Raw genomic sequence first — 56,408 nt, forward strand, 5'->3', positions numbered from 1 at the left:
GCCACCAAATATTTGGGTAAAAGAGAAGAAACCAATGATATGAAACAAGGTTTCTCCACCTTGACAATACTGACATTGTGAGCCACATAATTCTTTGTGGTAGGAGGCTGCCCTGTGCACCGCAGGATGCTACAACAGCCCTGAACCACCATCCCACCACCTTGGCTGTGACGCTGCCAAATGCCCTCTGTAGGGGGCCTAACAACTCCGGTTCTGAGCCTTTGTGATAAAGTGACAGATGATAACATCCAAAGATAAGGATTTGTTCAAAACCTGTGGTGTGGCCATCTCCCCGAAGTGCAATTCTCCTTTCTTACATCTTCTCAAAGTTTCTCCCAAGTTTCGTATTTCCTAGTGAAATAATTTCCTCAAGGTACAAATGACACTTCAGAGACAAGAAGAAAAGTTTATTTTACTGTCCAATTATTTTCTTAAAAAAATTTAATTTCTGATAAAATAAAACAAACTTTTAGTACCATAGAAACCTTTTGACACATACAAGAACATATTATTACTATGTACAACTTTGAAAACAAACATTTCCAGCTCCAAGTACAGTGATGTTAAACACCCTGACTATACCCAAGCTGTGGGAAATTTCCTGGATGGCCAATGTTTTCCTTGGCTTGGGAAAAAAAAACAAACATACAATTAAAAAATATAAATAAGAACTTCAATGAGTTTGAGAATCATAAAAATGCTTTCTGAAGCTCAGTCATCTGGATCTTGGGGAATAGGGAGTAGTTGTAAGAGTTCAACAAGCAAGGTGAAACCCTGTGCATATTCAAATGTGAGTATTCCAGGAGAGGTCCTGAGGTTCACAGTTGGTCTATCAAAAATAAAAGCCATTCTTACTGTGGTGAACTTGATTTCTGGTTCATATACCATTCTTCACCAGCTCATGGACTCCATTCTCATCAATGATTAAAGGTGCATGGAATTCTTTATCTGCCACATAACTTTCTATTCCCTGAAAGAAGGGTTGAAATGAAACATAGTTAGAAAATATGTGGGCACTAGTCATATGATGCTGGATTTATTGACTATAATAAAGGATTAAAGCATGGATGCCACCAGAAGGTTGGGTTGAGATGTAGAATTTAAAAGTCAATAAAGAAAAAAAATAAAAAAAATTAAAAATAAATAAATAAAAGTCAATAAAGGGGCAGCCCTGGTGGTGCAGCGGTTTGGCACCGCCTGCAGCCTGGGGTGTGATCCTGGAGACCTGGGATCGAGTACCACGTCGGGCTCCCTGCATGGAGCCTGCTTCTCCCTCTCCCTCTGCCTGTGTCTCTGCCTCTCTTCCTGTGTCTATGAATAAACAAATAAAATCTTAAAAAAATAAAATAAACAATAAAAAAAATAAAAGTCAATAAAAACTTATATAGTATACTTTTTAAATGGGGCTTACTGGCCAACTTACAGAAGTATAAGACAAAAAAGAATGGAAAGTTGCTCTGACTATATTATAATTTCTTAAGTTAATAAGATGTTAGTCATTCTTCCTATCACCATCACCCAATAGAGTTAACTTTCTAAGCAATGCAGCTGCCTCTGATGCCAGAATTAAGCAATCTGACAAGGACCTCCAGAAAAATATCACATATGAAAAGAATAGGAACTCCTAAATCTCCCAATCTTAAAAGTGAAAGTACCAAGTGTATAAATAAAATAACCATTTGAGAAGAAAAATTATACATTTTAAAAAGCCAGACAACCTATAAATATAGACAATCTGATGGTGGCCAGAGGGAAGAGGGTCAGGGTATTACAGGTAAAATGGGTGAAGGAGAGAGGCAGGCAGAGGCTTCCAGTTATGGAATGAATAAGTCACAGGGATAAAAGGCATAGCACAAAGAATATAGTCGGTGATAGTGCGATAGCGTCGTGACAGATGGAAGCTACACCCACGGCGAGCATAGGAGAACATGCAGACTTGGTGAAGCACTATGTTGCATACCTGAAATTAATATTGTGTGTCAATTATATTTCAATTAAAAAAAAGAAAGCTAGATGATTTATCTAAAACACAAGGCTGATTTTTTTTTTGAAAAGATCATTGCATTTCAGTGTGTCAATGAAATGGATTAAATATTAAACATTCTGGGCATCCTGGGTGGCTCAGCGGTTTAGCACCACCTTTAGCCCAGGGTGTGATCCCGAAGTCCCGGGATCGAGTCCCACATCAGGCTCGCTGCATGGAGCCTGCTTCTCCCTCTGCCTGTGTCTCTGCCTCTCTGTCTCTCATGAATAAATAAAATCTTTTAAAAATAAATAAACAAAAAATAAACATTCTGTTCATGGCAATTAATCTACTCGTGAGATAGATACGAAGCTGTAGCAGGAATTCTCAAAGAGAAAAATTCAGAATAAATCCAACTTCTTTGCTTATTCCCAGGATGAGCAGGGCAGGGCACTGGGAAATGGGCAACTCTACTTCAATGTGAAACAGTCCCTGGATCTTACTTTTAAAAGAATAGAGAAAAAAGCAAATCAAACTTACTTCTCCAGCATAGGAGATAAGAGGAGATATTTCACACTGGATTGGTACATCATTGGCATCCTTCAAGCTAAGAAAAAAAAAACACAAACATGTTAAAGGTTTTGCTTCTCATGTTATTGCCAGAGTGAAAGAACAGACCATCATTTTCCTCTGAGAAGCTTGCAGATAACCAAATTTTCCCAGTCAGGCAAAGAGAAGAGACTCTACCCTGATGGTCACCAAATTCCCTGAGGATTAAGTTAACATGAATTTGTCATGGTCAGAAGACCTTATTTGGGGCAAGTGCCAATAATTCAAAGCACTTCACCTATATTGATACACTTATCTGCTAATGTATATCTCATTTTTTTTATCATTTCTAAGTTTTAATGTGATAAGGAAGGGGCTATTTATAAACTATGGTTCAGGCCCACTGCTAGGTACTTTGAATCCTTCCTATTTCACTTTAATCCTTGCCACAAGGTTGAGAGCTACGTACTACTAAGGACAAACATTCTCAAGCTGCACTGTCCAAAATACATTGGCCATTATGTGGTTACTTAATTAAAATTTTTTAAATGAACTAAAATTTTCAAATTCAGTTCCTCAGTCATAAAAACCACATTTCAAGTGCTCAGTAGCTGTCAAATCCGACAGCACAGCTACAAAGTATTTCCTTCACTACAGAAAGTCTACTGGACAGTCCTGTCCTAAAGGTCAGTTATTTCCCAGTATACCATTTTCTGTACAACCCAAACCTGCTGGGTTAGCTGAGCTGATTTATCAATATTCCAAAGTGTTTCTCTGCTACTTTCACCAAGGTCTCTTTTCAAAGAGCTAAGGGCAAGTGAAAACAAGGCCAAAGTCACTATTTGCTTCCTCCAGGTCACATCCTAACACATACAGCCACTCAATTGTGAGTTTCTAAAAGTTCCTAATATAAAAACCAATAAACAGTGTTTTAGAGGCACTTGGGTGGCTCAGTCTGGTTAAACATCTGCCTTTGGCTCAGGTCATGAGGCGTCTGGGATCCCAGGCATCTGGGATCAAGCCCCACGTTGGGTTCCCTGCTCAGTGGGAAGCCTGCTTCTCCCTCTCTCCCCTGCCTATGCTCTCTGTCAAATAAGTAAATAAGATCTTAAAAAAAAAAAGTTTTTAAATGTTTTTAATATGCTTAAAGGCATCAGACCTCTAGGATTTTTCACCAGTAGGATACCGAGCACACAAAAACTAGTCTCAGGGCACCGGGATGGCTCAGTCAGTTGAGTGCCCAACTCTTGATTTCGGCTCAGATCATGATCTCAAGGGTCATGAGATCGAGCCCCAAACCCGGCTCCATACCAGCTGAGCATGAGGCCTGCTTAAGATTCTCCCTCTCCCTCTGCGTCCCCTCCTGGTTGCTCTGTCTCTTAAACAAACCTAAACAAACAAAACACTAGTCTCTTACAGCCTCAAACCGTAGCTTTCCTTTGTCTCAACAAATATGTATCTGAAGCTTTAGTGGAGTCAATAAAACATTTGGGCTTCTGAGTTTAGCGATGCCCAAACTTCTCTCAACAGAACCACATAGTATGAATTCAAGGTGCTATTCCATACCCCACTCCAACTTACTTGTCCCACTACTTTCTACTCAGATCAGGCCAACTGCACACACCGTGGATTATTCCGAGTCATTCTCAACTATAGCCAAATAAAAATTTTGACTATCCAAATTATAGCCATTCTCCAAGATTTAGCACAAGCTCCACCCTTCCTTTGATCATTGCATTTCGTAGTAACTGCTCTCATTTGTTTCTATAAAAAAAAAGTTAACAGAAATCTGCTAAGTCACTGCCTCCTAAATCATAATAAATTATCATTTACATCATACATTTAACATATAAACACATACTGCCTGATGATGTTACTTGACCTTTTTGCATTTTGACCTCCCAGTAGGCTGTAAAAAAATGACTTTCTCTTGTGTAAGCTACTCTGGCACCTGGACACTAGCAAGCCTACAAATGTTTGTCAACTGAATGAATAAATGAATTATGGGGGTAAACGGATGACAGACTCATTTGGAGAAAAGATGAATTAAATATGGGGCACACATCTATCCAGATATGTGTCAGATTCTATCAAAAATGCTCAAGGAATCTGGTCCAGACCCTCTGAGGTAGCTTGGACTTATATTAAACCAAATGGAAAAATAAGGACCCATTCCACTGATAAGATGTAGATGGCCCAGTTCCACCAGATCCCCTGAGGGACTTTGTGTGTCAGGATCAGAAGGTGGTTTTGAACCCAAGGAACACATGGCTGACTTAAGTGTAACTTCTCTTCAAGTACCACGAAGATACTACAAGAAACTAAGAAAGTCACTCTTAATAAACAAAGTTGGATGCCCAGAAGGAGGAAAGATAGAAGCTACCATCACCAAATGCAAAATCTCAGGAGATTGGCAACTTAAACCAATAAGACCATGATCCCCTAATTCTTTAGCCAAGCATTTGGTAACTGCCTGTTCCGTTAAGTGTTAAGATGAAAAATAATGTTGCTTGGTCAAAACTTATTATCCTTGTTTCTATTCTTTGAGAATATCTCCCAGTTGTTTTTCCCTCCTCTTCTACAAAGTACTTTCCTGTTATCTCTCATTGTAATTCATCTTTTTCTACTCTCGTGAGGGCATCCTTCAGAGATAAGAATTACAGCAGGAACTATTTCTAACTCCACTATCTCATTTGGGGCCAAACTTTGATTTTAGTTTAATTGCTCTACAGAATGAAGTAAATGGGGGAAACTACTAAATAAGAAAACTCAAACAAGAACAAATGTTTAGAACATTTCGTATCTTAACTGAGATAGGGGGATGTTGATTTCTGTTATATAAATTAAACTATTTCACTTTTGAAGTTAAAAACGTGGCTCAGTGTAAAGGAAATTTTGGATCAAAAATCCATTTCTTTAGAATGCCTGGGTGGCTCAGTGGTTGAGCAACTGCCTTTGGCTCAGGATGTGACCCTGGGATCCTGGGACGGAGTCCCATATCAGGCTTCCTGGGAGGAGCCTGCTTCTCCCTCTGCCTATGTCTCTGCCTCTCTCTGTCTCTCTTATTAATAAATAAAATATTTTTTAAAAATCCATTTTTTTAATTTTAAAAGCACCTTGCTTCCACATATTAAAAATGATGGATGGGACAGAAAGTAACAAAGTGGTCTGTATCCTGGTTCCCACAGCACGACGGCCAACGGTCACCTACGGCTCCTATATGAAACTAGCCAAATCTGTGAGTCCATTTTCTTGTCTACAGACAGGGCCTCACCTGGGAAACACCGACACCCACAGGCACTTGTCTCTACTAGCAAAGGGGAGCGGCACCGGCGGGGGTCAAGGGGATCACACGGACGGAAACTACATCCCTGCTACTCTACTTCTGAGATAACTCCCATTTCCAGGTCCTTGGCTCTACACACATTTCCCAAATTATCTTCAAAACTTAAAATTCAAACTAAACCTAAGAACTTCAAATGTAGCAAGAACATCAAGCCGTCTCTTTAGCTGTAAGGATAATGGCTTTTTCAAACTCTGTCAGGACCCAGATGAGACAAGATACATGCTACTTCCAGCTAAAACTTATCTGCCATTCAGACAAAAAGCTTTTCTTTGGGAGCAGGATAATAACTCACTAAAATTAACACACAAAAGGGAGCTGTCAGGAGGAGAAAACCTTAAGAGAACAGTTTTCTCCAATTAGGAGCCATCAGATATGTCGGAGGCAGCTGGCCTTCATGCTGGGAGCATATATATCCAATTCAGTAAGACACATCTTCAGAACGGGATTGTGATCTAGCTTATGCTGGGATCTGAATTTGTTCTTCCCTACCTATTGCTTGTCCATCTGTCTGTCCCTGCAGGCTCAAACATCCATGGTCAAGTTCTTTAGTAGAGCATGCTCCCCATCTCCAGCATGCACTGAGACTCTGAGTTAGTGTCATCCAGATAGGTACCTGCCACCAAGTAAGCACAGTATACCCCCACCAAAGCTCCGGCCCTCCCACCCCAGACCACCAAGGCAGAGCACTAAACTACAATGCCAGTTAGTATGGAGGCAAGCACAGCCCCGTCACCATGCACTGCAGGCAGGCGGGTATATTTACTTGAGATTGACATCAGCTGTGATGGTCTCTGACTTTCCATTTGTAGCACTGCTATGTAGGAATAAATAAGCATTAATGGGAATGGAAAACAAATCAAACAATAACAATGAAGTGGAATTGCAAAATATACTCGACTGAAAAGCATGTATTTATGGCAAATTATAAACTTGGCAAAGGAAATTCTGAAGGGGTAAAAATGAACTCAATGGTCAACGATGAAGCATGAGGACAATCTGACATGCTACGAGCAGGCTTGTTGACAAGACAGAGCCGCAAAGTGGCTCTGGGCTGAGACAGCTTGCCACACCTCCTTCCTGGAAAACACAGTCACAGACCAATAAGCAGAAAGGCCCAACATTCTAACATTTACCGAGGCATGCCAGCGCTTTTGTGCATGCAGCCAGCCATTTGATCCTTAAGAATATAAAGTATATGGCACAACATCTTTTATGTAAGTATATAAATATCAAATAATTTAGAAGGGGGTAATTCTAGATGCCAGTGAAAACTTCATCATAAAATCTAAGATTTAGCTTAAAAGTGCTTTATCTCGGATTTAAATATCTAGAAGTACCTCCTTTTTTAAGCTTTTAAAAATCCCAAAATATTCCTGAAGTTTCAGTACCAGTGAATGTAAGTGCCATTCACGTCCCTTCCTGGTATCTCCCTTAGTGACCGTGGAAGTGCCATGGTAAGAAGTTTGATGGCCTACGTAGATATCATAGGTAGCATGTGGGTATCGGTCTTTGGCAGGGAGTGGGGAGGCCTCACAGATGGCACTCAGAGCGAGGTCACAGACAAAGGAGCAGCAGCGAGCAGTCCTCTTACTCTACGGTACTGGATGCTCCTGACAGCCTTTAACCACACAGCACACCAAAAGAATTACCTCCTGACCATTCCTTAGCAAGTCATATGCTAACATAGTGGACATGTATACAAAACAAGAGATGAAGAGATTCCTCTTTTAGAGGAAGTAAGGCTATCATCCTCTTTGTAATGGGATTTCACACCAGGAACTGCCCACGTCAATACTATGCTTTTTTAAAAAGATCTAGGAATATGTCAGAGAGAGAGAGGAGAAAGGTCCAAGAAGAAAAGTCCAGGAAGCATTCACACACCACAGAACAGACACTGACTTACCGGGGAATGGCCGGGAGGCGAGAGCCATTTTCATCTATGAAGTGGCCCCCTGCGTTGAGGACCCAACAGTGATGAAGGGACAGCAAAGCATGCCTTGCAGTAGTAGGATTGTCCTTCCCATTCTGACTGTCTGCATTCTTTAGTGGGGAAAACTCATCTTCTCGTAGCACTTCATATACCACAAACTTCCTAGAGTGGAACCATACAGAGACTGTTTTACTATGAAGTGAAACTGCAAACACAGCTCTGGACTCCTCTACACAGTAGCCTCTAGCCCCCAGTGTAGTCTTTTAAGCTCTCTTAACCCAATTTCAAAAGAATGCTGAAAGAAATAATGCTCATCCCTGGACTAAATGAAATTGGAATTTCCTTCTCCAACGCAAAGTGAGAAGTTATTTTCATCCCAAACTATAAAACACTTCATCTTAAGTCAGAAAGGTAAGAAATCTTAAAACAAATTACATTAGAATCTTTTCTGGGGGGACGCTTGGGTGGCTCAGCGGTTGAGCATCTGCCTTCAGCTCAGGGCATAATCCCAGAGTCCCAGGATTGAGTCCCACGTCGGGCTCCCTGCATGAAGCCTATTTCTCCCTCTGCCTGCCTCTGCCTCTCTCTCTCTGTCTCTCATGAATAAATAAATAAAATCTTAAAAAAAAAAAAAAAAAAAGAATATGTTCTGGGGGTAAGAAAAAGGCAAAAAAGGATGATTTGAAAATGCTTATGGGAAGATTAATCTTACACAGCTAATTTGTCTTCTGCATTTTCATACTGGCCAAATTTTGAGACACATACCTCCACATCAAATGTGATCTTTGATTGAGAGCTAATAATCTATAACCATGTTCCCTGAAACACTTACCACAGGTAAGGCATCCTACACACAAACTGGACCAATTCTCCATCTCAACTTTTTTAGTCCTTTAGCCAAAAAAGTGACAGTTTTAACAAAATTGCAGTTTTGCAGGAGGGTCAGCTAATGGACTGACATCAAAAAATACACTCGCAGGCAACTCACACCACAGTTGTGGGTGGTGGTTGTATACTAGAGAAGGATAATGAGTGTGGACAGTCCACTCACAATCAGAATGCTATTCCTGACTATATGCTACGCAGGGTCTCCTAAAAACAGTGTCCCTCCTAACAGAATAGCACATTTCAAGACCTGTATCTAACCTTACTGGTACTATTCAAGACATACTTTGCAAACTGGAAGATGTCAAAGACAAATTTTTCCATCTTTATTCCATTTGGTTTGTCTGGCTTAATTAACTGCCCCTGGGAATCCACATATGGAATCTTCTTTTGAGCCACATGGTGCTGCAACTGAGGTTCATAAATACTAAGCAGGAAAAAAGAAAAAAAAGACATAATCACTTTCCAAAGTTAAAATGCCAGAAATTCTGATAACCACACTCAGAATAAATGCATCAACAACCAATACCAAGATTTTCAAAGTGAAGCGCAACTGTTAAGTTTCAGTTCCTATTTAAATATTAAATGAATAGATTTCCCTATTTGCCTCCTTAAATTTTTTAAAAACCCAATAACTATCTCCATATTAAAGAATACACGCCACACAGCTCACACCAATGTCTCTCCTGTAATTTCCATGTCTTCCAAAAAATGTTCTGCTCCTTGCCCCAACTTTCGCAACTGAGAGCCCTTAAAGTGTAGGAAAGATGAGGATTAATAAGTAACTATGGATGGAAGAATTAATAGCACAGTTACAGACAGCAGAGTGGAATGGGTAATATGCTGGAATTAGAGTCAATATTCTTAAAAAGCTAAGTAACTTTTTAAAAAGTAGATCGTCATCATGAATATCTAAAAGCTATCAAATGAAGCAGCAGATAGGACGTCCTTCATTTAACAGGCTGATGGAATAAAGTAGCTCTTACTTTATCCTTTTATCCTCACACGCTGATTTCTCCTCAGGATCCAAATTCTTTTTTCTTGACCCTCTAATGTTCCTGAATGTGAGTCTGGAAACCAGCTAAAACTGTGCAGGCAGCTTTCCAAAAACAGATGACCCGCATGCACCACCCAAAATCCTGATTCAGTAGACACAGGGCAGGTATCTAACATTTCTTAAAGTTTCCCTGTTGTGGTAAAGAAACAGTGTTTCATTTCTCACTCTTTGCTTCACCAGAACCTAACACAGTTGGAGGGAGAAGAGGAAGAGAAGAAAAGGCAGAAGTGCTTTGGACTGAAGGCGACAAACATGCACCCTATAATGCAGTTTCCAGAAACTACAATGTGAGATAAATTTCCATGTGACAAAGGTGGTCCTCAGGGTGGAAGATGAATTCTGTAGAAGATGGACTTGGGGTGTCTTTCTACCTCTCCAGTGACTCAGTCCCTAATTAATGATAAAAGAACAATTCTAAAAGCCCCCATCTTGCTCATACTTGACAACATCTCTCAGAAATGGTACGGTGAAGAAATGGTTGGCAATGTTCCCCGCGTTGAATAGCAGGCGTCCATCCGAGCTTCGTTTCTGAGCTGTTGCCAGGGAAATCTCACTGTACTCCACCACCTGATAGACTCCATCCACTCGGCAAACCACTCCCACTGGCTCTGTGGGGTTCGTTTTCTCTACCACCTGCCCAAAGAAAGACAGCAGGAGGGGAGGGAATATAACCAAATGCTACATTTGACATTTGCTATTTTCAAAGGCCACATCTGCAGTTTTGCTTATACTGTCTTTAAGGCAAGGCAATCTTTATTTTTTTAAGATTTTATTTATTTATTCATGAGAGAGAGAGAGAGAGGCAGAGACATAGGCAGAGGGAGAAGCAGGCTCCATGCAGGGAGCCCGACGAGGGACTCAATCCCAGGACCATGGGATCACACCCTGAGCCGAAGGCAGATGCTCAACCACCGAGCCACCCAGGTGTCCCTCAAGGCAATCTTTAAATGTAGACAGCCACCTGTCCATCCGGAAATGAGCAAATTATCTCTCACCTATTATCACCTAGTGAAATCATGGAATAGAAATTCCAACATACACACAGAGCCCAGAGGAAATCACAATGGACTGAGAATAATTAAATGAGGAGTCTACCTCCCCCCAAATATGTTTCATTTTAATTAATCTTTAACTACACTCAACTGTTTTGAGAGTAAATGAAATGACATTTTTGGGGGATTCACAAGACAAAAGAGAGGCATTTTGCCTCTCATTTGTAAATGGTGTTTCTTTCGTTTTCATTCATGAATACAGAATGTTCCTTGTGTTTTGAGGACCTGGCCAGGAGGCTGGGGGCATTAGAGCAGGCAAGTCACTGGATCTGGCTCCGACTTCAATTAGAAAAGCCCATCCAAGCCAAACTGTGGACGGAGCCTCGGTGTCCAACGAAAGATGAATGGATAAAGAAGATGTGGTTTATGTATATAATGGAATATTACTCAGCTATTAGAAATGACAAATACCCACCATTTGCTTCAACGTGGATGGAACTGGAGGATATTATGCTGAGTGAAGTAAGCCAGTCGGAGAAGGACAAACATTATATGTTCTCATTCATTTGGGGAATATAAATAATAGTGAAAGGGAATATAAGGGAAGGGAGGAGAAATGTGTGGGAAATATCAGAAAGGGAGACAGAACGTAAAGACTGCTAACTCTGGGAAACGAACTAGGGGTGGTAGAAGGGGAGGAGGGCGGGGGGTGGGAGTGAATGGGTGACGGGCACTGGGGGTTATTCTGTATGTTAGTAAATTGAACACCAATAAAAAATAAATTAAAAAAAAAAAAGAAAAGCCCATCCAATATTTATGTTTTGTATGCTAGACTTTAAGTAAGAGATTCTATGCTTTTAAAGAAAGTTTGATGAGTATTGGTTGTTATATTGTATGTTGGCAAAGTGAATTTAAATTTTTAAAAAATTAAAAAAAGTTTCAAAAAAGTTTGAAAACCAGTGATTTGAAAATCAGTGGCTCTTGGCTGGTGAGGGAGCTGAAAGAAAGATGTAAATCAAAATCAAAGGGAAAAATGGGGGCACCTGGGTGGCTCAGCAGTTAAGCAGCCAGCTCTTGATTTCAGCTCAGGTCATGATCTCATGGGTCATGAGATCAAGCCCCACATTGGGCTCCGCACTCAGCATGGAGTCTGCTTGAGATTCTCTGCCTCTCCTTCTGTCTCTGCCCCTCCCCCAGCTCATGTGCACATATGCACCCTCTAAAATAAATCTTTAAAAAAGAAATCACAGTATGAAAGATACAGTATGTATTTATTCATGTATCTATTCATGAATTCATGTATTTATTCATGTATGTATCTATTCACAGTAGAAATAAATATACAGTATGTAATTTTTTAAAAAGACCCTCACAAGATACCCCACCATGCTAATCCAACATAGCACTGACCTAAATTAAGTGTTTAGAAGAAAGTTATGAAAGAACTGTATGCAACATGCTAATATAAAGTCAAGATTCAGATGAGATGAATATACAACGGAACAAGCAATAAAAATTATTTAAAGATATTACTTTGTTTGCCCTGTTGAGTGAGCAATTCAGCTTGTTTCAGAGTAGTCTGAAAATCTGTCCCAATTTGAAAAGTCTATCCTAAGCATACATGAAATTACATCAACAAAGCTAATAAAACTTTTCTCCAGCAACCGATTTTTTAAAATAAATATAGCCAGTAGCAGTCTCCTCTAGACAACTGAAGCCACTGTTGACTTCATTTACACAGCAGTTAGAGCTATAGGCACTGAGTCTAGCTCAGTGGGGCAGGGCTGCTGGATAGCAAGCTGCTGTGTAGTTTTACTGTCTGCCACCCTGAAAGGAGCACAGTGTTCCCTAAAAGGAAACTTTCTACCACAGAAGTGAATTAAACGGGGGGGGGGGGGGGGGGGGGGTGGATTTCATACAACAAAATGATTTAAATCAATCACAGGCTTGTTTGCAACTATCAACTCACCACCACTCCTCACTTCACATATTCCACAGTGCAGGGTGTTGAGGGGGTCCTCACTAGACAGGGAATTTGAAGTAGATTCCTCTCATTCCCATTTAACCACACACACACACACACTCAGTCACGGACACACGTGTACACACATGCATGCGCGCACATACGGTTTATTTCCCACTCACCTCCAGACGCCCCTACTCCTGACCAAAGAAACAAAATTAGGCATATTCACACTTTCCACTGCCCAAGTGTTAATCTGCCAGTGAAAGATTTACTTCTTTTTCTTTTCTTTGGGGGTGGGGAGCAGAGGGAGAGAGAGAGAATCCCAAGGAGGCTCCATACCCAGCACAAAGCCCAAGGGGGGGGCTCACTCTCACAATCCTGAGATTATGACTTGAGCCAAAATCAAGAGTCAGATGCTTAGCCGACTGAGCCACCCAAGCTCCCCTGAAAGATTTGCTTCTATGACAACTATGACCCTCCAAATAGTATAAAAGTCTAGATTACAAAGAAAGCATTTGTAAACAGCATAAGCTAGAAGTCAAGTTTTTATTATACAGAGAGTTATATAAAATTAAGAAGTTTGCTTGATTTTCTCCAAGTTAAAGCCTGAAAAGCTGAGTTCAAAGTAACACTTTAATGTCAAAGTTACTATAATTGCTTTACGAAATGACCTTTAAATAACAATAGTTCCTATGCTTTTAGCTTTGGACTTCTGCAAACCACTGCACTTGCTGTCTTTCCTCAAGGCTCTCGCTCCATAAAAAATACTTAATTCCTTAATTCACAAAGACCAGAGCCTTTTAAAGAAGACAAATTATTATTCTACTACCACACTGTGAATAACTCCCTAATTTACATGTTCTTAAAAATATATTTTGATTTTTTGATTTTTCAATTAAAATTAAAAAGGGTGGGAGGCCAGATTACATAAACGGTTTCTAACATTTCTAAAACTTTTTAACATATACCAGTCTTGTCATATTTTGGTTCCATCTGACTATGTATTCGCTCACTGAGCGACTTCTATATTATATGCCAGACACAGAGCTGAGCAGGAAGCTTGGGGCTCCTGGAGAACCCACAGGTACTGGAGAAGAGTGACTGGTTACACCTCTATCTCTGTGTGACTGGTAAACTCACAAAAGTTAGCACATTAATTTAAAGCTTTTTAAGCTGTCAGCAAAAACATAATCAATCTAAAGAGTTTGGTTTTATAATGTGATAGAATACTAAAGCCAGGAGTTGGCTTTAGTTAATGTGCTTCTGTTAATGTGATAAAGGACCTTGAGCCTGGAATGGAACTCACTTAGACCTAGAACTTAGGGTGCTCATTTCTGAGACTGAAGGGGTGACCAGATGATTGCCAGGGTTCCTTCTAGGTTCATCACTCTGATCATATAGAATTTAAGTGGATTTGAAGCTCAGAGCAGTAACATTTAATATTCTTTTTTCAAACAAAGAGTGACACCAAGCGGAGCAAAGTCAGAAATACAGTCTGGTGTGTTTTTTTTTTTTTTTTTTTTTTAAAGCATGGTAGCTATTTACAATGCTCTGTTACTATTTAATACCTATTTACAATACAGTACAGATACTGATAGACTATTAGAATAGAACGAGGTCTTAAATAACCAAACCAACTTTTATGTTCTCAGAATCCAGAAGAATCTTATTAGGTCTACCAGCTTAACCTCACAAAACATGCACTGACAAATTTAAAACTTCAGCTTCTAAGAGTTAGCAGATTTACAGATTAATTTTAAGAGAAATGACATCTTTGTAATAGAAAATCTCCAACCAAGGCTATGGTATTTTATAGCAGTTCTTCTTTTTAAATCCAAATATTTCAAATTTATATCTAGTCGAATTTGTTTTTGTCAGAAGCCTGTATTATAAGGTTTTTGCTCTTGGCAGAAAGGTCTTCCCTTCATGTCAATAAGGTAAAATTATTCTCAATTTTCTTTTAACATCTTTATGGGTTTTTTATATTTAATTTTGTAATCCATTTGAAATTGATTTTGGTATGAGCTTTGAAGGAGAGATTTTACTTTATTTTGAGCCAGTTATCTCTTTCTTTCCCCCATCAATCTTAAATGCCATGTTTTTATATAGTACACGCTTATATATACATGGACTTATTTCTGACTGATTTATTCTGTTCCATTAATCTGTCATTCTATTCTGGTTTCTGTACAACGCTCCTAATTTTTTTATTTACAACCCAGTTTAGTACCTGGTAGACTGTCTCCGTCTTCCTTCCTTATCATCTCTTCTCGGCATTTTCCTGGCCACCTTTACATGTTTTTTCTAAACTTTACAATCATTTTGCTAAGTGTCCCCAAAACAGTCTCACTGGGGCTTTGACCAAAATTGTGTTATCATTAATCTGGTAAGAATTGATAGTTTTACAGATTTCCAGAAAAGTAATATTCATATTAATATGTTTAAATCTTCCAAGGTGTTTTCACTTTTATTCCTAGATACACTATATGTTTTGTTAGCTACCATAAAGGCAAGTCTCCCACATCATCATCTATGCAACTAAAAAAGAGGGAGGGAAAAGAATTAGACCAAGGACAGTCTTGTTATAAGGCATTACAGACCTCCTTCTATCTTCCTATCTTCCTATCAGTATGTTTGTGATCAGTTATCAATCTCCTTCACTGCCTTTATCTGCACATTTCCATCTTTTTTTTTTAAGATTTTTTAAAAATTTATTTATTCATGATAGACACAGAAAGAGAAAGAGCAGAGACACAGGCAGAGGGAGATGCAGGCTCCATGCCAGGAGCCCAATGCAGGACTCAATCCCTGGACTCCAGGATCGCGCCCTGGGCCAAAGGCAGGCGCTAAACTGCTGAGCCACCCAGGGATCCCCACATTTCCATTTTAATCATAAGACTATCATGAGGGCACCTGGTGGCTCAATGGTTAAGCATCGGCCTTCGGCTCAGGTCGCGATCCTGGGGTCTTGGGATCAACTCCCACATCAAGCTCCCCACAGGGAGCCTGCTTCTCCCTCTGCCTGTGTCTCTGCCTCTCTCTGTGTGTCCCTCACGAATAAATAAAATCTTTTAAAATAATAATAAGACTACCATGAGGTGGCTTGTCAAACACCTCACTAAAGTCTCAATCTGCTGTTCCCTACATATTTCCTTTACCTCCTACTCCAGTAACTGTGTCCTAGGTGGGTTAATCTGATCAAATACAACTTGATATTAAAGAATCCATCCCTGGCCTAGTGATAATCATTCACTTTCCAAGGTACTTAAAAATCACCCCCACTTTTTTTTTTTTAAGATTTTACTTATTTGGGGCACCTGGGTGGCTCAGTTGGTTAAGCATCTGCCTTTGGCTCAGGTCATGGTCCTGGAGTCCTGAGACTGAGCGCTTCATCAGGCACTCCACAAGGAGCCTTTTTCTCCCTCTCCTTCCTGCTTGTGTTCGCTCTGGCTTCCCACTAAGCACAGAGGCTGACACGGGGCTTGATCTCACAACCCTGAGATTATGACCTGAGCTAAAACCAAGAATAGGACACTCAGCTGTGGGAGCCACCCAGGTGCCCCATCCATATATATTTTTAAACTCTTACTTGTGATGGACAAGTATACAACATTATTTCTAGAATCAAGCTGCCAATTTAACAGTAAGTAGGGGGCGGTTTAGTTACTTTAGAAAGATAAATGGTTCTAAAATATTCAAATCACCCTAATAATTCTAGTTCGAGTCCTGGAATTTATACACTGACAGAGCAAATCCAGTGATGGCCTCACTACAGTTAAGAAAGGCATTACCTTTGCACCGCAGTCTGCTCCTTTCTGAATGCAAAATCCAATGAACCGTGGGTCTGCCACTTTTACTAGAATGTTGTCAACACAATAGACATGAATGCTCCAAATGCCTCTCTGCTCCATGTCCTCCACAATATTCTGGGCTGCAAGAGCCCTATAAAGACCACCATTCCCATCTGGGAAATAAAATAGCCCATTAGTAGTACACCAAAACCCACTGTAACCCAAAACTGGTTTACCAGGATTAATGTTACCAAAGTGGGGTGAAGATCTCCGAAAAGCAGTTTTACATCACAGTGCCAAGAGAAGTAAATACCCATAAGGAAGAATTCAGGTTTCAAAAATTATACTACATGACTTTGAAAGTAACTCAGTGTTAAGTATCGAGAGAATAACATTATTAATGTAGGACCAGGCAACCCAAAGACCGTATTTTTCTTTTTAACTCAGCCTTTTTAACAATTTCACCTGCAATACATTATGAAATATAAAGTTCTTTTTCAAGCAATGATTATTTCATAACATTTCAAGTTTTATTAATATTTGTATGGTTCAAGCTAGCTGTGTGTTTATAGTCCCAACACTGACAATCTCACCCATTTCAGAAATAAAAATACATGAGCATTTTATACCAAATAATATGTTAGGAAACCAGATTAATATGAAGGTCAGATTTAAAATAAATACAGGTAAAAGCCTCTTCTTGTCCCATCTATTTTTAGTGTGATTTAATGTACTTCATCCATCAACACCCTCAGGCACAGCTTAAAAAATTGTAAACTCCACAAAAACAAAGCAAAAAACAGTAAAGTCTTCCATTTATGAAAAAGAAATAGAAAAAGAAAAAAAAGACTTTAGATGAAATAAAAGCCTGTATCTTGAGTCTACCACTGTTAACACTATTATTTATCTCCTGTCAGCCTTTCCTCCAAACATTCACATAGATACGAATCTGTCAGCACAGTTATTTTTATAGAGTTCAGATCGAACTCAGGGTCACTGCATGTAGCTACACAGGCAGTGCACTGCCCAATGTCAGGGGTGCTTTTAACACACTGCAGTGTGCACACACCACCTGCAACCGTACAGGGCCATGGCCCTCACCATACCAGGCAAACAGCTTCGCGCCTCCCATTCTCTCACTTAGCCTGACACTACTTCTCTTTGACATTTAATATCTCTCATCGTTTTATTACAGTTTGAGAATACTACAGATAAACCATAATTTAGTTTCTTGTTTATTAAATAGCAAATGGTTTCCAATCTTTACTACAGGAAGTAATGTAGCCATAAACAGGCTGATATAAAACACTGGGTAAAGAGAACGGATACTCCGCATGCTACTCAAGCTGTTCTCAAGGGCAGACATCCACAAAAAAAGTATAAAAGTGTATCCATTTCACCCATGGGCATTTTATTTAAGTCATTGCCAAATTGCAATAAAACTTTCAATTATAATTTTTTAATATCTACATCACCATATTAGAAAGAAAACCAAAAGCGTAATGATTTATGTTACTACCATTTCTAGTCAGTCACCCTTTAAATAAGCATGGTTACAAACCTGGAGCCATAGAAACTTTGTTCTTCTCTTCCAAAATAATTTTCCCATCAAAACTCATGGCGGGCAGCATTCCCTGCTGAAAAAAGATTACATTCTCTTTTTGTAAACCAAAGTACTTGTGCTTTGTGAAGAATTCCTTTGTAGACTCCATTGTTCTGCCACTGGTCATTATGTACCTTGCAAGAGAAAAGTACATCTTCTAAGCAATAGTGCTCCATAAATTAGGGCAAAATCCAATCTTGTCTATTTTCTAGGTGAAAAACAATCATTGAACGCACTGCCTCTTTGTTCTGACTTCCTTCATCCTCTTCCTGGCTACCCAAGTGCCCCTTTTCCAGTAACTTCATCAATCCTACATATGAAATACATCTATGTAACAATATAAACATACCTGCTGCAACAGAGAGCCTATAAACTGGCTTAAACAAACATTTCAGAACTCTGTGAAAAGTGTATTCTAAATTTAAAACTCCCATTCTAAATAGCTAGGGAGAAAAGGTAAACGTAATCTATTCTAATGAACTCTCATAGCTCTTTTTACTAAGGTTTTGAAATGTAATCTGGGCTCTGCTCACCTTCCATTTAAAGTCTTAAAAGTATAAATATACTATCTGTTCTCACAAAAATCCAAACCATATCAGTATGGCAAAGGAGTCAAAAACTCTATCTAAATCCATAATTAGTAACTGTAGTAGCTTTTGCCCCTACTAGAATGTAAGCCACATATAAGTAGGGATTTTTGTCTGTTTTGGTTGCTGATACATCCCCAGCACCTAGAAGTAGCTATTCAATATATGTTGAATGAATAAAGAAAGAAAATAGTATAATTTCCCAACATACTAAGTATCTATTTAATAAGTTATCCTGGGTATTTTGAACTCTGAGTATAAAGAGGTGTCTAAACAGCTCTGCAAAAGAAAAGCACAGAGATTCTGACTTGTGAAGAAAAAGTGAGAAGAAAATTCAACACCATAGTGGGAGCCAGGGCTGTAAGGAGAATATTGGCTCCTTAGAACACAGATGTCCCTTAAACATCCCCAAAGGAATCAAGATGAAAAAATTAGTTTATTGCCGGCCAATACTCATGTTGAGAAGAGCTAGCAAAGCTGGGAAATTTACAAAAAGCCTATTTTTAAAGGCATCAGAGAGCTATAGAAAGAACATGGGTTGGAACTAAGATTCAAGACAGTGGGAATCTTTCAAAGAGGAGCTAAAGATATGCAGCTGCCTTTTCCTGGGGGTATCTGCTCATCTGGGATACAGGCTAGTGGCAAGGACTCTGGGCTTGGACCAGGCAGGACAAAGAAATGAGCAGAGCTTCCGTTGGTCACAGAGGGCTAAAATACAAGCTTAGGGACTTGAGGGATCTCAAACTCACAGCTGGTTTCTCCCTCCAAACATAATTTCCAAAGCTGCTCTGGGAAAAAAGATTTAAGAACTAAATCAAAAACTTTTTAAAAACAAAGCAGAACTTCCCATAATCTCTTGGTGCTCAGGACACCAACATTTGCCGAGCTAGGCCCTGAGAACACAGCATGCTAGCAGAGCCGGGAGATTCTCAGCAGAGATCAGCAGGACTTTCAGCTGGTGTATGAGGGAAGGGTGGGGTATAGGGAGAGCTAGATAACCTGGCTGGCACTTCAGGACAGGAGTTTCCAGACTCTGAGAACTCCCCGAGTGCCCAGAGCAGTGACTATAAATAGCTTCTTTCACGGAGTCATGAAATTTCAGATGCCAAAGATAAAAAAGAGACCTTAGATGTTGGTGGAGTGGGGTGGGGTGGGGAGGTAGGAGGGAGAAAGCCAGAGGAAGAAAGGGAAGAGGGAGAGAGAAAGAGGGAGACTGGGAATCAGAACAGCAATGGACTGCTCAACGGTGATGCTAGAAACAACAGAATGACACCTTCCAATTTCAGAGGGAAACTGATTTTCAATCAGAAATTCATACATAGAGACGCCTGGGTGACTCAGAGGTTGAGCGTCTGCCTTCGGCCCAGGGCGTGATCCTGGAGACCTGAGATCAAGTCCCACACCGGGTTCCCTGCAGGGAGCCTGCTTCTCTCTCTTCCTATGTCTCTGCCTCTCTCTCTGTGTCTCTCATGAATAAATAGTCTTTAAAAAAAAAAAAGAAAAGAAAAGAAATTCATACATAGACAAACTAACACTCAGTATAAAGTTTCTATGCTGAGAGAACCCAATGAATCCCTAAAAGTACTGAGGTAGGGGTGCAGAAGTCTGAAGTGAATATATATTGTATATTAAGACCATCAAGTGATTATTTATCTAGCTGTAATACAGATTACTTTTAACATATATAGTAAATTACACCTCCTGGGAAAATTATTAGTAACAGGAAATATGTCTGCTTATGAATAAAGTATACATGCATTTTGAATATTATAGACTGATATATGTTTAGATGCTCTCCCACAATGAGGCATATCTTACCATGGAATAACACATTTGTTGCCGTGATATTTTTCAGCTAACTGTTGAAGCTTCAGGATACGCTCCGCCTGAATCTGAAAAAGCGTCTTATGAGATGGCAAACCAACATCATACATCCCCTTGGGATATGCAACACCGAGTCTTGTCCCCTGCCCGCCAGCCAGAAGAAGAACTGCCACTTTGTTCTGAGAAATCTGAAAAAGTCCTAGAAAAGAAAACACTTGTATTACAAAACCTCCATAATTCGACATTTTAGGATTACACACACAAAAACTAGCAGCAAAGAGTCACCCTATCTGCATAAGGCATAAAGAACAAGAAACCCACATGCAATCATGGATAACTACCTTGTTAATAAAAACATCCTTACTAGTAAAAATGAAATTTATTTAATAACCAAACACCAGTGAGTCATATGCTTTAATGAATAATTTTTTTTTCTGACAATGTTAGAAGGCAAAGGCTGACAGATGTTACAAACATCTTACAAGTGCCTGTCTACTTATTAGATGTGGTGTGTCAAGAGAAAGATAATGGAAGACACTTGGACTTCCAGATAAATGATATGTTACTGAATTACCTGTAAATCCATCAGTGACACACAATTAGTCAACAAGCACAAAAATAGGCTAGACAAGCTACCATCCAGTGAATGAAAAGAGGTGAAACCCTCAGGAAAGCAGTGCAGTACAGTGGTCAAGAAGCCAGGCTCTGAAGTCAGGACACCTGGGTTTGAAGGGTTTGAAGTCAATTCAGCTGAAAAGGCTTCGGGGACCTGCTGCAGAAGGGCAGGGCATGAGGCGGCTTTGTGTGGTGATGGAAATGCTCAGCATCTTGATTGGGGTGGTAGTTGTGAGTGTATAAATATGGCAAAAAGTCATAAAACTAGTGCATTTATTGTATGTAATTATATATCAATAGAATGGATTAAAATGCAGGGGGTTTTTTTGTTTTGCTTTGTTTTTGCCAAAGAGCCATCAATCCCAGCTCACAAGAATGTGAAACTCAGAGTCTTTTGTGGATGATTTATTTCCATTGCCAGGAAGCCTATCAGTCTTCATCAGTTGAATACTCAGCAATAAGTAATAACCAAACATAATGCTTGAAACAAAATACTATTCTCTGAATCAAAATAATTCAGGATGGATTTAAGATCCAAATGCAAACAAATGAAACTAAATGTTATTAAAAACAGAGGCTCTCAGTTTGGAAGTTTTGTAAAAAAAAATTTTTGCCATAGACCATTTCTAAGAGCCACCTCCTCATGCAAAGCTGGACCAGCTCAGCATCACAAGGCAGAGTGCCTTGCGGGGAGAGGCAACATGGGAACTGGGTCCTTGGAAAGCTAGAAAGCTGGAAAATGCCAGATGAGATCAAGCAACAGTTGACAGGATTTGTTCTTGTTTTTTTTGAAATTCTCAGGCATGCTATGAACAATGCTTGCCACTGTCCAGAACTGTACGCTAGCCCTGAGGGGGGACTGGTGGCCAGTATCCATTGTTATTATTTGTTATATCCTTAGGTAATGAGGGTTTGCTTAATTTACCAACTTTGTGCTTTATGTTTTTGATGTGTTAGACTTTCCTAAAGTTAATGTGCTAGTACATTGAGCACTTAAAGAAATACTCTAAAGGCATGATAAAATCAGAATCTCTCTAGTCCTAATTCTACAATCTATCCTCAGGAGTCAGTAAGCACAGCCCAAGGACATGATCCAGCAACTATCCAGCTACCAAAAAATTTAAAAGCACATGAGGTATTTCCATAATTTTCACCTTTGATACAAGGCTAAGCTTTGCTCCCTGAGACCTAATTTTTCTCTTTCTTCCTGCCTAGAACCAGAACTTTGTTATTTTCTCCGCAGCATTTCACTGTGCCTTATCAGAGTGTGAAAACAGACCCCAAATTTGTAACTATAATCAAAGAGGAAGGTATAATTTCCCCCATTTTAGAGGTAATAGGCTCAGAGAAGTTGCAGATCTTACCCTAGGTCACAGCGCTAGTAAATATGAGTCAGGATCAGAAACTCACTGCCATGCACTGTACAGCCTCCTGCAGCCTCTCTTTACACCCAAACACTGAACAGATACATCATAGCACCATAGGTTTTAGGGCTATAAACTTTCCTTCCTATTTCTTTCCTGCCCTTCTTCTCTTTTCCACTGAATTTGTGAGAGATTGTGCTACCCTTTTTTTTTTTTTTTTTTTTAAATCTATCCTACCTACCACCCTACAAGGAAAAGCTGCAGGGTACAGTCCACATTCTCCAAAACCTGCCAAACACTGAAATTTCTAACAGCCTTCCAGATCTGCATCCCCCTTAAGTAAACACCATAACCACCATGTAACAAAGACTAAGAAGAAATGAAACATTCTGAAGGGAGCAGGATGTAGGGCAGTTTCGAAAACTGTCTTACATTTGGTTATTCCCTGAGTTATCAAAGAAACTATGGCTTCTAGGGAGTTAAGTTTAATTCTGCTGTCATCAGCCCAAAAAGCATTATTTTAATAAAATACAGGTAGGTCCATAATTCCATACATAACCCCATGGATCAGATTTCAGAAGGCAAAACTCTTCAAAATTAAGAAAACGACTATAGTACAGTACAATATTATATGTTATCCTCCTGCAATCTCATTGTGGGATAAATGAAGTTCATCAACAGTTTCATGTCTGTTCAAGTTCGGTTTTGCTACAAAACAGTCTTTGCACTGCTTCAGAACTGCAGATAAATAACTTTGGTCTGTCTGAACTCTTGGACACCAAAGGTGTTAGAATCAGAAATATTTCTAAACATCTTCAAAAAAAAAAAAAAGTCCCAGATAAATATTCTGGACACAGAGGCCTTTGTTCTTTTTGTATTATTCACTTTCTTCACTGAGCACATGTGTTTTAAGTTGTTTCACTGTGGGCAGCCCCAGTGGCGCAGCGGTTTAGCGCCGCCTACAGCCCAGGGCGTGATCCTGGAGACCCTGGATCGAGTCCCATGTCGGGCTCCCTGCATGGAGCCTGCTTCTCCCTCTTCCTGTGCCTCTGCCTCTCATTCTCTCTCTCTCTCTGTCTCTATGAATAAATAAATAAATCTTAAAAAAAAAAAAAAGTTGTTTCACTGTTAATGTGGCTCTAGTCATCCTTTCTGACCTCCTTCTTTTACCTTCAGTCCAAAAGTCAATGATTTCCCACATTACCCGGAGAAGGTAAGAGCCCACTCCCAGAGCCGGCTCGGTGTTCCAGCTCTAAATGGCCACCCAACACCAACCAGTGCTTTCCATAGGTTCCAACCAGTTATCACAAGATCACTGTATAAACTTTTCCCTTCCTTGGATCAGTTCCCTAAACCACAGCTTCATTCCAGTTTTCCAAATTTTTCAGTTTTGGAAACAAGCTCTCAAACCAGCAGCTCAGGGTGGTCTCATTCTTTATGCAAACATATGTTTCCTAAGCCCCTGTCTGCCATACTTTCCTCAGTTTTTTTCCCATCTATGGACCTGATGACCCATCCAATCACTACATCCTAAGAGAAGCATGGAGATTAGGCCTATGGGTGCCCAACTGCAGGCAGATCTACATTTGCATCTCATCCCCATCTAATCTCAACTATTACAATGAGTTATAACACGATCCATGTGGATTTACAATAAAAAAGGTTTCTGCATTGACCTCTTCCTGCTTACATATCTCACTTGTGAGCAGACAGAGAAAAACATGAGGAAAAAAAGCAGTCCCTAGAGAATCAAGGCCCACTGCATTTCAAGAACTAAATGCAGCTACAGATGTTAACAAGATCAGATGGTGTGTTTCTTGGCTGAAGCACTCACCCACCTCATCCGTGTCACTATAATAAAATAGCAATGTTTAAAAAGTGTGTAACACATTAATTAGTATCTGTCTTACAATGACAGATAAAATACTGCTTGAAATTAAGTGGGCCAATAAAAGTCAGCAAGCTGTTTGGCTATATGGCAATAATACTTAATTTTAAACTGTATTTGTTGTAACACAAATTTTATACGGGCAGCACTGCACCTATCTGAAAAATGTTAATTATACATGTACTTAACCTATGTGTCAATTAGGAAAGTATGAGCTTCTCCTACCCTAAAACTTCTTCTGCAGAAATATGGGGGAAGGAGGGGGAAACAGGAAAGTATAGCACTGTTATCACCCTTTCCATCCTTCCATTTGAGGACAGTTAATAGCTTTCATACAGATCAAATACAGGAGTTAAAAAAAATAAAAATAAAAATGAAGCCAGAGTGAGCAGTTGCCAGGGCTAGAGTACGTTGCTCTCCTTGGAGAGTCATGTGTCATAGGCCCAAAAGAGTCTGAGAACTTTTCCTGATAACACTTATAAGAAACAAAGAGAAGAGTTCACAGTGGCCTGAAATAGGTCAAATGCTTCCTGGATAACTTCCTGCTTGGACTAGGGCCTCTCATACACTTGGACTTGGGCATGTGCCCGAAACAAGGAGGAGGGCACAGGTGCGTTCGAAGTACAGCACTACCAGAACTTTCCATTTAAACTGTCAGCACCCCCAGGGCACTGAGGCAGGTAAACCAGCGATTAAACTAGTGGAAATAAAGGAAGACAATCCAAGAAAGTTAGTCAGAGAAGATATTTTAAGTCTTTAACTTTTAATCATATTGTACAGGTAAAACTATTATTTAATAGATTAAGTATTTCCCAAAAATGTCAAGTACAAAAAGCAGACCCTAAGGGAAATCACTATTTGAACCAGTTTTAGGTACTGGAGAATTATTGTGAATTTCATGAGTTATAATAATAGTATTGTGAGTAGTAAGGAAATATCCATATATGTAGAGATGAATACTCATCTCCATAAGGAGATCCAAAAATAACATGATGCTTGAGATTTGTCTTCAAGTACTACAGCAAAGAAAAAGAGGGACAGGTGAATCAAAAGTAACAAAACTTTGATATTTAACAAGGTGATATATATGTGGGATTCATTATACTGTTTTCATCTCAAAAGATTTGATTCAAAATATTCTTGAAACTTTTCCTAACAAATTTGTAAGTAGGCTACGAAATTATACAGCAACCATAATCCCAGTGTGTGTGGATATAAGAAAATACTATAAAATATTATCAGTGAGTATTTATCTCTGGAATGTGGGATGGCAGAGATTCATACTTTTTCCTTTATAATTTTTAGTTATTTTTCCAATTTTTCTTTTTTTTTTTTAAAGATTTATTTATTTATTCAGAGAGAGAGAGAGAGAGGCAGAGACATAGGCAGAGGAAGAAGCAGGCTCCATGCAGGGAAGCCTAATGTGGGACTCGATCCCAGGTCTCCAGGATCACACCCCGGGCTGCAGGCGGCAGTAAACCGCTGTGCCACCAGGGCTGCCCTATTCTTCCAATTTTTCTAAAATAAGTACGTTACTTTTAAAATAAAACAAATCTATTAAAAATATTAGTATACTATATTCCAGAAAATATAGAGAAGATAATGTTATGAATGCTTTTAATAAACAATCCACTTCCTTTTTTACAACGCTATATGGTAGAGAGACACCATTCAGATTAATTTTATAAATGTGTCACAGGCAAAAGAAGCTAATACTGGATATTAATGTTATTATAAAACTGGAAGATGGTTTTATGCTCAGTATAAGCATGCATTTCTTTGATAAAGACAGGTTTTTTTATTAAGCAAATACATTTTCCCAATATGAGTATCTTTTTTTTTTTTAAGATTTTATTTATTTATTCATGAGAGACACAGAGAGAGGCAAAGACACAGGCAGAGGGAGAAGCAGGCTCCCTGCGGGGAGCTTGATGCAGAACTTGATTCCAGGACCTTGGGATCACAACCTGAGCCACCCAGGCATCCCCCAGTGTGAATATCTTCACTAAAATGATATTCTCATAGAAGCTGCTGATTACTTCTCTCTCTAGATCTCAGCTTCGTAAGATAGAATTTTTCAGTTGTTCCCCTACATCCCATTTTCTGCAACTGGCCAGAACACATTAAGAATTAAATTAGGGGCACCTGAGTGGCTCACTCAGTTGAGCATGGGACTCTTGATTTTGGCTCAGGTCACAATCTTAGGGTCTTGGGATAGAGCCCAGCGGCAGGCTCTATGCTGGGCAGAGTCTGTTTGAGATTCTCTCCCTTTGCCCCTCCCACCCCCTGCACGCAGGCACATGCACTATCTCCCTCCTAAAAAAATAAATAATCTTTTAAGAGAAATAAAAGAATTAAAGGGGTGCCTGGCTGGCTCAGTCAGTAAAGCATACAACTCCTGATCTCAGGGTTGTAAACTTGAGCTTCACATTGGGTGTAGAGATTACTTAAAAATAAAATCTTAAAAAAAAAAAAAAAAAAAAAAAGAGAGAGAGAGAGAGAGAGAAGAAGATTCTTCAACAAGGAGCACAATGGTCATTTATGTGTTTATCCTTCAGAAATAATTTTCCAACCTATGCATGAAAATGTCCATTTTAGCGTCAATAGCCACCATACATTCTGAAAATACTGCACAATGCTTTCATTTCCCCCATCTTGAGGAGGGGGATGCAGGGGGCACTGCCTTAGATGCAACTGCCAGGCTCTTCCTCCTATCTGAGATACAATAACAATTAGAATCTTCACAATAGCAATCTCTTCCCCTTGATAACTTACTGCAAAAACTTCATTTTGTTAAGAATTTGCACACAAGGAAGTCTCTGGCTAAGTGAATGAAAAGTTACAAAGTCTCCTTCATCCCTACTGTTTAAGCCACAAATAAAAATCTCCTCCTTGACAATAAGCCAAAAGGAAGTTTGTTTTGTACTTTCTTGTATACTTGGTTGTAACAGTTCCGGATTTCAGTTTAAATGAAAAGTCATAAAAGTAGACTAGTTCCAGATTCCAACAAAAGGGTCATAAAGACTCAAGGACCGCCTGAGGGGCTCAGTCAGTTGGGCATCTGCCTTAGATTCAGGTCATGATCCCAGGGTCCTGGGATCAAGCCCCAAGTTGGGCTCCCTGCTCAGCGGGCTGGTCTGCTTCTCCCTCTGCTCCTCACCTCACTCATGCGTGCGCACGATCTCTCTCTCTCTCTCAGATAAATAAAATCTAAAAAAAAGAAGAAGAAGAAGAAGACGACGACGACGACGACAACTCAAATTATAGGAGGTTTTCACTGTTGCTCATGATCCCCACGACACAAGGTCAAAGCTTTGGCTTTCTGTAAGATTCTATTCGAAGATTCGCTGGCATAACATCACAAAGAGAAATACAGGCAGCCTGGATACCTGAGGGTATGAAGGGCCCTGTGTGACTTTCATGCTGTTGTAGTAGCCTTTTTGAAACCCAGGGATGGAGGGGTGGGTTAATGAGTCCATAGTAAGTAAGGGTCAGAGTTATCATCACAGCTCTCTACTCAGAAGGATCCATCTGGAAGTCACTCTCTCACAGTTAGTGGCAGAGCCCTATTCTAAGAACCTAGATTAGCCTCTCCTCTACTAAACACTTGAGATCTAAAAGGGCACTTTCTAAAGATCATCTAATTATTTTAGATATTTTTTAATCTTCAAGCCCTTTTAAATAAAACCTCACGTAAAGATCAAATACCTAAATCATGTCAAACTACAACTGCTCCTGTAGTGGAAGATGGGAGTTAGAGACCAAGATGTTTAGTATCGTTCTCCCTCCCTACATGAGACAGTCTCCCCAGCAGTGGAACCCTTAGGGTTTTCTCAAAGAACCAGTTGGAAAATCAGTAAACCAATATGCCCAGAGAAAGACATGGAAAGGAACACAGAAGGTTGAAAATGGCAATTATCTGTCTTTTTCTGTGGGGACAAGGAAAGCCAAAGAATGAAAGACACAATAAAAATAGCAAGAGTGTGATACAAAGATAGAGTACAAGATTGTATCTATTAATACTCTTATTACACATTTATAGGAGTAAATATACATATAATCAAATAATAAGTGGTAATGTGAGCAAATAAAAACATTTTATTAGATTAAGGGCAATTTCTTTGTAGTGCTTCTGTTATAGTGAAATTATTTTTGCAAGAAAGTAACATTTTTGACAAAGGAAAAAAAAAAAAAGTACTAGTCAGATCTGTTCATTCCACGGTTGAGGATGTGAGGTCCAGATTTGAAAAGGAGCACGTACAAACAAGGGCCTGAATTGCAATATTCAGTCACTTTTACTTACAGAGAACTAGTGAGTTATAAAAACCACAGCTCTTAATTCCACCAGAAAAGGTACATTTGATCTATTCTGCCATTCTCAAAAGGCACTCATTAGAACTGGGGACAGATGTTATAGTATTCTTTAGAGAAAAAAAACATTGGGGCAACTCAACAAACATTTATCAACCAACTTATAACTGTAAAACCTGGTTCTAAATCCCCTGGGACACACACAACAAAGGGGGACATGGGCTGCTCTTCAGGAGTCTACAATGTAATGATGAAGAGACACAAACAACTCTTATTCTAAGAAAGAATGGAGGTAAAGCATTCCAAACTCCAACCTGGGACACTGAAAGGTCATGATCAAAGAATCTTAAATAAATGAGTGTATGTTCCCCACACGGCAGAGCCGCTGCACAGCACAACCAGGAGACTGCCTTTTGAGGTGCTCCAGCTGGCCAGAGATGGGGCAAAGGCCAGTCCGAGCTAAGGATAAGCATGAGCGAAGGCAGCAAAGACAGGACATTCAGAGAAAGGTGAATTATTTGGTCCCGCTAAAATGTGTGGGGCAGTAGGAGTGGAAGGAAATAGAGGAGACCAGATTGGAAATACAGGCCAGGGAAGGTTTTTCCATGAAGCAGCATAAACAGGATCACTGAACTTGTGCTTCGGGGTGGGCAATCTCGTAGAAGTGTGGAAACGAGCAAGGAAAGAGACTAGAGGCACATTAAGACTTGAATGAGAAGAGCCCTGAACAGGGAACAGAAATGTAAACAGCACATGGGGGCTTGAAGGGGAGATGCTGCAGAAGTTGTGGCAACATAATCGAACACTTTTAATCAGTCACTGGTTTAAGGTACAAGGATAGTCCAAATCATCATTATGTGATCCAGCTACTTTGATACCTCCGGTCTATCTCAGGACAAACTTTAAAATGAACATTCCATGCTCAGTACCTTCACTCTCCCAGGCTTGCAGCTGGTCCTGGTCCCTGGTGGCACTGCCCAACACCTCTCGAGGGACAGGTTCCATTCGTGCATCCATCTTTTCTTGCTGAGAGGACTGGTTAAAATCTTCAATGGCCTTCCGGAAAAAGAAGTTCAGCTCCTCAAAGTTCATGGCCTGGAGCTCTGCATAAAGTTCTACCTGCTGGGCTTCATCCAGCTCATTCCAGAACTGTAGCAGGTGTTCCTGTCCAGCTTTGGACAACCTGAGTTTGAGATCGTTAACATTCATAATGCTCTGGTAGCCAAGCTTTGTGAAAACAGAGGTGTAAACTCTGCACCTGTAAACCTGAAGGAAAAAAGCAATCAACAGCAGGTCAAACCCCACCTCAAAACCTGAGGAGCTTTTCCAACTACAAATAAGTGCATTTAAAAAAACCTGATATCGGGAAATTAGTTTCTGCCTTTCCCTCACAAGATTTGTTAAGGGACCCAATTGTAAAGACATAAACAGATGTTTCTCCAAAGAAGACATCCAGATGGCCAAGAGACACATGAAAAGATGCTCAACATCACTCATCATGAGGGAAATGTAAATCAAAATTACAATGAGATATCACCTCATACCTGTCAGAATGGCTAAAATAGAAAACACAAGAAACAACAGGTGCTGGTGAGGATGAGGAGAACCCTCATGCACTGCTGGTGGAAATACAAACTGATTCAGCCACTGAGGAAGACTCTTTGGAGGTTCCTCAAAAAATTAAAAATAGGACTACCCTATGATCCAGCAATTACACTACTGGGCATTTGCCCAGAGAAAACCAAAACACTAATTTGAAGGGGATACATGGACTCTTATGTTTATTACAACATTATTTACAATAGCCAAATTATGGAAGCAAGTGTCCATCAACTGATGGAAGGATAAAGATGTGGGGGGTGTGTGTGTGTGTACACAATGAAATATTACTCAGCCATCAAAAAGAATGAAATCTTGCCATTTCTAACAACACGGATAGAGCTAGAGAATATTATACTAAGTGAAACAAGCCAACCAGAGAAAGACAAATACATGATTTCACTCATGTGGAAATTAAGAAACAAAAACAGTAAAAAAGAGAGAGAGAGAGAGAGAAACCAAGAAACACTCTTTCTTAAGTAGAGAGAAACTGATGGTTTCCAAAGGGGAGGGGATGTAGGGGGAATGGGTGAAATAGATGACCATACGGAATTGCTGAATTACCATACTGTACTCCTGAAACTAATATAACACCATAAGTTAAATATACCAGAAATTAAAAATAAATAAAAATTAAAAAAATAAACTTGTAAGACAAGACTCATTAGCATTATAGACCAGGCACTGCACTAAGAATTTTACCTACAAGATCTCATTTAATTTTCACCAATTCTATGACATAGGTACTATTACTTCTATTCCTTTACCACTGAGGAAGACTCCGGCACAGAGAGGCAACACAACCAGGCAGCTGGTGGAGCTGGGATGTGAGCCCACCAGGCGGTCTAATTCCAGGGCTCCTGTACTACCTCTGTAGTACTCCTCTGACCATGAGCTACCTACCACTGGAAGAACACCTCACTTCTCAGTAATAACTGTTCACCTTCTAGTGCTAATGATGGAAATGATTCCGTTGCAATCAGTAGAAAACAAAATTCAAGAAGATAGGATCACCTATAATCATGAAAAAATACACTTTAACAAGCAACTTCTATAGAAAAGCAATAAAGGGGATCCCTGGGTGGCGCAGCGGCTTGGCGCCTGCCTTTGGCCCAGGGCACGATCCTGGAGACCCGGGATCGAGTCCCACGTCGGGCTCCTGGTGCATGGAGCCTGCTTCTCCCTCTGCCTGTGTCTCTGCCTCTCTCTCCCTCTCTCTGTGTGACTATCATAAATAAATAAAAATTTATTTAAAAAAAAGCAATAAAAACATATCTTTACTAAAAATTGAAACCTAAAGAGGCAAGCGATTCACACACAACAATCAACAGACAAGATGTAATACAGCAAAATGTTAAACTGCATACTATTAAAAAATAAGAGAAAGAGGAAATATTTAATCTACTTGCCTACTATAGATAAATGCAAGAGAAGGTAGGCATTGTCCAGAAAGAGTTCACAAAGGAAGCATGATGGAGCTGTGCCTCAAGGGTTGAGCAGATCACACAGAAAAGATCAGAAAACCAGCAGAGTAGCCATGTGTGACAGAGAGCAGTAGGAAAGCTGAAGTTTTATGTAGCATGATGGGACGTGATGCAGGGTAGGACGAAACCATAAAGATGAAACCAAGCAAAGGAATTCAGACCTAACAGAATAATAGAAGCCAACAATGGATTACTCAACTAGGCTATGTCACCATGCTCTGGAGAGATGAGAGAGCAACAGCATAAAACAGATCGTAAGGAGAGACAACTAGAACCAGGAAAACAAATTCAAGGACAACAGCAGGTACCCGGGATGTCTGGGTGGCTCAGTGGTTGAGCATTTGCCTTCAGCTCAGTGCGTAATCCCTGGATCCTGGGATCGAGTCCCATATTGAGGTCCCCACAGGGAGCCTGCTTCTCCCTCTGCCTCTCTCTGTGTGTCTCTCACGAATAAATAAATAAATTAAAAAAAAAAAAAAAGACAACTGCAGGTACAAACAGCCAAAGATCTGAACCACATTAGTGGCAAAGGAAATAAGTGAGTGGGAAAGGGAGAAATCTGAGGGTCGTTGTTAAGAATCTTAACCGCATTATAACTGCTTCGACCTGAAGGACAGGAAAAGAAAAGAAAGGTACCAAAAATGTGCTATCTCCTACCGTTAAGAACAGTGGTGGGTAACAGACATGGTGGTGTGGAGCAATATTCTGGAGTTCTCTGTGCCTCACCTACCAGTAAAGCAGAATAAAAGTATCTGTCGCATCAGGACTACTAAACATCAAACACCATTTCCAAACTCAGGTCAAGGGAATCTACATCTGTTCCCTGAGGTAGCAATGACAACACCTATCACTGGTGTATCACTTATATATTACACAGTACAATTCTAAGTGCTTTACAGATACTGGTTCGTTTAATTCTCAAAACAATGCTAAGGATCTGTTACTGGGATGGCTTGACAGAGGACAATACTGCGCCACAGAGAACTTGCCCAAGGTCCCGAACTAATAAAGTATAACAGCCTGGAGTCAAACCCTAACAACCTGACTCTTCCAGTTATGCTCTTTTAAAAAAAAAAAAAAAAGATTTATTTATTTATTCATTCAGAGAGAGCGAAGAGAGAGGCAGAGACACAGGCAGAGGGAGAAGCAGGCTCCATGCAGGGAGCCCGATGTGGGACTCGATCCCAGGTCTCCAGGATCACACCCCGGGCTGCAGATGGCGCTAAACCGCTGCACCACCAGGGCTGCCCCAGTTATGCTCTTTCTTAACTGTTATGCTATACTGCCTCTGAGGAGGAAGACTGTGGGGCGTGGGGGATATGGAGTGTCTGTGTGTGTACACGTGTGTGTGTAAGAGGGGGAGCAGTGAGAGTACATTGTTTATACCTTATTCACTAATATAGACACAACTGATATTCTTACATCTGACTCACTTTGCAGAAATGAGTTCACAAGCCAACAGAATGGAAAAAGAGAGAAAATGCACAGGATAGGCAGGTGGGAAACCTCACAGAATGAGTAAATACTTCATTTTAAAATGCATTACTAAGGGCATCTGGGTGGCTCAGTCAGTTGGGTGTCCGCCTTCAGCTCAGGTCATGATCCCAGGGTCCTGGGATTGAGCCCCAGGGAGCCTGCTTCTCCCTCTCTTCTCTTCTTGGGCTCTCTCTCAGTATCTCTGCCTCTCTCTAAAATAAATAAATAGGATCTTTAAGAATAAAATAAGGTGCATTATTATTTTTACTTGGTATTGGGCATATTGATCCAAATCAGAAATAATTTTAACTACTGTCCACTCAAAAATAAATTCAGGAAAGGTATTATCATACAATAGAGACAGGCACATAGCTTCTGCAATTTTTTTCTTTTAATCAGGTGCCCTCTAAAACTGAAGTGATAGACTGGCTTCATGATTCTTCTTATAAAATCAACTTCAAATTAGATGAGTCTTACATAAGATTCAACGTGATATATTTCCAACTTTTATTTTTGGCTTGTTATTTAGATTTATTTCAGGGATATAATGCTTCAAGCGTGAAATGAATGGTACTACTTATAAAATGCACTTGAAGAGTTACCAATGATTCCTAATGAAATTAAGGCATCCATATGAAACAAAAATGAAACCTTATTATCAGGGTGGGACACAGCTCTACCTTGCTGTCACCCAAAACCTTGTCCTTTCTTCCATGCACTTCTTTAGTCCCTCCTATCTACTGAAATCCCATTCACCCTTAAAGGCCTGCCTCACATACTCTAGCTTCAAGCGATTTTTATGGGCTTAGGAATCAAACAGAATAGAGTTTTATTCCTGGCTTTATTCCTTGATACCTTCAACTCTGTTAATTTCATCTGCAAAATGGGAACAATAAAATTTTTTTCATCAGGTTCAGAGGCATACGTGAAATTACAACCAGTAAGCAAATGAGACTCAAAAGGATTCAGTAATTTGCTCAACACTACATACCTAATTGACAGAAAAACAGGAATTTTAATTCAGATAAACCTGATAAACCTATGCCTATGATCTTTCCATCAGACAATCACTCTCATAAGCAGAGAAAATACCAAGAATTCAACCTAACATCTCATTTAAGAGAGGCAGGAGAGCTGAAGGAAGCCAGCATCGGACTCCAGCTCCACTCTCTCCTAAATTTGTGACCTTGAACAAGTTACTTAACCCTTCTGTGCCTCAATTTTTCTCATCTGTACAATGAAGATAAAAACAGTACTCATCTCTAAAGTTAAGAGGATTAATGAAGTAAAATGAAAAGCATTTAAGACAGTACCTGACACATAAAAAAAGCTCTCTATAAATGTTACCAGCTACTAACATAAAAGTGAAATTTGGCCTTCAGACCACTGAGTTATAGCCCCTAGAACATGAGACCTACTACCTGAGTTAGGCACTGGAGGATGAAAAGAAGTTTGTGAAAGGCAGAAGTAAAAGAAAACCCAGTCAGTGGGAACGGCATCAACAGTGGTTCAGGTAAATAAAGATATTCAAGGAACAAAGCATAGTGCTGGGAAATGGGTGGCAGGTGGCCTTAGATGAAGCTGAACTGGTTTGAGTGCTGCTACTTCCTTCAAAGACAGGTGAGAGCCCACAACCTCACTCATGCCAACAGGTTACTACTCAGTTTCCTTTCCACATGCAAAGATACGTCAATAGACAATTTATGAAGGAACATTATTTAACTTTCGTGTGCCATTATTTCATTTAGTATTTAATGAGCCCTTACTGTCTGCCAGGCGCTGATGTAGGGGACACAGACACAGCAACGCACAAAGCAACAACGCGCATGCCCACATTCCAGTACGAGACAGGCAAACGCATAAAATGTCAGGTTGGGATCCCTGGGTGGCGCAGTGGTTTAGCGCCTGCCTTTGGCCCAGGGCGCGATCCTGGAGACCCGGGATCGAATCCCACATCGGGCTCCCTGCATGGAGCCTGCTTCTTCCTCTGCCTGTGTCTCTGCCTCTCTCTCTCTCTCTCTGTGACTATCATAAATAAATAAAAATTTAAAAAAATTATAAAAAAAAAAAAATGTCAGGTTGGAGAAGAAAGTAGGCTAAGTGGTGAAAGCACAATGGGGGGATGGTAGATATTTTAAATGGGGTGGTCAGGTGGGGCCTCTGAGACATTTGACAAGCCATCCAAATGAAGAAAGAGCAAGCAAGTCAGGGTCTCAGAAACATTCTACGGACAGCAGTCCTGACACACAAACGTGTAAGGTCAATGCAGCTGGAGCACAGGGACTACGCCCGAGTGACTGTAACTGAGGGGGGGACATTGAGCAGATCAAGTAGGCCTTTTGGTCAAAGTTAAAGACTCTGGGGTTTGGGAAGCCATTGGGGAATTTGGAGCAGGGGAGCTTCATGGTCTTAAGTTTCAGAGGGCTCATTCCTTTGTTGCGTGGGGAAAAAAAACTCTGTTAACAAAGGCAAACGTGGAAACAAGCAGACAGCAGTTAGGGAACTACTGCAGTACCCTAGATGAGAAGATGCTGGCTTAGAGTGGTGGTGGATGTGGATCCTAATCCTACAGGATTAGATAATGAATGGGATGGAATGTGGAGACAGAAAGATAAGAATCAAGCAAAGAGGACTTCAAGTGGTGGTGCCATTTATTGAGGTGGGGAAACACCAGGACAGGAGCAGGTTCAGGAATATGCCAGGAGAGTGGGGGAATCAACACCTCACTTTTGGACATGCTAAACTGGAGGTGCCTATCAGACATCCAAATAGAACTGCTGATGAGACAGCAGAATGTAGTAGTCTAAAGTTCAGAGTTGATACCAGAGCTAAAGGTACAACTTTCAAGGTCATCAGCATACGTGACATTAGGTTATAAATGAGATCCCCTGGCAAGTGCAAATGGATAAGAAAGCAAAGAAGTTAGAAGACTGAGCTTTGGACATGTATTAGAACATTAAAAGGTGTTTCTATTGATTTATACAGATTTTTTAAAGATTTTTATTTATTTATTTATTTATTTATTATTTATTTATTTTAGAGAGAGAGAGAGAGAGAGAGAGAAGCAGAGACACAGGCAGAGAGAGAAGCAGACTACGCAGGGAACCCGATGCGGGACTTGATCCCGGGCCCCCCACACCCCGGGCTGCAGACGGCGCTAAACCGCTGCGCCACCGGGGCTGCCCGATTTATACAGATTTCAAGAGAAATACCATTATTTTTTTATTTTAAAAACACATCATGTAAAAAATAAAAAAAAAAAAAAACTACAGTTAAGACAGAGTTTTCTATTGAGCTATTTTCCAGGGAATTGGGCCTTTCCTAGGTCTCACCTATACTACTGCTTTTGCCCAGATTTAAAGGAGTACACTACAGCAGGAAGATCATCAGGCAACCAGGAAATTTAAGAATTGGAAGTCCTGGTTCTTCGTCGCTCCCCATCAAGTGACCCTGTGCAAACCATTCCACCTTCCCTGTGTACACATTTCCTCATGAAGACAATAAAACCAGCCTTCCGGGGTGCGCCTGGGTGGTTCAGTTGGTTGGGTGTTAGCCTTCCGCTCAGGCTCAGATCATGATCCCATGGTCCTCAGATAGAGCCCCGTGTCGGGCTCCCTGCTCAGCCTAGAGTGCTTCTCCTTCTCCCCCTTCTCTCCCCCTACTCATGATCTCTCTCAAATAAACAAATAAAAAAAAAAAAAAAAAAAAAAGCCTTGCTCACATGCCTTAAATGAGAGTCAAGAGCAGAGAGTTCCTGCCTACTAAAACACATATGCAAACACAGTATCATAACATTTTAAGATCCAAGTCAATCTCGGGACGCCTGGGTGGCTCAGCCGTTGAGCGCCTGCCTTAGGCTCAGGCCATGACCCCAGAGTCCCGGGATGGAGTCCACATTGGGCTCTCCCTCTGCCTAGGTTTTGTCTCTCTCTTTGTATCTTTCATGAATAAATAAAATCTTAAAAAAAAAAAAGATACAAATCAATCTTTTCCTAAGAAGTCATTAGATACGCATCCACCTTCAGAAGCTTGGGAAAACGGATCCATGCAAATAACAACTCTTAGGTTAAATTTCCCCCCGTGCACAGGTTAAACTTTGATACCCGGCCACTTGGTGGTCAGTAAAGACCGACAAGGTCACATGTGCTAATCTACGTAAGTATAAATGCTCCTAAGAGAACCACACTTGAGTTTTGAACAGGAATGATGTACCTATGATTTTTCTGGAGGCAGATAATGACCACAAAAATATCATTTCCACCACCCCCCCCCCCCCAATAATTCTGGTAAGAGGTCGGGATGTGGGCGTTCATGGTACGCAATACGCACCAATTCAAGAGTTGAGAGGAGGATTTTTATTTTGAGCAGCAAAGTCTGAAAAAAGTCAAGGATCTGCTCTGCAAAAGGATGACACCCATCACCTCATACGTCTGCATCGAAAACAATGACAAATTCGGCAAACATCCACGGTGATCAAATATACCTCTGCAGGGATTTAAACGCCAGCATGAAAGAAATCCACTCTTTTCTGGCCTCCTTCCTGCCCCTGTAGGATGCCCCCCAGAACTGATAAGCGACTTCTCTGAACTTTTGAAAACCAGCCTTGGAGTCGAGCCATCACCCTGAGTCCTATAAATGCTTTGGCAGCACGGCCGAGGTCTTCCCTAATCCCAGCTAACGGAGCCAAACTCACCATAACGAGGGCACAGGAACTGCCTCGGGCTTCCCGTAAACCCCTGGGCCCGCGCCCCGAGGATCCCAGCTCGGCAAGTCCTTGGGCTGCGCGCCGCTGACGCTCCCCGACTCCGACACGTGTGCTCTCGGCCCCGAACCCGGGGACACCCGCGGCCTCCACCCTCTCCCGCCCCAGCGCCCAGTGCAGCCCCGGACCCGCAGACCGGACCGCTCCGCGCCGCGCAGGGGGGGCCGCGCAGGGGGGTCCGCGGAGGAGGGGCCGCGGAGGGGGGGGCCGCGCAGAGGGGGCCGCGCAGGTGGGTCCACGCAGGGGGGGCCGCACAGGGGGGCCGCGCAGGGGGGTCCGCGGAGGGGGTCCGCGCAGGGGGTCCGCGGAGGGGCGCCCCCCGCCCTCTCCGGGGCCCGACGGCCCGGGCCGCTGCAGCCGACACGTCCGCACCGAGGCCCCCGAGCTGGCGCACGGCCCGCCGGGCCCGAGGCCCCCCCACATCCAGGTGAGGCCACCGCAGCCGCTCGGCGACCCCCATCCCGCCCCCGGCTGGGGCGCGCTCCCCGGCGGCGTCTCCGCGAAAGGGAAGCGCGCGCGGGGCGACCCCGGGGCGACCCCGGGCCCCGCGTCCCCCGGCGGGCGGGCGGGCGGCCCCTCACCTCCTGGGGCGGCTCCGGCTCCGGCTCCGGCTCCGGCTGCCTGCGCGCGGCCACTCCTCGGCGTCCCGCGGCCGCTCCGAATATATACCCTCATCCGGGGGGCCGGGGCGGCGGGGCGGGCCGCGAGCGGGCCCGGGGAACGCGGCCCCGGCCACCCCGCCCCTCTCTCGCGGCGACGAGTGGCTGCCCGCGCCGGGAGGAGCCGCCGCCGCCCGGGCCACGTCAGCGCCACGTCAGCGCCGCGAGCGCCGGCGGCGCCGGGGGCGGGGCCTCGCGCGTCACTCGTCCCCTGGCCCAATAGGGGGCGGCGCTGGGAGCCGGTCCGCGGGAGGCCCCGCCCCTCGGCGCGCGGGGGTGGGAGGGGGGAGGGGGACAGGGAGGGGCGGGAGGGGCGGGAGGGGCGGGGGGGGGCGGGGGCGGGGGCGGGGCCCGCGAGCTCGGGTCCCTCGGGGCGGGCCGGCGCTGCTGGTGGTCCCGGGCCCGCGGCGGGGCGGGGCGCGGGGCCTGCGGGCTGGGGGTTTCCGAGGGCCGCGCGCGGGGCTGCGCGGGGCGGCGGCTGCGGGGCAGCGGCCCCGGGGCCCGGTGACCTGGGGTGGCATCGCGGGGCGGCCCGCTCCCCGCCGGGCCCCGACCGCCTTCCTGCTCTATGGCGTCTTTGGTCCCGAGCGCGGGAAGCGCCCGTTGGCTTTTGCGCAAAAGAGAAGAAGGGCAGCGGAAGGTATTGGGTAATGAAAAGCGCGCCCGGGCGCGGACGCAGAGGTCCGTTGGTGGGACTCCTACTTCCTCGGTATCCGACACCCACCGTGGGTGACCTCCTGGGCCTTTGCACGGCCGCTGTCTAGTCGCCTGCTGTATACCGCCTGCTGTATACCGCCCGTCCCGCTGCACGCCTTGCGTGGCCGTGCACACACACGCTGCATGCTCGGTACCGGGCCCTTAGAAGCTCGGTTTACATTCTGAGCTGCGTTGCGCTTTGCAGTTTTGCAAGAAGTTCAATACGTTGAAATCAAAACACCACCACCACCGAGATTCAACAAAGCACCTTCTATAAAGAATTTCACGGGGACGCCTGGGCGGCTCAGCGGTTTAGCATCTGCCTTGGCCCAGGGATCGAGTCTGGCATCAGGCTCCCTGCATGAAGCCTGCTTCTCCCTCTGCCTGTGTCTCTGCCTCTGTGTGTGTGCGCGTCTCATGAATAAATAAATAAAATCTTAAAAAAAAAAATTCAGGCATTTTAGGTGCCTTTCTTCTAACCTTAAGTTACAAGAGCCTTTTTTCATTAAGCGATTGCAAAATCACCCACCGCATTAAGTGAACAGAAAAGTGTACACTTCATAAGTAATGCTGGTAGATTCATTTCAGGAGGTGGAATATTTTCCTTTTTTCATGACCCAGAACTTCCCTGTTAAGAGCAGGGAATTTGAAAACAGAATTCCAGCTTTTTTATTGAGTATGATCTTTGGTAAGTTAATTCATGCATCAGTTTTTCTCATCTATACAATACAAGCAATAATAGAACAAGCAATAAATGCCCTTGGGGTTGTGGTGAGGATGAAACCAGTTAATACGAGTAAAGAATGTAGAGCAGAATGAACACTAATAAGCTTTCATTGTTGTTATTTGAGTGCTTATCCTATGTTAGGTGCTTTTCTAGGTCCTGGATACTTTGATACACTTATCACCATCTGGAAAGCATCTTGAGGTCGTTTGGATCACATATACTGTAAGGAACATTTCTCTTGAGGTCGTTTGGATCTCATATACTGTAAGGAACATTTCTCTCAAATCCTTCATGATAATTGAGAAGAACAAATACACTCCCGGTTCTACTTAGAGAGACCTAGAAACCTGCCCACGACATGTAACTGAATATAGCATTGTGAACTTTAATGAAAGGATGAGAATTTAAGACCTTTGCTTTCTTTTTTTTTTTTTAAGATTTTATTTATTTATTCATTAGAGGCAGAGAGAGAGAGAGGCAGAGACACAGGCAGAGGGAGAAGCAGGCTCCATGCAGGGAGCCCGACGCGGGACTCGATCCGGGGACTCCAGGATCCCGCCCTGGGCCAAAGACGGCACTAAACCGCTGAGCCACCCAGGGATCCCCAGACCTTTGCTTTCCAAAAATATACTGATTGTTACTCTTCTGTGTTTCTACTCCCTGACAAAGAAACATATGAGAGTTTAGAAAAATTCAAACAGGTAGATGCAGATTCAAAAATCACAGTTCAGCTTTAGAGGCTGTGTGTCCACTTAACTCTTACCTCAATTTTCTCCATACATAGTGAGGACAATACCTACTTCACGTGGGTGTAGTACAAGTTAAATGAGAAAAAAATCTAAGTGTCTGGAGTATTAAAGGTATTCTATAAATCTTAGACAAATCAATGAATGAAAAGCAAAATATAATTAAAGAGTCCTTTAACTATAAAAGGTAGCACTGGGGCCCAGCACAAGTGTTTTCAATGGATCATTATAAAATCAAATTTTTACTTTTACCATTTGCTATATCTTTTTCTAGTTACTAGGCATAAGAAGGGCCTTAATCTCATCTTGCCAGATAAATATCCAGAAACTTGTTACACTAAAGAGTTATTTCTGTCATTTAAGGTATTTTTCATATGCAGTTGACCCTTGAACAAGCAGGTAGTTAGGAGCACTGACATCACACACAGTCAAAAATCCACATACAACTTTTGACTCCCCAGAAACTTAGCTAATAGCCCACTGCTGACCTGAAGCCTTACTGATAGCATGGTCAGCACATATTTTGTATGTTATACATATTATAGACTGTATTATTTTTTAAAAAGATTTTATTTATTCATGAGAGACAGAGAGACAGAAACATAGGCAGAGGGGAGCCTGATGTGGGACTCGATTCCAGGACCCGGGGATCACAACCTGAGCCGAAGGCAGTACTCAACCACTGAGCCACCCAGGTGCCCTTCTTATACTAAAGCTAAGAAAATGTTATTCAGAAAATCATGAGTAAGGGGAAATACATTACGCTACTGTTACTGGATTTATTGAAAAAACCATGTGTATAAGCAGACCTGTGCAGCTCAAACCTGTGTTGTTCAAGATTCAATTGCATATGGTCGTTCAAGAGACAACGGCAGAGAGCAAGGCACGGAGCCCACTCTATCCGTGATTATTTGACATTTCACTGAAAATATGAGCTAATGCAATGAGACAGGAGAACTCACAAGAGGCTTAAGAATTAGAAAAGAGGGGGGAAAAAAGAATTAAAAAGTAAGAACTATCTTGAGGTGAGAGTATAGCTGGACAACCCTAGAGAATCAATGGCAAGACTAAACTATTGAAATCGGTTAGGCTAAGTCATAAAATACTTCTGCAAGGTGGCACGCTGTAAAATGAAGACAGAAGTCAATAGTTTGGGGGCATCTGGGTGGCTCAGTGGTTGAGCGTCTGCCTTCAGCTCAGATTGTGATTCTGGAGTCCTGGGATCCAGTCCCGCATCGGGCTCCTCGCAGGAAACCTGCTTTTCTCTCTGCCTATGTCTCTGCCTCTGTCTCTCATGAATAAATAAATAAAATATTAAAAGTCAATAGTTTTTATATACACAAACAATAACCAGAAGACATGATGGCAGAGAAAATACCGTTTATAATAGTAACAAGGAAAATCTGATAATTAGGTATAAGTCTAACACAAAATGTGTAAAACCTGTATGAGGGAAACGGCAAAACACTCCCACACAAAAGCCATAAAAGATACTTGATCAAATGGGAAAACACCCTGGTCAAATTGTAAATTTATAAATTAGACAAGTTGATACTGAAGTTCAGCTACAGTTCTCATGGAAACCTAAACGAAAGAAGAGCTAGAAACAAAGAAAAAGAAAAGCTACAATAAGAAGCCTACCTCCCATATTAAACTATCCGGTGAAACTTCCATAAATAAAACAATGAGGTCCTGGCACATGAATATACTGACAAGAGGAACAGACTAGACTGTCCAAAAATAGGCCCAGGACTGCATCACAGACGTAGTAGCAGCACAGCTCACCCCACTGGAGCAAAAAATCAAGTTTTCAGTAAATGAGACAACTGAGTAGCCACTTAGAAAAAAGATAAAATGAGATCCATACTTTGTACCATTCACAAGAATAAAGTGCAGATACATCAGAAGTCTAAATGTAAAACATGAAACCATACACATCCCACAAAAAGGCATGGGATGCTATATGGCTGCCAAAAAAGAAAAAAAGAGACTGATATGAATCGATATGGAGCAACTTTAAGGATATGCTGTTACGTGAAAGAAAAAAAAGCAAAGTATACATAGTATACATACATAAAAGAAGGAGAAATAAGATAAATGTACATATATCTGTTTATTTTTGTTTATTTGGTTTCGGTGGTTTGGGGTTTTCTTTGCAGTTGTGCATTTGCATATCTCCCCTCCCAGCCTGTGTGTTGTCATACATTTTGCTTTCACATATGTTATACATTCCACAACACGCTGAATAATTTTGCTTCAACCGTTTTTTCAAATTTCGTTTTAGCTGAAGTATAGTTGATATATAATATTTTATTAGTTTCAGGTGTACAACATAGTTTTGACATCTGTATACATTGCAAAATGCTCACCACCATAAGTGTCCTTACCATCTGTCACCTTATAAATGATTATGGTATTATTGACTGTGTTCCTATGCTGTACTTTACAGCCCTGTGACTTACTTATTTTGTAGCTGGAAGATTGTGTTTCTTAATCCTCTTTACCTATTTATATCTGCTTGTTGAAAGAAAGAAAGAAGAAAGAAAGAAAGAAAGAAAGAAAGAAAGAAAGAAAGAAAGAAAGAAAGAAAGAAAGAAAGAAAGAAAGAAGAAAGAAAAGAAAGAAAGAAAAAACAGGAAGGATAGATCAGAAACCAGTAAGATTGGTTACCTACAGAGGGCAGGTGGGAATCAAACACTTCTCCATTTATAACTTTCTGGACAGTTTTGACTTTTGGAACCATTTTAATGCTTTATACATTAAAAAAAAAAAAGAAATGAAATTAACAAAGAGGGCAGTTGAACCCTGAAATAGAAAATAAACAAACAAATCAACCTTACTGTACCTTAAATAACATAACTTCTCTGAAAAGTTTCTCTGGGGAATGAACCTTAGAAACTTATGAACACGGTAATTTTGGACAGCTTTATTGACATGACTTAAACTACAGATATTTTGGGATGCCTGGGTGGCTCAGGGGTTGAGTATCTGTCAGGTCATGTTCCAGGGAGCCTGCTTCTCCCTCTGCCTGTGTCTCTGCCTCTCTCTCTCTGTGTTTCTCATGAATACATAAAATAAAATCTTTTAATAAAAAAACTCTATAGATATCTAAAGTGTACAATACGATGATTTTTGTCATATGAATATAGCTGTGAGCAGAGTATTTTGAATATGCGCCCTCAATCTAAAGACAGAAAGAGCTGTAAACAAATACTAAACTCTATTAGCAGTTTGGCTTTCCACAGTGGTTTGGGTTGGATAGTGGAGATGAGCAAATGACTAAATATATCAAAGAGAATGAATAGATTAGAGAAGGAAATTACAAATACAGAATAGGAGAGAGACTAGAATTACTTAGTGGCAGATTGCAATCGAAGTTAGAAGTATAAACCCGTAGTTATTAGCCTAAATACAGAGACATCTAGACTGTGTACAAGACAGAAATGTATATTTGGAGGAAATGCTAGCAATTACTGAATTTGAGTAAAGGGTATACAGAACTTCTTTATGCTGCTTCACAATTTCTCTGTAAGGTTGTTAATTATGTAAAAATGGAAAAGTCCGAAAAATGAAAATGCAACTAATGGTGGAGTTGTCACTGTCAGTGCAAACACAGAAGAAAATCCTTAACCCACGGAGCACAGAGCTCTGAAGGAAAGGACCCAATTTGCACGTCCCATGTCACACACCCTCTAGGAGCCGGGCAGGAGGCCACATCACCCAGGAAGGTTTAAATGCCACAGGCGGTGCGGTTTATGTTGGCAGCTGTGAGTCCTTGGGGCAGGGCTAATGGTGGGCGGGGTTTCTCAGATTTCCCACCTTCCAGTTAAAAACAGTGAGGCCTAGCTGAGCAGTACCAGTACTTGTGCAGAGTGGGAATGTTCCAGAACCCACTGACGTCTACATGGATGTCCTACTCCTTACTTAAAGAGCAAACGGGCGTTTGTTCAACAATCAATCAAGAACGAACAGATATTGGGGATCCCTGGGTGGCGCAGTGGTTTGGCGCCTGCCTTTGGCCCAGGGCACGATCCTGGAGACCCGGGATCGAATCCCACATCAGGCTCCCGGTGCATGGAGCCTGCTTCTCCCTCTGCCTGTGTCTCTGCCTCTCTCTCTCTCTGTGACTATCATAAATAAATAAAATTAAAAAAAAATTTTAAAAAGAACGAATAGATATTTAAAATATGTTTATTATTCTGTGTCGGTCCTTGTGATAGGTACCAGGAGCATCAAAAGCTAGGGTTCTGTGTCCTCAAGGAAATGTAGAGTACAAAAATAAAGCCAGGGAGGAAGTCCCTTTTTCAAGCTAGAGGGCCACAATGAATGCACAGTTAAAGGATTTTAGAAAAAAATAATCATAATAAATAAATAATAAAAATAAATAAGGATTTTAGAGCTCAGAAGAGGGAGGGAATAAAGGAATAAAGAAATTTTCCTAAAGGATGTTTCCTAAAGTTTGAGAAAGCATTGGGAGATGAGGGACAGTTTTACTTATTGTCGGAGGCCACCCATTCGTCCTCAGCCTTGATAATGGAGTATCTGCTAGTGGGTTATTTGTTTTCCCACTGGCAACACCATCCCCTTCTCTAAATCCTGTTGTCTCCGTAATGAAAGTAACCAAGGAACCTGTAGTCAGGTAAAGAACTCAGAGGTGAGATACCTAAGGGTTGGTATGAAATAAACTGTGAAATTTGGATCATCAAAAAGGAATTATCTACCAAAGGGTATATATTTTTAGTAGTATGCATGGTCCTTGCTTGGTTTAAAAAAATAGATAATACTTTCATTTGATAGATAAGATAGACGATAGATAGATAGATAGATAGATAGATAGATAGATAGATAGATAGATAGATACTGTGAGATTTGGAAAAAAATGCCTTAATTGCCTAAACTTTGATTTTCTCATCAGCAAAACTGAGATAATATACTATGTCTTATAGAGTTGAAAAGAGAATTAATTTTTTTTAAAATTTATGATAGTCACAGAGAGAGAGAGAGAGAGGGAGGTAGAGACACAGGCAGAGGGAGAAGCAGGCTCCATACCGGGAGCCCGACGTGGGACTCGATCCCGGGTCTCCAGAATCGCGCCCCGGGCCAAAGGCAGGCGCCAAACTGCTGCGCCACCCAGGGTTCCCAAAAATTAAAGGAGGCTGACCACACAACAGGTATTTAAGAAGGAAAATGGAATAATCCTCTATTAAAAATATAGAATCATGTTGGGATTCCAAAAGAGGTGTTTTTAAATGGGCACATAAATTCAAAAATTCAGAAGGGCATACAACAGAAGGTCTTATGCTTTGGTCTTTCTAGGGACTAATGGGATTATAGGAGTTTTTCTTTGGAGTCTTCTTTTTCCTGAAATTTTTCCTAAATTTCTAAATTTTTTTAAAAGATTTTATGTATTTATTCATGAGAGACACACAGAGAGACGTAGAGACACAGGCAGAGGGAGAAGCGGGGAGCCCGATGTGGGACTCGAACCCAGGACTCTGGGGTCATGACCTGAGCCACAGGCAGATGCTCAACCACTAAGCCTCCCAGGCATCCCTCTAATTTTTTTTTTTCTAAATTTCTAAAGTGAAAATGTTGGTAATTAGAAGAGCATATATTGCTTTTAATTTTAGTAAAGCCAGTATGCTACTTAACAAAACCCAAAGAACCTGCTTGTTTTTCCTTCAGTTGTGTGGATCATGACCAAGTCTGTCCACACTTCCTGGTGCAGCACAACCAAAAATGACCCACCCAGATTTTTCAAACAGGGCACTCGTGTGAGTGGGGCTCCATGAAAGGAATCCTCCCTTCATTGTCCCGAATGTGAGAGCCTCAGGTAGCATCACTGAACTTCTAAAAGGACTTGGGTTCCTTCCCAGGAGTATCTCGGATCACAGGAGAGTCTGGCTCAGCACGAGGTTCTGTAAAGCAGGCCTGAGCATTCATGAGATCACTGTTTCCAAGAGACAAACAGATGGGTGGTGGAGGGATTAGGGCTTTGACTTTCCTGTTGACGGCTTCCTAGGACATGAGTACTCGTTCTCCCGGGAGGTCATCCTGACTTAGCTCAGCACTCCTCCCATGCCCTAAATTATCTGTAGCTCAGGGTGTGTTTTAAAATATTGTGAAAGAATGAATACATCCTGGTCAATTGCTTTTTTATTTTTTATTTTTTACTGAAAGTACAACCCCTCAAAATTGCCATCTAGGAAGTGCAAAAACAACAAAGTGGAACGAGCTGGGGAGAAAGTAAACAAGAGTGTGACAGACGTGTACAGCCTTGGGACTCCACATTGAGGAGGTCTGTATGACGTAGGAGAGGAGACTTTAAATTCCATCCCCATGCAATGAGCTGGAGATGATCTGATCCATTTCCCTTAATTCACGGATAAGGAAACCAAACCTCCCAAAGTGAAGTGGTTTCCCTAAGGACAGAATAACTAGGTAATTAAGAAGCAGAAGCAAAATAAGAAGTCAGCCATCTATTGCTATACAACAATATAAACATCTCGCTGCCATGAGGGGCCCTGGGTCAAATATTTAATGCCCACTCTCGGAGGCCCATTTGGCTGGATCTGTCTCCTGCACAATGGTTCTGCCCCCAGGGAAAATTCCTCAGAAGCTTAGTCTGAAACGGAATCTGACCTACAGTGAAACCAGAACTGTAGCATATTTAGTCCCCAGCCTGCCTCCCCACCTATGTCTGGGTGACCTTTCATACCACAGTGTCTCAGATATGAATAATTTTTCATAATGTGGTTTCCCAGCTCTACTAGTAAGTCCAGCAGCATTGGAATTACCGTACATTTTTAGCTCTTCTGATGCTTCTCAACGCAATATGCAGATCACACATAAGGTCTATCACCAGTTATTAGCGTTGGAGATATCGCCTATCACCTATTCCTTCTTTAGGAATCTACGATAGATGACATTTGCTTTATATTGTCCAGGTAAATAAGGAAAAGATAACAAGGTGACGTCACCTCCAAGAAATCTCAGGCACAACAAAAAATTCCTCCACTTTTTTTTTGTTCTAGACACCACAACTCCATGTGGCCTGTGTTGCTTAATGTTAACAGAAGAAAGACCCCAGTATCTCAATGAAAGTCTCTGATGGTGCCAAAAGGCTTGACCTCCAAATTGGGTTATGAAAATACGGTCTCAAAACTTACTTGGGTCCACCGCGCTGTTGTGTAATCATTTCCTGTGCCCCCAATAGCATTCATTGATGCATTGACTTTGTTTTTGACAGCTTAGCATGCTATTATGAGTAGACAGAGTATAAGAGTATGGGCTCAGAAGCCGGAGAGCACGAGCTGGAGTCCCAGCCCTGCAGTCACTTAGCTGAATGATCCTGGATGAGTTCACTGATGTCTCTGCTCCATCTCTTCCTATCCATAGAATGTTAAGTGCTTAGAACAGTTTCTGACTCAGAATAAAAGCTCTATAAGTTTTTGTTTAAATAAAATACTATTTCCTGGGGCACCCGGATGGCTCAGTCAGTTAAACGTCTGCCTTTGGCTCAGATCTCAGGGTCTTGGGATTGAGCCCCACATCAGGCTCCCTATTCAGCGGGGAGTCTGCTTCTCCCTCTTCCTCTGCCCCTTCCCCCCACTCGCTGTCTCTCTCTCTCTCTCTCTCTCTCAAATAAATAAAATCTTTTCAAAAAATATTGTTTTCTAAGTTTGGCTTCCTGAGTAGCAGGTACTGGGAATTAAATGGTATGGCACACAGACTCTAAGGTAACACCCATGATTCCTGCATCCTGGATTGCATAATCCCTTCCACTTGAGCATGGGAAGGACTTGTGACTTGCTTCTAACTGACAGAATAAGAAGGTAATGGATGTCACTCCCATGAGTATGTTATGCTATATGATAGAGATAATGGGTCTCATAATCGGGTTACATCAAGACTTCTTGCTGCAGGGCTCACTTTCACTCTTTAGCTGGGCCTTAAAAAAACAAACTGCCATGAAGTGAACTCCCTACAGAGAAGGCCACGTGGCAGGGAACTTCACACATCTTCTAGAAGCTGACAGTGGCCTTGAGCCAGCAGAAATAGAAGCAAACAAATCCCCTGAAGTTTGCAGTCCTAGAGCACAAGGAAATGAATTCCATTCCAATCCAGCCTCCGGATGAGCATGCAGCCCAGCTGGCACTTTGACTGCAGTCCAGTGAGAGCTGGAAGCAGAAAACCCAGCTCAATCACTGAGCCACCCAGGAGCCCTGAGATTCTGGTCTTGGTAAGAAAAAAATAAATTCGGTTGTACTGTATTTTCAGCAGTTCTAATAAGTGATAAAATATAAACAGAACACCCAAGAATAGAATACATCCTTTTGGAGCGCTTGGCTGGCTCAGTCGGTGGAACATGCAACTCTTGGTCTCAGGGTTGTGAGTTTGAGCCCCATGCTAGATAGAGAGATGACTTAAAAATTTCAATTTAAATTAAAAAGAGAAAAACCAAGGACACCTGGGTGGCTCAGCAGTTGAGCATCTGCCTTTGGCTCAGCGCCAAAGGATCCCGGGGTCCCAGGATCAAGTTCCACATCATGCTACCTGCATGGAGCCTTCTCCCTCTGCCTCTCTCGCTGTATCTCTCATGAATAAAATCTTTAAAAAAAGAGAGAGAGAAAAAATAAATAAATAAATCCTTTTGATTGAAGTAAACATACAAAGTCTTCCACTCACAAGGATCCTTCATTTATTTCCGAGCAAATCTGATTTTACAGATAATGCTATTGGATGTAGGTTTCTCCTTTTCCTCCCAAATCAAAGCAGCTCCCTCCAGCAGTGAAGCTGCTGGTTTTCATAGCCAGCCCCACTTCTGTGGCACTGCCAAACTAATAGGGCTGGGAGAAGCATCCCCACGCAAGAACACCGCAGATGCCCACTGTGTGTGCAGAGGTTCACCAGAGTCTCATAAATAAATCCTTATTTGTTGTCTGTCTTTGCTCTTTTACCAGAGCCCTAAAATAATCGTTTCTCAACATTTTTGCCCAGTTTTATATTTGTTTGAGGGAGAGATGCTTCTGCCAGAAGCACTGGTCTCTGATTTATATAGAATAGTTTCTCAAAGGGTTTATGCTTAGAACAGCCATTCATTTATCGTTTTGGCTGCTTGGGGCAGCAGTGGTGATGTTCCTATCAAAGAAACTTATTGCTCTACAGTGTCTCGTTTTTACTTTGCTACTCCTGCTGGAAGTATAGTCAGTTCCTTTTTACCAGAGATAACAGGGACTTACATTTACTAAGCATGTTTACCAGGTTACTGGCCTGATACACTCGCACATGCACCATTTCTTTTGAAAATAATGATTTTAGGCTTTTTATAAAAACTATAAATGCAACATGTACTAGTTTTTGAAGATTTGAAGAATACAGAAGAGATTCCCCTCTCCAGGAATATTTTATAATACCACCTAGAGAAAGACATGCTTAACACGATCGGCTATTGCTCCCACCCCTTTCCTCTCAATCTGGGCGCCTGTTGTGATATTAGCTGTAGAAGGTGAGAAATTAATCTCCTACTGCTGTCCTTGCGAGATCATTGCCCTCACCTCAGGAGGCATATCTAGAAGTTGCCATGGCATGTCAAAGAGGTTACAGCCTGTACTCTCTTCCAGGCTTTTTATGGTTTCGGGTGTCACATTCAGGTCTTTAATCCATTTTGAATTCATTTTTGCATATAGTGTAAGAAAATGGTCCAGATTTCCAAAGATCATTTGTTGACGAGAGAGCTTTTTTCCCATTGCATCTTCTTGCCTCCTTTGTTGAAGATTAATTGGCCCATGGGTTTCTTTCTGGGCTCTCTATTCTGTTCCATTGATCTATGTGTCTGTTTTTTGTGTCAGTGCCATGATGCTTTGATTTCTACAGCTTTGTAATATAACTCAAAGTCCAGAATTGTGAGGCCTTCAACTTTGCTTTTCTTTTTCAAGATTGCTTTGGTTATTCAAGGTCTTCCACATTTTATAATTGCTTGTTCAAGCTCTGTGAAAAATGCCATGGGGATTTTGATACACATTAAATGTGTAGATTGCTCTGGGTAGTATAGACATTTTAACAGTGCTTGTTCTTCGGATCCATGAGCATGGAATATCTTTCCATTTCTTTGTGTCATCTTTAATTTCTTTCATCAATGTTTTACAGTTTTTGGAGTACAGGTTACTCTGGTTCATCTCTTTGGTTAGGTTTATTTCTAGGTATCTTATTATTTTTGGTGCAATTGGAAATGGGAAGGAAACAATCAACAAAACTAAAATACAACTTACCGAATGGGAGAAGATTATTTGCAAATGACATATCCAATAAAGGGTTAGCTTCCAAAATATATGAGGAACTTCTAAAACTCAACACCCAAAAGAACCCACAAATAATCCAATAAAAAAAATGAGCAGGAAACCCACAAATAATCCAATTAAAAAATGGGCAGACATTTCTCCAAAGAAGACATCCAGATGGCCAACAGACACATGAAAACATGCTCAACTTCACTCATCATCAGGGAAATGCAAATCAAAGCCACAATGAGATACCACCTCACACCTGTCAGAATGGCTAAAATCAAAAATACAAGAAACAACAAGGATTGGCAAGGATGAGGGGAACCCCTGAGCACTGTTGGTGGGAATGCAAACTGGTACAGTTACTCTTGAAAACAGTATGGAGGTTCCTCCAACAGTTAAAAATAAAACTACTCTAAGACACAGTAGTCACACTATTGGGCATTTATCCAAAGAATATAAGAGCACGAACTCAAAGGGATACATACACCCCTATGCTTACAGCAGCATTACTTACAATAGCCAAGATGTGGAAGCAGTCCAAGTGTCGCCCATCAGTTGATGAACAGATAAAGAAGATGTGGTATATGTACAGTGGAATATTACTCAGCCATAAAAAAGAATGAAATTTGCCATTTGCATTGACATGGATGGAGCTACAGAGTATTATCTAAGTGAAATATGTAAGAGGAAGACAAATACTATATGATTTCACTCCTATGTGGAACTTAAGAAACAAAACAAACAAGCAAAGGGAAAAAAGGAGAGACACAAACCAAGAAACGCTTAAATCTAGAGAACACACTGCTGGTCACCAGAGGGGAGGTCGGTGTGCGGGATGGGTGAGATAGGTGATGGGGATTAAGGAGTGCTCCTGTCGTGATGAGCACCAGGTATTGTGTGAAAGTGTCGAATCACTGTATTGTACACCTGAAACTATACCACACTGTATGTTAACTGGAATTAGAATGAAAGTTAAAAAAAAAAAAAATCATTGTCCTCTTCCAAGGTTCCAAGGCTTGTAAAAATTGTTTTTTTTTTTTTTTAAGATTTTAATTATTTATTCATGAGAGACACAGAGAGAGAGAGGCAGAGACACAGGCAGAGGGAGAAGCAGGCTCCCTGCAGGGAGCCCGATGCAGGACTCAATCCCAGGACCCCAGGATCATGACCTGAGCCAAAGGCAGACACCCAACCGCTGAGCCCCCAGGCGTCCCAAAATCTTTTCTCTCATCCCAGCTGCTGGTGGTAGTAGAGAAAGCCACACCACCCTTTGAGCTCAAGCACTACAAACACACATTTTGGCCACACAAAGATAAAGCACACATTCTGCTCTTTAAGGATAAACCAGATGTTCAGCTGCAAAAAATTCTGCTGTTCTCTATATGGAAAATTTATCAGCGTGGGTATATATTTTATCCTCTAAGATATTTTTTAACACAAATATGGATTGAGCGGCTTTGCTCTTAAAAATTATTGTTGATGCCATCAGGAGAAAGCGTTGGACCACAGAAAAAAGAATTTTAATCTGAGCTGGTGCTTCCCCTGCTTCATAGGACACAAAAAAGGGCTCTACAGCCAGGCCCAGGAAAAAGCAAATGCTTCAATAACCAAGGTAGATTGTTCAAAAGCAGCAGCCAGATCAACAATCTTTAATGCTTTGTTTTTTGCTTTTTCACTTTAGATGTAATGTTCCCAATCCAGAAGAGTATGCTGCCCTTGGTGAGTCTGTACCAAGCTCATTCTTTAGGTGAGGTCAGCAGGAAATCATGGGCTGCTCTCACCAGACGGGGAAGCTGAATAGAAACCGGGGCATCCCTGCCTCCCCCTCACCCACACTCCACTCCAGAAAGGAGAGCTGGCTCCTCTTCCCCCAGGAACCGACAAAGCCAGCATCTAGCCAAGGCCTGGGGCGTTTCCCTTAAATGCTGGCAGATGAGACAGAGAAGAAAAACTTCCTTCTCCTGTAAGTGGGATGGAATTTCCCCAGAGCCCAGGAGCCTTGGGGACACTCAGCGGAGGGTGAGGCTGGAGGAGGAGGAGGAACTGAGGGAAGACAGGAAGGTGTTGATGAAGACCTAGATGGTCAGGGTGGACCCGGTGGGAGGTTCTGCTCTGGACTCAACCCTAGGAGGGGATCAGCCTAAGAGGCGTGTGGGTTCTGTGCCAGAGTTAAAAACTATATCAGAGGGACCCAATATGTGCCTCAACTGTACTGAAGCTTTTTAACTTCCGGAAATCAACTTATTTTTATCCCAATAAAATCGGCCCAAAGGCAGGAAACCAAGTGACGCTTGACACTTCTACCTAAGGAACAGGCTCTTGAGTACACAGAGCTGTTTGGCTCCCTACTTCCAAACACTCATCTCTGAGCATCTCTACGTGGCCCAAAGGCCCACTGAATTGCTTCCCCAATGAAAAGATGAATTCTAACTAGAGCTATAAAGTGCTGCTTATAAAACTGTCAACACTTTTACAATCTGTGATGGCCACTCCAAGACTCTTTTAAACTTATTTGGTGGCTCAGTGGCTGAGCAACTGCTTTTGGCCCAGGACATGATCCTGGAGTCCTGAGATCAAGTCCCACATCGGACTCCCTGCATGGAGCCTGCTTCTCCCTCTGCCTGTCTCCACCTCTCTCTCGATCATGAATAAATAAATAAAATCCTTAAAAATAAATCAATAAATAAACTTATTTGGGTTCCCCTGGTCTCTTGTTCAGGGCTTGCACCTGGGATCTTAAGGACCCCATGTAGAATATGTATCTTTTTAATTCGATGGCGATTTTAAGACCAACGGTGTCTTTCAATAGGAAATATCCAAATAAGAAAATATCCAAACAGGAAATGTGACTTTCACAAAGAATGACCAACTCCCTGGACTAGATGGGGGAGGGTTGTGCCATCCAGCAGGTTCAGGCTACTACTCCAGCGTGGTCAGGCAACCCTGTCCTCTTCTCTAGATGGGCTCTGAGCATCCGTCAGGTTGTCCTAACAGAGCTAACCGTTACTTCACTTACCCTTTCCTGAGAATTTTATTTTTCCACAAAAAGCCTGTGGTTTCAAGTTACTAAGGAACTTTGGAAGGCTGGAACACCAAGGGGTGTGGGAATAATGAGAGGCCTGTGAACTCAGACAACCAGGAGGCTGAGACGCGTCACAGTTGGATCCCATTCATGTCCGTCATTTCTAGCCTCTTGTTTTGCCTTGAAAACTAGCAAATTAATGTCTCAGATCATGTTCCTGGAACTCAAAGAAATGTCATGAGTAATGAATGAGTAAGTGTGAATTTTATCCAAGAAATGTCATCTGTCTACGTAGAGCGTAGGGACGTGGGGTACGTACAGGAAATTATTCCGTTTCATTGAAGCCAACTGTGAAAAGTATAATTAAAGAGAGACTTAGGGCTTGAAATTCTGGCCACACTGGGGATAGACGGAATGAGGTCACAGAGTTCTACTCTTGACAGATTAAACAGCCTCAGAAACAACTGGCCTCCGTAGGCTCACACCTGCCTCAACAGTAAAACATTCTTTGTAAATTAGTCATCTGCCAACTTACCAGGGTTTCGCATCTTAAAGTAATAATTCCCTTTCACTTATTCACACAGCTGTAAGCTGCAAGCAAAACGAAGGGTTCATTACCTTGGAAGGAAAAGGTATTATTAAAATCCCAAATCAAAATCTTGTCCACATCCACACTTAAACTTGACAGTGAAATTGTATTAATGAGGTTATTTTAATACTCAGTAATTTTTATATGGAATAAAAATTTGATGACTGCAATATTTATTTTTTTCCCACAACATCAAAGAGTAAAAAAATATATAATTGAAGGGCGCCTGGGAGGCTCAGTCGGTTGAGCACCTGACTCTTGATTTCGGCTCAGGTCCTAATCTCAGGGTCGTGAGATCCAGCCCCGTATCAGGCTCTGCGATCAGCAGGGACTCTGCTTGGGATTCTCTCTCTCTGCCCTTCCCCTCTCAAATAAATAAACAGAATTTTTAAAAATATATGTAATTTATATTTAATCATTCTCTGACAGGCTTGAGAATTTAATGAGAATAAAAATAGTTAGGGCACCTGGGGGGCTCAGTCGGTTAAGCGTCTGACTTGATTTCGGCTCAGGTCATGATCTCAGGGTCGTGGGATCCAGCCCTGAGTTGGGCTCTATGCTGGATGTGGAGCCTGCTTAAGATTCTCTCTCTCCCTCTCCTCCTCCCTACCACTCCATGCACACTCTCTTGTTCTCTCTCTCGAAAGAAAGAAAGAAAGAAAGAAAGAAAAGAAAAGAAAAGAAAAGAAAAGAAAAGAAAAGAAAAGAAAAGAAAAGAAAAGAAAGAAAAAAAAGGTCACCTGCAGGGCACCTGGGTGGCTTGAGCATCTGCCTTTGGCTCAGGTCCTGGGATCGAGTCCCACATCGGGCTCCCTGCATGCAGCCTGCTTCTCCCTCTGCCTGTGTCTCTGCCTCTCCCTCTCTCTGGGTCTCTCATGAATAAATAAATAAAATCTTTTTTTAAAAAAAGGGTTACCTATCACCAAAGCACCAACCTCCAAGTTCTCTTTCTTTTTTTTTTTTTAAACATTTTTTTTTATTTTTATTTATTTATGATAGTCACAGAGAGAGAGAGAGAGAGGCAGAGACATAGGCAGAGGGAGAAGCAGGCTCCATGCACGGAGAGCCCGATGTGGGATTCGATGATCCCGGGTCTCCAGGATCGCGCCCTGGGCCAAAGGCAGGCGCTAAACTGCTGCGCCACCCAGGGATCCCCAAGTTCTCTTTCTTGACCATAACCTGAAAGTCAGATGCTGAGGTCCTTGAGGGCTATGCAGCAATGATGAGAGTTCCACCTCAAGCCAGGAGCCGTCTCTGATTCCAAGTGTTGAGGGGGAGCACGGCATCCCTGCTCCTGATGTTCTAGGGGGAAGGAGCTTCTCTAGTCTCTTCTGGTGGTTGCTCTCTCCCCTTACTTGTTTTCAGAGGAACAGGAGTGGACTGACTGGTAAATCTGGGAATAGGAATGAGGCATGCAGAGCTCTTGCTTCTGCAGGCCTCAGCCATTTGGTAAGCTTTGTGGTCAATGCTCTGCACCTGCAGGAGGCTGCCGCTGAGAGTTATGTCTGTCGAAGCGTCTGGAGCAACATCAGGAAGCCTGTTGTGGCCATGCACCTAAACTACCTTCTCCAGCTGTCAGCAAACAGTAGCATTTTGATCTCTGCTGGCCTGATGACTTCCTATCAGTGAGCTCAGGACTTGGCTCAGAAGAGAGGCACACACATACATATTACAGCTGCCTCATGCCCTGG

At 41.7% G+C, this 56,408-nt stretch overlaps 1 protein-coding gene across 3 annotated transcripts; it reads right to left on the bottom strand.

The window, feature by feature from the left end:
- Window positions 1–386: 386 nt before the first annotated feature.
- Window positions 387–38,730, bottom strand: UAP1 (UDP-N-acetylglucosamine pyrophosphorylase 1). 3 transcript variants are annotated; one of them, XM_038586254.1, is made up of 11 exons: window positions 38,574–38,730; window positions 29,601–29,937; window positions 20,488–20,692; window positions 18,041–18,216; window positions 16,480–16,652; window positions 10,170–10,363; window positions 8,960–9,100; window positions 7,762–7,950; window positions 6,622–6,672; window positions 2,504–2,570; window positions 387–970 (listed from the first exon to the last, which is right to left on the bottom strand). In XM_038586254.1, exons 2-11 carry the CDS (start codon window positions 29,878–29,880, stop codon window positions 878–880), a joined length of 1,569 nt encoding a protein of 522 aa, XP_038442182.1. In that variant the 5' UTR covers window positions 29,881–29,937; window positions 38,574–38,730; the 3' UTR covers window positions 387–877. The 3 variants fall into 3 exon arrangements, with proteins under 3 accessions (XP_038442182.1, XP_038442180.1, XP_038442181.1); XM_038586252.1 differs by lacking the exon at window positions 38,574–38,730 and having other exon boundaries at window positions 6,622–6,669; XM_038586253.1 differs by lacking the exons at window positions 6,622–6,672; window positions 38,574–38,730.
- Between the last annotated feature and the right edge of the window lie 17,678 nt (window positions 38,731–56,408).

The sequence above is a fragment of the Canis lupus genome, chromosome 38 (assembly GCF_011100685.1).
Source record: "Canis lupus familiaris isolate Mischka breed German Shepherd chromosome 38, alternate assembly UU_Cfam_GSD_1.0, whole genome shotgun sequence".
Lineage (NCBI taxonomy): Eukaryota > Metazoa > Chordata > Mammalia > Carnivora > Canidae > Canis > Canis lupus.

Bases quoted from the DNA above. Each gene is read 5' to 3' on its own strand.
- UAP1 (XM_038586254.1), bottom strand. From the start codon at position 29,880: ATGAATGTTAACGATCTCAAACTCAGGTTGTCCAAAGCTGGACAGGAA. The intron at 18,217-20,487 runs GTAAGATATGCC...TTCTCTTGCAAG, and splicing joins AACAAATGTGTTATTCCATG to GTACATAATGACCAGTGGCA. The intron at 971-2,503 runs GTAAGTTTGATT...CCCTTCTTTCAG, and splicing joins TTATCTCCTATGCTGGAGAA to GGAATAGAAAGTTATGTGGC.